The sequence below is a fragment of the Cynocephalus volans genome, chromosome X (assembly GCF_027409185.1).
Source record: "Cynocephalus volans isolate mCynVol1 chromosome X, mCynVol1.pri, whole genome shotgun sequence".
Taxonomy (NCBI): Eukaryota; Metazoa; Chordata; class Mammalia; order Dermoptera; family Cynocephalidae; genus Cynocephalus; species Cynocephalus volans.
The window spans coordinates 160,930,164-161,002,252 of NC_084478.1; the positions used below are offsets into that span (position 1 = coordinate 160,930,164).

The 72,089-nt window shown below is 36.3% G+C and overlaps 1 protein-coding gene and 1 pseudogene across 1 annotated transcript; both read right to left on the reverse strand.

Annotated features, from left to right (window-relative positions):
* Window positions 1–4,431: 4,431 nt before the first annotated feature.
* Window positions 4,432–59,619, reverse strand: LOC134368499 (armadillo repeat-containing protein 10-like; annotated as a pseudogene).
* A 1,971-nt stretch (window positions 59,620–61,590) lies between these two features.
* On the reverse strand, window positions 61,591–62,637 carry LOC134368500 (putative MAGE domain-containing protein MAGEA13P). Its single transcript, XM_063084945.1, has one exon. It carries the CDS (start codon window positions 62,635–62,637, stop codon window positions 61,591–61,593), a length of 1,047 nt encoding a protein of 348 aa, XP_062941015.1.
* Window positions 62,638–72,089: the final 9,452 nt, after the last annotated feature.

Below are 72,089 nucleotides of genomic sequence, written 5' to 3' on the forward strand. Positions count from 1 at the left end.
GCTGAAGGAGAATCAAAATTTGGAATGATTTTGTTACAGCAACATTTTCTCAGAAAATCTAATTATAATAAATGTCCATGTATAGCAATATTTCCTAATAGAAAAAGATCAGTTGATCAAAGCATATAGAATGCATAGAAACAGAGCCAATTTTATAGCATTTTACTATTGTGTATTAAAGTTTTTATTTTATAAACATGAACAATCTGCTTCATAAACAAAAACTATCCCCTCCCCCCCATGGGAAAAAAAACCCAAAACATAATTTCCTCAGAGTTAAAGATAAACACCAGAGATGTGAAACTAGCCCATTCTTTTTAATGCTAGTGGCTAACATTTACTGTTTATTGTTATTTCTCAAGCCTTCACATTCGGAAGTAGTGCACTGTCCTTGGGAATGGAAGCAAATAAAGATTTAAAAAGCAAAAAAAGTCTGAAAGCAATCTCAGCAAAATAAAATGCTTTGTTCTCTTCTCTTACAAACATCAAAGAATCAACTACTGTTTAATATGATATAGTGTGGAAAGGAAACCTGGCATCACCATCAGCTGGAGCCAAATCTCTTTTTATATTGTATGCAGGGGCAAGAAGTCAGTGGAGATGATCTCAAGCACAGCACGTTTGCTTGCATTCATCTTTCTTTTATGTTAGGAATTAAATGTAGAATTACCTCTCATCAACCATTCCACTCAATAGTCATCCTTCACCAATGTGTGAGCATTGTTTAGTTGAAGAAAAGTATCTAGAGGATTTCTTGTTGGGGAAGAGTCATTTCAAGAATCACATTTTTATGGCTTTCTGAACACTCTCACTTAAAGATAAAGCTAAAGATGTGGTAGTAAAGAGGGTTTCACAAGCATGCTAATCTTAAAGTAAAATGCTGGTGAAAACAATTGGGGGTCCTTGGAATTTAAGCTGAAAAAGTATATATAATTCAAAAATCATTTTGTGAACGTGTCTTCTTAATTTTCAAAAATAAGGACGTTTTCTAAGTATATAAGCCAGTTACATTAACCACTCTTTTATTATTTAACTCTTACTCTTATGTGATTATAGTCTGGAGAATTGAAAGTTTGGTATGTATTCATTTGAAAACTGAAATTGCCCATTTCGACATTTTCTGAATAAAATGGCAATTGGCAAGGTCATTTTATGTAGCAAAAATGCTTTGTGGCATAGTGGAAACACCAGGATATGTGAATTCTAAGGACAGGAAACCCTATGCTGATTCTTCCCGTTATTATCTAAGTGAGTTTGGAAATATTAGCTTGTTTTTTAAATTTGTCTTTATTATTTAAAAAAATTGTAAAATTTCTGCTTATGGTAAAAAATGTAAACAGTAAAAGAAGGTATATATAGAAAAGTCATTTTCCTATCCCCTAGCCTCACTCACAGTAGTTTGTGTATCATTCCAGGAGTGTTGACGAATACATAAGAATGCATATTTTTTATTTTAAATAAATACAGACTTAAAATAGATCACAGGCCTAAAGCACAAAACATAAAACTCCTCCTAGAAGATAAGTGTCAAGCAGAATACCAGTTATCAATCTCAGCGGAGCACTGTAAACACTTCTGCCCATTGCATCTTGGTATCAGAGTCACCAAGGAATACACAGTGCAGTCAAGCATTGGTTGTAACAAAGCTTTATTTACGTAGAGAAGAGACAAAGGAAAGTTAGTTCCAATAGTGTGTGTTGCTTTCTTATGGCTAGTGGGTCACCCTGGCAGCTGGTACAGGGCAATTGCCTTGTGTACACCCCTCTCATGCTGCAGGAGAAGGACTCCAACCTCTCCGCTGTGGAGTATGAAATACTGAAAGCTTGGGATCTGCCTGAGGGCCATTGACATATATGCTTAAGCAGAATAAAGGAATGCTCATCGAGTCAAACAGGGAAATATGTACCCATGTAATGCAATAAGCCTGGAACAGGCAGTAAGGACTCTTTATCTCTTGGTAAGGAAACATTACAGGCTCAAAGCCTATTCTTATGTGACCAAGTGGGGGTTGAAAAGCATGAGACTGCCTATCCCAGCAATAATATCAGAGAAAATCTAGATGACCTTGAGTTTGGCAATGACTTTTTAGATACAACACCAAAGGCACAATCCATGAAATAATTCATAAGCTGAACTTCATTATAATTAAAATTTTCTTCTGTATCAAAGACACTGTCAAATGAATGAAAAGACAAGTCACAGATTGGGAGAAAATACTTGTGAAAGACATATCTGATAAAGGATTATTATCCAAAATATACAAAGAAATCTTAAAACTCAACAATGAGAAAACAAACAATCCATTTAAATAATAGGCAAAAAATCTAATGGATACTTTACCAAAGGAGATATACAGATGGAAAATCAGCATATGAAAAGATGCTTTACATCATATATCATCAGGGAAATGCAAATCAAAACAATAAGTTACCACCACACACCTACTAGAATGTCCAAAATCCAGAACACTGACAACACCAAATGCTGGTAAGGATGTAGAGCAATAGAAACTCTCATTCATTGCTAGTGCAAATACAAAATGGTACAGCCACTTCAGAAGAAAGTTTGGTGGTTTTCTACAAAACTGAACATGCTCTTATCATACAATAATCTTGCTTCTCAGTATTTACCCAAAGGAGTTGTAAACCTATATCCACACAAAAGCCTCCACACAGATATTTATAGCAGTTTTCTAATTGTCAAAACTTGAAAGCAATTAATATGTCCTTCAGTAGATGAATGGATAAATAAACTGGTACATTCAGGCAATGGGATATTATTCAACTCTAAAAAAAATGAACTATCAAGCCAAGAAAAGATGTGGAGGAAACTTAAATACACATTACTAAGTAAAAGAATCCAATCTGAAAAGGCTACATACTATATGATTCTATACTATACAACATTCTGGAAAAGGTAAAACTTATATAGAGAGTAAAAGGATCAGTGGTTGCCAAAAGTTAGAGATTGGGGAGGATGAGTAGGCAGAGTACAGAGGATTTTTAGGTCAGTGAAACTACTCTGTATGACACTATAAGGATGGGTATAGGTAATTCTAAATTTGTTAAAAACCATAGAAAGTATAATATCAAGAGTGAACTCTAATATAAACTATGGACTTTGGGTGATAATGATGTGTCAATATAGGTCCCTCAATTGTAACAAATGTATCATTCTTGTGGAGGATGTGGATAATGGGGAAGGCTATGCATGTGTAGGGGGAAGATGGTATATGGGAACTCTTTGCTTTCTGCTCAATTTTGCTGTGAACCTAAAACTGTTCTAAAAATAAAGCCTATTTACAATATGAATGGGATCACATTATACGTATTTTTCTACTTGTGCTTTTTAAAAAAATCACATTTCATGGATGTCTTTCCACATTAGTACATGCAGATGTACTTCAAGACTGGATAATCGATTTAACCAATTGCCTATGGATGGACATTTTGATCAATCAGTATTTTATGCATAACCTCTTTATAAAGTGGCACATTGAAATGGCAGTTGGTTAGTACTAGAGACCACCTTTCTCCTAAAAGTCTACATTTTGCATTGACTAGAAGCACAAATGATTCACTTTTTGAAAGCAGCATGGCTGTGTTGGCAGTTGGGATTGGGTGTTTATTATCTAATCACTGCTAAAAGAATGGTGCCAGTCCTGCCATAAAAAAAGAATGAAATTCTGTCATTTGCAACGACATGGATGAGCTTCCAGAAACTTATGTTGAGTGAAATAAGCAAAGCACAGAGGGATAAATACCACATGTCCTCACTCATAAGTGGGAGTTAAGAGAGAAAGAAGGAAGGAAAGAAAGACCACAGTGGTGTGTTGGACTTGCAGAGGGAGAGAACATACCTAGGGATACAAAGTGGAGTGGGGTAAAGGGGGCAGGGTCGGGAGGTTGGGGATAACTGGGTGGGAGACATGGGGTACAATCGCAATTTGTGGTAATGGGCATGCTGCTAGTATAGATCTGGCCTTCACATCTAGGGCACGAGGGGGGACAATCAGCTTTGTATCTCATGAATATTCATAACCAAAATCAAGTTCTAAAACAATGAATTAATGACATGCTAATGTGGCCTCAGATAGCTTATGCATAAAAAGACTACTGTCACTTTTACACATTTATGTGTAAAAAGGTCAGTCACTTTTAATTGTAGATGAAATGACTAAAATATCTCAATTTAGGCAGCAAAATAAAAACAATGTTTTCCATAAATGTTCTAATATTTATTTGGTGTCAATAAAATGTTTCAGCATAAACTTGAAGACCATGGCAAGTTATAACTGTGTTAATGATGAGATTTACTGTTTAAATTTAGCAACTGAAAGAATTATTTTACTTTATAAGGAAGATAGAAAATAAGGCATTTATAATGTGTATTACTTCCAGACTGCATTATTCATTGGAAACATATGACTAGTCACAATTTTGTTATCACTGTTACAACTTTTTCCTTTATATTCATACCATGGTGATAAACTAAAGCTCTCATTTTCTGGGCACATTCTTCTCCACAGAACAGGAAAAACAGTAAATCTTTAATGAAAGTAAGTTCAGAAGCTAAATGGCCTTCAGTTTTGATGTGGTTATGTATACTCTGAAATAGTGAAAGTACTAAAAGAAGAATCTCCTTTGTTAGGTGACCATCATAAAGAGAAAGGAATGATGGATCCACTTGGGCACTAAGTAGTCCTTCCGCTGCGCTGGATATTCTGACAAATTCAAAACAGGTTCAAAACTTGGAATTTGGTGGTTTCATTTCCTAAAAGCAACACATGGATAAAGTCTATAATGTAAATCTTAAGCATGTGGTCACTAATGAGGATGATGTGTGTTAATCTCAGTCTATCCCATTGCACAAGGGACTAAGGGGACCACAGAAAACATCTGCACAGGCTTGATGATTATGTTTATCTTGCTTTGATTTTCAAGTCACACTAAGGCTATTTAATGCACTCAAAACTTTATTTAATATTGTGGCTAGGTTAGTTGATCATGTTTCTTGTGATTGGAATAGTGCTCAATCAACGAATAATGGTTTCCTAATTGAAAGGCACACACCCTAGACTGGCAGCAGGAGGCTAGTGGGGCCTGGCATAGGGATCTCTAGGACACATTAGTTATTTTTTCAGACTTCAGTTTTCACATATGTGCAACAGGAATGATGATTTATAAATTAGTAGCATATTAATATTGATTATTTTAATATTCCAAATAGCTCATTAAGAGAGAATATAAAATGTCTGACATCAGGTAGATGAAATATTCAGGGGGAGGATTCTAAAGAACCCTTTCTAACATCTTTTTTTCATACTGTATTGATTGCTCTATGTCTCTGCTCTGTATACCCCAAATCTTACCTATAGGTATTCACTTTTTGTTGATTAGTTTATTCATGTCTTGCCTATTTATGCATGCCGAATTTTACATGTCTTGCCTAGTCAGAGGTAAGACTTCAGGGCACTTTGACAATGAGGACATAGAGTACAATGAGGAATATATAACACAAGGAGGAAGACAGAAACCAAAAAGTAGTTGGGGTTGGGTGGGAGGGGGGGTGGTGTTTGTAAAATCAAGATCCAAAACTTCTAAATGAGGAAGCCATAAGGCTTTGGCTCTGTGCTCTAGAGGCCAGGGCAAAGATGGAAATGTCATGGGTGCCAGAGCTCTTTACTGTTAGCAGTACAAATGACGTTATTATTTTTCTCTGAATGCACTTACATGTGGTTCTCATTTCTTAGAGAAATTTGTCTTGAGTCTGTATAAGGGGCATTAATTAATGCAATGAATGATAGATTAATTGGTGTATTAAAAACATAAGACAGCTTCTGGTATGTCCTCTCCTTTTCTCTTGCTTAGTCTGAGCTAGTTCTGTATTTTTCCGTAATACCCCAAAGGTTAGAGTCACCCCAAACTTTCTTGTTCACTCCAGGCTGACCCTAAACTTTATTGGGTTGCTTTTACCCCTATTACACACATAGAACTGCAAAATATTTGTTTGCATTTGCACTAAATTCCTGTTTTCTGAAAGGAGTTAAAAATGCATAGTGTGTAACTGCTCATATATTTAGCTAAGTTATAGGACACTGGCATTTGGTTACATACAAATGAAAATAATTTTGCTATTGTCATTTTATTTTTCTCCTCAGCCAATCATAGAATTAAGTTAGAGAAAATGAGTCTTTGGAGAAAATGCAAATTATGAAAACAGGTTAATGGATATGAAGGAAAATATTCACAAAACTGTAGAATATCCTGACATATTAACTTTATAAAAATGTCTCACCTAAGTTATCCACTGCAAAAATGACAATTTCAATGACCTTTGAAAAATATAATTATTATCAGACCTTCACATATTTGTATTCATTTCTTAAAATTTTGGTGAATTTTCTGCCAGCAGACCACCTAGTTAGCTTTTAGAATTACATGTATTTCTTCATATTTTAGTAACTTCCCCCAAAAAAGTATAGTATATAGAATTTGTGTATGCTATTACAATGAGAAAGCAAAATTCGCTGGATGTATTTATCAAGAAACTATTTTTTTTTCTCTCACTGTTTCTTTAAATCTTCTCTGTGGCCTTGGTGCTTTCTCTGCTCCAGATTCCAACTCTGGCAGGATTTTTCTGATCATTCTTAGGTAACACAAACAGTTTTCTGATCACTTCAATTAAAACCAAACCAACCAAACAAAAATCGCAGCACTCTTTACAATAGCCAAGAGTTGGAACCAGCACAAATGTCCATCATCAGATGAGTGGATACGGAAAATGTGGTACATCTACACAATGGAATACTACTCAGCTATAAAAACGAATGAAATACTGCCATTTGCAACAACATGTATGGACCTTGAGAGAATTATATTAAGTGAAACAAGTCAGGCACAGAAAGAGAAATACCACATGTTCTCACTTATTAGTGGGAGCTAAAAATTAATATATAATTCACACACACACACACACACACACACACACACACACAAAAATACCGGGGGGGGGGGGGTGGAGAAGATATAACAACCACAATTACTTGAAGTCGATACGACAAGCAAACAGAAAGGACATTGTTGGGTGGGAGGGAGGGGAGGGAGGAGGGAGGGAGGTTTTGGTGATGGGCCACAATAATCAATCACATTGTATATCGACAAAATAAAAAAATAAATAAATAAAATAAATAAATAAATAAAAACATCCAGGCAGATGTATTCACAATAAAAAAAAAAAAAAAGTCTCAGTTTAGAAATGAAAATGTACTGCTCAATATAATAGCCATTACGTGAATTCTTTTTTTAAGTCATTTTTCCTTCCTCCAAGTTCTGCGGTGTCCAGGAGGAAGCCTGAAGTTGGGGAAGGCAGAAGTGGCAGCTCTCCCCACCTGCAGCTTCTATTCTTTTTCTTTTCTCATGCCGACCATATTTCTGACCCTTCCAGAGCTGGAGAACAGGGAATGACGTGAAGTAAAGGAAGCATAAAAATTCTTACTTGACTGGTACTGTTTTGGTCATTAGATATTTATGCTTTATGTGTCTGGCATTCATTTATAGCTGATTTTTTTGTCTCATGGGTACTTCTGGGGTTCTTCTGAGTTTCCCCTTCCCCTCTACTAGGCTTCTCCTACATGCTGTCCACTCGACAAGGTAAAGCATCTGTCTGCCCCTGTATTCCACTCTTACAACCTTGGGCAACCTACATTACATTCAGCTTCTCCTTTCGGAACCTTTCTTATGAGTAGCCCATATGCAGAAAATTTTCAAGCATACATTGCCTGGACAAACTGGAGTTCAGTTCACCATGTTCACTGCCTCACTTCTCCATTATGCTTCAAAACGGTTAGCCTTCCGTTTCTTGTACTTTTGATTTTCCGCCAAAGTGTCAATTATCAGTTGATCGTGTCTTGTAAGCTGCTAGGAACACATTAATTTCTAGGTTTGTGAAGAAGGAAAACCACTGACAGTTCTCTTGGAATTGTCACCAGTATCTCCTTGAATCCCTTCTCACTGGACTCTATCCTTTCATCATAACCTCCAAATGTGCATAGGGATTTCATAGTCTTAAACATTTTTTATGTCTACAGAGAACCCCCAAGCTACCCATCCTATTTCTTCTTTCACTTGCCATCACTTTATCTGTTATTGGGGGTAAAAGTCTTACCACAGTACTTGACACCTAGGACACTTCCTGTTTTGTTGACCCTTATTTTTAGATTTTACAGGCTGAAGTAAAACAGGTTATTCTAAAGATTAGACTGAGCCAAAATAATTAGGAAATTAAATCATTCGTTGGCTGAATTTTTGCATATTCATAAATGGATTTTTAAAAATCTGTATCCTCTGTGCCTGCAACATTAATATAACTAGATTTCACTGACTGAAAAAGAATTCTTAGTAGGCCATTCCTCAAGTGAAGTAAATAGAGATCATTGACCCCAATAAATATTGTGTTTTCAAAATTATCTGTGTTTTATCACATAATATTCATTGACTAATACTTCTTTTTCTTCTCCTTTAATCTAGGACAGAGGTTCTCAATATTTGGTTTAGTATAACACACATAATGGATGCTCTAAAAACCTATGACACACTCCCATGGGTGTTCCCTAGGTCATATGCAAGTCCTGTGTATACCATATCATTTTAGGGTTCTACTTGCTTGGGCATAGTATCCCCTTGACACCCATTCTTCTTAGTTAACTACTGAAACCGAGGTCAAGCATCATATCAATTCTATGTGCATTTATTGAGTGCCTGCTATGTGCCCGGAATTTTGTTAAATATGTATATTTGTTAAATATGCAAAGGTAAATTTTAAATTCCATCAAGATAAAGTAGGAGTGAAGAATTGCTGATTCAGCAATTACCTAATAAATAGCTTTCAGTGGAATAAAAATCTAATATCATGTTATTGAATATGCCAGAGAAGAGCCATTTGGTAAGATTTTTTAGCAAATAAGTGAACATCAACATGTTGACACCTTATCTGTTCAAAATTATTGTAACAGAAGAGACTGTGAAACCTTGTTTGTGATGATGGCTACAGAATGCTTTAAGGGATGGAATAAAGGCACTATTATCACATTTGTAACATTTTGTATTTTTGCCATTAGCTTGAAATAGTTGAACAAATAAAGATATAATTCCATCATTTTATCTCATGGTGCAGATTTCTGAGCATGTGAAGGAGCCCAGGCTAGGGGAATCTCAGTTCTTCCTCCTTGTTCCAGAATGTACACACGGGTAAGTAGAGCTTATTCCTGAAGTGAGCAATATGAGGTGGGAAGTGATATGCTCAGGGAGCAAATTAGTGATTAAATTTTATAGAGCTGGAGAAGCAGGTTGAAATAATCAGATTTCCTTTTAAATTTCCCCGAGATATCTGATCAACTGAGAAAAAATCAGTTGCCTCTAAACCAAGATATAACGTATTCCTTTGATTTGTACCCCTATCCCCCTTCCTAGCCCATGGGCTCACAGTACTTTAAGCAGCCCACAGAAATGAATGTCCCCTCTACAAGACAGTTTCCATGTCAATGTGCCACATCAGGATTTCCAGGCATGGAGCTCATTCTACTTGCATACGAGTGATGCATGATTGAGTTAGCTATGAACAAATTTATAAACCTTTCTTAATATTATTACTAACAGCACTAATATACATCTTGGCTTTTAACATTGCAACTAATAATAGTAACAAAAATAATTACAGCTAATATTTATTCTGTATTTGGAAAGCTCTAAGCACCGTTCTGTTTTTATATAGTAGCATATTTAATATTCACAACAATCTAGTTGGCAGGCATTATTAGGGCTCCCATTTTACAAAGAGGTTGATACATGAAGAGTTTAAGTGACTTGCCCAAGGTCGGACAGCTAGAATTTTGACTCTAGAGTCTACACTCTTGACCAATTTGTTACCTCTTGGGTGAGCTAATGATAACAATCCAATGACCTTTCAATGTCTGAGCATGTGTGCATGGCATGGTGCTTTCAGCTATCATCAAGTCTTCTTTGCTAACCAGGCTACTTCTCAAATGTATGCTTTTGGAAGTTTTTCTGTAGTCCTCTCATTCATTCCCTCACCATAATCTTAAGGTTTGTGAAAATGTTCTCATTTCTTGATATGTCATTCCTGTCCCATGGGCCTCTTCATCTACCCAGCTATATAACTCAAATCTATGGAAAGAAAAAAAACAAAAACAAAAAACAAAAAACTCGGTGAAGGCTTCCCTCATTCCTGTGATCGGCTCAGGTCCTTAAAACTCATATATCTGTGTGGATTTCTTCTTAATTTTCATCATAACAATTACTGTTATAAGGGATTCTTTAATGCCTGTATCATCCTCTGTATTGGATGTTCTCTAAGAGAAGGAATTGTGTCTGTCTTGTGTACTGCTGTATTTCAAGCATGTATTGGATACCTAGAGCATGGTAAGGACTAAGTACTGCTGCTCAAATGAAATCTCTTCTTCCTGTTTTTTCATATAGGATCCCATTACATCAGCCCATTTTACTCCCACTTCCCTTTGTCACTAAGATCTGCTTGACACTATGTTCTAATTTTCCTGTTCTTCTGGTCAATCTAATAGCATCGTTCATAAATTTCATTTGATTCATCAAATACTTAGTTTGTGTCATGCTTACCCTCAAGAAACTCAGTCTAAAGAATAAGAAAAGAACAAAAATCCTAACAAGAAGAGGTGTACTGTTATAAATCCTCAGGTGTATCTTATATCAGTGTTTAGAGAGTTTAGGAAATGGACTAACACTAGACCTCCACAGCTGTGCTGTGATGTGTATAATCAATCTGCAAAATTCTCTCAATAGTTTTCTGCAAAAACATCAGGAAAAAGGAAGTAAAAGTAGATCTTGCAACCTACCTTAACCTATGATTGCTTTCTCTAAAATAGCATCTTACTAGACTACTTCTTCCTTCCTCAGGAAATTGAAATGGTGCACAAAGCATACTTTTTGTTTTTTTCTTACATTACTTAAGCACAGGTTTCCACCTTGGCAGGATGAAACAGATTGTTTGCAAAAACAAGAGAGGAATCAGTGTTTTCTCAAACATAACCTCAGTCTAAAAGTAGATATTGGCTATTTTATTTGCAGCTCGCACCTACCAGTCTTTCTTGTTTGCCAAGCCCCTTTGTGCCTATATGATACAGGTGACAAAAGTTCTGGGTGAGTGAAGGACAAAAACTCATGCTGTCAATGTTGCCTGCTATTGCAGGGTGTGTATATTCCACACTATCTTTAACATTATCAATCAGCCCCAGAAGGAACAAGACAGTTTCTCAGCAAGTGGAAGCCACAAGCCCTTCATTTGATCTCCCTTCTCCCACAAAAGCCCTGAGGGTGGGGTGGTGAAGGTACTTGGGCAGGTCCTAGATAATCTTTCAATTCTTAACAGATCCAGGGTTACTGGGACCTGCCTGCCTCTGAATTAGGTGTCTACAGTTGTTGAATAATGAATTATCATTTGAGCATCATAAAAACACTGTGAGTGTGGCATGGCGAGGTTATTGACTGCCCATTACACAGGAGGAAACAGAGGCACAGGGAATGGCCGGACCCAACCTTTTCTTACCTTTTCAGCAAATGAAGTTCTCAGCCACTTCCAAAGGGGACTGAATTATTTTGACATGACTGTCAACTTTCTGCTTTTCCACCTGAGAACATCCCTGTATAGTCATTTATCCTTTCTTTTCTACCTCACAGAAATAAGACTTCATTTTCTGTACCAAGAATGACCCCTGCACTTGAGCTTGATTTTTCTTTTTTTTGCTATCTCGCCTTAGAGGGAAGACCTCTGACCAAGTCCAAATCTTCTGTTTTGTAAACTATAAAATTCTATTATTTTATTTTATTTTATTTATTTTTTTTTTTTTTAATTTTTTTTTTTTTAAAGATGACCGGTAAGGGGATCTCAACCCTTGACTTGGTGTTGTCAGCACCACACTCAGCCAGTGAGCGAACCGGCCATCCCTATATGGGATCCGAACCCGGGGCCTTGGTGTTATCAGCACCGCACTCTCCCGAGTGAGCCACCGGCCGGCCCCTATTATTTTATTTTACTCTTTTGATTTCCTTGTGACAAAATGTATTTCTGACAAATCTATTGGTGAACGTTCTTTCATGAACCTTTATCAATGCCAAATTTTGATCAGTTCATACACATTACTGGACACGTATGCAAGACAACCATTTAGTGTGCTTTCTAAAAAGCTTTATAATGGGGTAAGAGATGTCAAGAAAGGAGTATTGTCTTTGCCAGGCTCTTGATTTTATTTGCTGGATCTCTTTCATTTTAGAAGTGTGTCATTGAGAACATATATTTGTTTTATTTCATATGTCAATCAAATTTTTGAATCTTTGCAGAAGCATGTGCTTGTGCCTTGCAGATGATCCAGAGTGCAGTATGCTTCTGTCTGTGACCCTCTACCATGTTTGCCTCAAAATTAAGTAATCTCTCCATTAATGTATCCTAGGAAAGAGGGAGCATTTCCCTACTATCAGACTACTTGGTAGTAACCAAGGAATAGTGACAGTTTCTCTTCCCTCTTTCTCCTCTAAAATGTGTTTATAAAACTAGGCTATCTGATTCAGGGTAGGGAAGTATATTCGTTTTGCCATGTCATAGGATCTGACTGAATAGATAGAAAAAGTGCTTGGAGGATGGAATAATGAAAATAATTCCTTATGTTTATATAATAATGTTCAGGGTAATAACTATCACTTCCTCCCTTTTTAAAACATAGTATGTCAAATAAGAATATGGTGATAATTAAATATACACAGTAGCTTCTGCTGATCCTTATTTCCCTTCTGGTTCTTGAATCCCTATTTCATATATTCAATGAATATTTATTGAGAGCCTTCTATGTGTCAGTCACTGTACTCTGGGCTGGGCTGAGCAGTTAACAAAATTGACACAAATCCCTGCCCTCTTGGAATTGACCTTGCAGAGGAGGGCAGTGTCAATAAATAAAATAAATAGGTGAAATATAGTAATTTATTTTGCTTTCTTCTTATTACTATTTTGGCAGCTGACCTGTATGGGGATCTGAACCCTTGACCTTGGTGTTACAGGCTGTGCCCTAACCAACTGAGCCAACCAGCCAGGCTAAAATATAGTAATTTAAATGCTAATATGTTCTATGGTTAAAAATAAATCAGAGGAAGGTATAGATCATGATGAAGGATGGTGTTTGCAAATTTAAATGAGTTGGTAGTGAAGGCCTCACCAGTAAGGTGTTATTTCATCACAATCATGAAAAGGTGAGTGTAACGAACCAACATATTTTAGCTGGGTACTCTCAAGTGATTTATTACCTTCACTGAGGCTCAATTTCTTCATTTGTGATTAGAGAATAATAGCTAACTGGCAGATTTTTTTTTAGCATTAAATGAGATGATGTTAGTACAGTATCTGTCACACATTAGATGATCAATAAATGGTAGCTTTATTAAGAATGAGTCGCCTTCAATAATAGTCATCTGAGATCAGTTGTTTACTAAAATGAATTCATGTGAGTTATGGTTTTCTTTATTGTGCTTTTGATATTTAATTAACATTTCAGTTAACTTTTTCTCTTGACTTCTGAGATTTTTAAAACTGCTAAGTTGTTAAGAAGCATTAAAAATGTTATCCCCAATAGTCAGTTACTAGGTAATGGGACTTAATGAGTGGATTAGACTTGCTAAGAAACAATGGAGGGAAAAAAAAAAGTCAATAGAAAGCTTTAAAGAAAAAAGAGTTTTCATGAGATAGAAAATCTGAAACACAGACATGGCTTCAAAAGTGATTGAAACATGACCTAGCTATAAATATATGTTTGTAAAATCAATTTAGGATAGCAAAATAAAAACATAGATTTTTGTTCTAAATTCCAAAGTTATTTTGCAGTGCCAACAGGAAAAAAAAAGTAAAACATTACAAGAAACAAACTAGCCAAAAATAATTATGACTAGAAAATAAGTCAAAGAGAAATATTTGCATATCTGAAAACTGATATATTAAGAAGTAATAATGCATTCATGTTCAAGGGGGCAAATAATCAGTTTAGGGAGCCAGATTTTCCTTGGATAATTTTCTCAGTGATTTAGATGTGGGATTTTTTTCCTGAAGTCTTTCAAAATTTTAACTATAACTAAATGCTAAGCATTTGTCTTAGTTAGTAACATGCCCTGAAAGTGTGACATTTCCTTTCATTAATGAAGGTGGAGGGGGCTGGTCACAGGACAGTGAAACTTATGGACTCAGAAGATGGTAGGTCTAGGAGACCATGTGGAATAGTGGGAAAAGCGTGAGCTCTGGAGCCGGGTGTGTAGAGCCATGGCTCTGCATTGCAATGTATTTGACCTCATCTCTTTGTGTTCGATTTCATTTTTGTTTGTTTAATCTCTAAAACTGAGTTAGTAATATTAGGTTTAGCAATATTAAATTTGCATCTTTATGTGTCAAAAAATGATTATCAGCAATTTCATTTGTTTGACCCTAATAGTACCTTCTCTAAGAGCAGGTTACTAAGGGATTAAATGAGTTAATTGACATGAAGTGATTAAAATAGTGTCTGAAAGACCATTTCTACATAAGTATTACTGCTATTAATATTAACTAGGTCACCTGGTGAAACAAAAGTCTGTGGCTGGCCTGTAAGGCTTTATTGCTCTGGCTGATAATTCACCATGAAGCCTTCAGGTCAGCCCCACAGTTTGGGGGAAGGGAAGCATCAGTGGAGGTAGTTCCACCATAGCTATACAGATGACTCCTGTTCAATCAGATTGATCCCATTTTTCACTCAGTCTCTTTTTTGTCAGAATGATATGACTGTGGGCTTAATGCACCATAGAAATAATTTACTATATGTTAGCTTTGGAGCCATCAATGAAATAGTGCAGTTTTCCAACAGTTGTACCTAGCAGGAAAATTAACTTCTAAATCTGGTTCACTATGTTTATGCAATTTGCCCATTCCAACCTTCTTGAAATGGTTTTAGCTTCCAGGTCATCAGCATCTTTTCTATTTCCTCCTACCACAATGAACATTGATTCTCAGTCTCATCAGTTAACTCCAAGCCCTCGTCCAGACCTCTAAATGATGAAGATATCGAGACAGTTCTTGAACTTATGCTTTCCTCTGTCTACATGTAATCCTAGGTGACTTCATCAACCTCATGTTTGAAATTACATCTGTAAATTTATGTCTTCACATAAGTTCTCACCCAACTTCTCTCCTGAATCAGGACTGTCACGTACAACTGTCTACTGTACATCTCCACTTAGATGTCTGTCTACTGAAATTTCCAATTCCTTTTTAAACCTCCTCTATCTCATTAAATGCCAACTCCATTTTTCCAGGTGCTTAGTCAAAAAGAATCAGTGCCAGTCTTCACTTCGCTTTTTCTCATCAATCCAGCAGCAACTCTTACCACCTATGTATTCAAAATATATGGGGATTGTGACCATTTCTCTTTAACTACATTACTGACACCTTTGTCTAAATCACTACCATTGAAAGTATGTGGTAGCCACCTAACTGCTTTTTCCTGTTCTATTCTCATTCCACAAAGCAGAAAAAGTGATCCTTCTAAAACATAAAATAGCTCATAACACATCTTTACTTTAGACTCTCCAATGGCTTCACATCTCATTCAGAGCAATATCCAAAGTCTTTACCGTGTTCTCATGGTAACTCATAATATTTGGGCTCCTGTTGACCTCTCTGATCTTATGTCCCTTCACTGCCGCCTTGCTCTAGCCATTCCTCAAATATGCCTAAAAATTTCCTTTCTCAAAGCTTTTGATTTACACTTAATTTCATCTGGACTGCTTTTCCTTTAGGTATTTGCAGGGATTAATCTATCAGTAAATTCAGTTCTCTTATCTTATCTGACAAGATAACAAAGAGACTTCATCCACCCCATGAAAGATAGTAACCCCTGTAGACACTCCCTATCCTTATTATCTGGCTTTATTTTTCTTCATAGCACTTATTACTATCTATTATCCTGTGTATTAACATTTCTTTTAACCACTTACACATAACTTATTTGTATGTATTAGTATATTACATGTATATATAGTACACACATGCATGCACACATAAAAACCACCAGAAGCTAGAAGAGGGGCATGGAATAGATTCCTTTTCATATCCGCTAGAAGGAACCAACACTGACAACAGTTGGTTATTATATTTCTGTCCTCCAGGACTGTGAGACAATAAGTTTCTGTTGTTTAAGTCACTCACTTTGTGTTACTTTATTAAGGCAGACCTGGAAAACTGATATAATGCCTTTTGTCATGATGTGGAAGTTTCCTTCTGTTCCTAGTTTCTGAGTCATTTTATCGTGAAAGATATTAGTTTTCATCAAATGCCTTTTCTGCATCAAGTGAGATGATCATGTTTTTTTTTTTTTTTCTTTGTTATATCACATGAATTGAGTTTCTTATGTTGAACTGCCCTTGCATTTACTGGGATCAATTCCTCTTGGTTTTGGTGTATAAATCTTTTAGTATGCTGTTGGATTAGGTTTGCTAGTATTTTGTCTAAGATTTTTGCATCTGTATTCATGAAGGATATTTTCTGTAATTTCTGTAATTCTCTTCTCTTATGATGTCTTTATCCGGCTTTGGTATCAGGATAATGTTGGCCTCATAGATTGAGTTAGGAGGTGTTCCTTCTATTTTTTAGAAGAGTTTGAGAAGGATTGTTGTTAATCATACTTTAATTGTTTGGTAGAATTGATTAGTGTAGCCATCTGGATCTAGACTATTCCTCGTTGGGAAGTTTTTCATTGTTGATTCAATCTCTTCTTGATATAGGTCTTTTGAGATTTACTATTTCTTCTTAAACAGTTTAGATAATTTGTGTGTTTCTAGGAATTTGTCCATTTCATTCAGGTTATCTAATTTTTGGTGAATAATTTTTCATAGTGTTCTTTTATAATCCCTTTTATTTCTGTAAGGTTGGTAGAAACGTCCCCACTTTCATTTCTGATTTTAATTGTTTCCATTGTCCCTCTTTTTTTCTTTGTCGATCCAAACGTTTGTCAATTTTGTTGATCTTTTCAAAAGACCGTCTTTTGGTTTTTTTCATTCTATTGTTCTTTCTGTTTCTTATTTTATTTATCTCCACCTTAATTTTTAGTTTTTTCTTTCTTCTGTTAGTTTTGGGTTTATTTTTTATTTCTTTCTCTAGGCTTCAAGATATAAAATTAGTTTATTAACTTTAGATCTTTATTCTTTTTTAATGTAGGCATCTGCAGCTATAAATTTTCCTTTGAGTACTGCCTTTCCTGCATCATATGTTTTGATATATTGTGTTTCATTTTCATTCATCTTTAAGTATGTTCTAATTTCCCTTGTGATTTATTTTTTAACACATTGATTATTTGAGTGTTTTATTTAAATTCCACATACTTGTGGATTTTCCAGTTTTCCTTCTGCTATTGATTTCTAGTTTTATTTCACTGTGGTCAGAGAAGATGCTTTGTATGATTCCAATCTCTTTAAATTGTTTTGTGGCCTAATATGGTTTATCTTGGAGAATACTCCATGTGCACATCCAAGGCATGCATATTCTGCTGTTGTTGGGTAGTTTTGCTTCATTTGTCAGAGTTCTATTATAGGTCATTAAATACTTTATTCAAAAAAGATGAGTTCAAAATTTTTGAATCCTTATAAGTGTGAAATTTTCTTTCATTTGCCTTCTCATATGAACAACCTTATAGAATGTATTTACTTTTAGAGCTCTTCAGATATTGCTCCATTGTCTTTTAGTTTGGGAATTTGCAGATAATTTTGATTTGTTCATTCATTTACCACCCTTTTTTTAATGAACCAGTTTATTCTGGGCATTGTTCTAAGTGCTAGGGATACATCAGTGAACAAAATAGAAAAATTTCCTGGTTTTAAATATCATTCAGTGTGATATAGTGAGGCAGATAATAATTGAATCAACAGATAAATAACACTTTCAGATAGTGATGTGCCGTGAGGAAAATAAGATACGGTGGTGGGATAGAGTGACTCAAGCAGTGTGTGCATGTGTATGTATGTGTATGTGTGAGTAATTTTCTATTACTCACTAAAATTTAGGTCTATCAAGTCTATATGGAATCATTGACAGTTTAATCACTCAAAATCCTTTTAATTTACTGGAAGCATAAAAAGTGAATTTTTTTTTTTTTGTATATTCTTATATATTAAATAAAAAAGCTTTGATCACATTTCTCTTCAACATCCTGGTATCTTTAAGTGTATTAACAGAAAAGATAACAAGTTGGTTAATTGTGGAGTAGATTTTAGAGAATTAGTTTTCTGGTTCTCTACTTATTTATGATAAAGTGAGAACAAGATGTATGTAAATTTATGGCATTTTAATCAGTAATGAATAACAATGTGTATAACAATATATTCAGTATTCATAACGATGCTAGGCATTTAAATATAACGTTTTGATAATTATCACTAGAAAATTCATTATTTATATATAATAACAAATAATAGAATATATTCATTAAACTTTGAAAAGGAAAAATGTCTATTTGTTATCTCTTGATGAATTCAGTCGATTAAGGGCCTTTGTAAATTAATGTTTATTGTTTCACACTTTGTTTTCTGTTAGTCTGACACCCTTCACTGAAAATGAGTGTACATTATATTTTCCTCTTATTAAAAATTTTCACCAGTGGCAAAAGTAGAAATAAATTTACAGCAGGGAGAAGTGGGATAATATTTGAGAAAATGGTAATGGCACTTAATAGCATAATTCTTCTTATGTATACTGTAGGATATATTCCTTCTACATAGAGCTAAAGATCTCTTCCAAAAAGCCTCCTGTAATTAATATCATTTTTTCTTAGGACTCACTGTTTAAAATACCTTTTTAAGTGTAGTTTAGAACCTGGAGTGTTGTGTCTTTATTTTTTTGTTTTGTTCTTATTTTACTACCCAGATATTTTTTCCATTGTGTTTTTCTACCATCTAATCAATCTCAAGTAACAACTGGATAATTGCTTAGTATATCTTGAAATACAACCTCATCTATGAACAAACCATTTTTTGCTACCATTGTCTAGAGTTGTATATATGTATTTGGACATGTGAAAAGCAATCCTGAATAATGGAGTTGGATGCCAAGACATGTTCCAAAAAAAGACCAAAACACGACAAAATATTATAATTTTAGAAAACTAATATCATCAATTATTAGAAAATTTGATATGTTAAATATTCTTATGAAATGTTGCTTTTAAGCTTTTAGAATCACTGGGCCCATTGCCTTTGATGAGCTGCACTAAGTCAATTGTTACCAGAGACCTGAAACTTTCCTCCTGCTTCCTCTGAATTTCAGAATTACAGGTTTTAGTTTCTCCATGTATCCATGCATCCATTCATACAATATTCCAACAGTTATTTCTTAAGTTTCTTATAAGTTCCAGGCACTGTTGTAGGTTCTGAACTTAAAATGAAAAACAAGAATGTTGTGTACACTGGCCTCAAAGAAATTACATTCTCTTGGGGGAGTGAATCAAAAAATATATTAATCACTAAGTCAATATGAAAATTATTTTAGATGGTAATGGATAGTAAGAAGGAAAGAAATAAGATGCTGTGACAAACACTTTTGCTCAAGCTGATCTTAATAAATTTAGTAAAATGATGTCTTAGCAGCTGTTTCATATATAAACAGTGTTATACTTTTTCCAAACTTCAAAACAATTATCATTAGAGAAAATATAAGCCATCTTCTATGTAAACCTTATGCATCAACATTAATTGCATATAATTCTCATTAGGATAACAGAAATATAATTATTCAGTGAACTGAGTGAATTGATCAAAATAGCTTCTGTTTAACACATACAGTATATAATTTAATATTGTAGGAAACATCTTTCATAGATCACAAAATATAGATGCAAATATAGCTCCATTAAAAATCCTCACTAATTATAAACTATAGAATTGAAATATTACATAGTTTTGTTGCATAACCATTTAAATTATTCAAAAGGTCCTTATCACTTAAATAAAAACATCCCTATGCATAATCTATTTATTAAAAATCTACGGGTATTTCATTGCTCATCTCATTATAATATATAAGAGGTATATAACAATTTCTATGTCTCAAGAACTCTTCTAACTGCTTTATATATATTAGTTCATGTAATTCTCAGAATGCCCTACAAAGCAGCTTCTACTATTATACTTATTTTATTTTTAAATTTTGTATTAATTAATTTTTAAAATTGACACATGAAAACTATATATTTATGGTATATAGTGTGATGGTTTGATATAATTATACATTGTGGAATGATTAAATCAAGCTAATTAACATATCCATCACTTCTCATACTTAGTTGTGGTGAAAACCTTTAAAATCTACTGTCTTAGCAATTTTCAAGTGTTCATTATTATTAACTATAGTCACCATGCTGTACAATAGATCTACAGAACTTATTCCTCTTGTCTAACTCTGTACCCTTTGGAAGTATCTCTCCCCCACCCCTCCCCCAACCAACCCCTGGTAACCACCGTTCTACTCATTCTACTCTCTGTTTCTATGAGTTGGGCATTTTTAGACTCCACATATAATTGAGATCCTGCAGTATTTGTCTTTCTGCGCCTGGCTCATTTCACTTATCATAGTGTCCTCTATGCTCATCCCTTTTGTCACAAATGACACAATTTCCTTTTTAAAGGCTGAATAGATTCCAGTGTGGGTACGTATACCACATTTTCTGCATCTGTTTAGCCATCAATTGATACTTATGTTGATTCAATATCTTGGCTACCGCGAATAATACTGCAGTGAACATAGGGGTGCACATAGCTCTTCTACGTACTGATCTTATTTCCTTTGGATGTAAGCACAGAAGTGGAATTGATGGATCATGTGAAAGTTCCGTTTTTAATTTTTTGAGGAACCTGCATACTATTTTCCCCAATGGCTGTACTAATTTACATTCCCATTGGTAGTGTACAAGGGTTCTCTTTTCTCCACATCCTCACCAACAGTTGTTATCTTTTGTCTTTTTGGTAATAGCTATTCTAACAGGTGTGAAATGATATCTCATTGTGGTTTTAATTTGCATTTCGCTGATGAATAGTGATTTTGAGCATTTTTTCATATAACTGTTGGCCATTCATATTTATTCTCTTGAGAAATCTCTGTTGAGGGTCTTTACTTAACATTTAATTATTTATTGCTATTGAGTTTGAGTTTTTTATATATTTTGAATATTTTCCCCTTATCAATGTATGGTTTGCAAATATTTTCTCCCATTCCATGGGTTATCTCTCACTCTGTTAATTATTTCCTTTACAGGGCAGATGCTTTTAGTTTGATGTAATCCCATTTTTCTACTATTGTTTTTGTTGCCTGTCCTTTTGAGGTCCTATCCAAAATTCATTGTCATGATCAATGTCAAGAAACTTTTTCCCTGTGTTTTCTTCTGGTAATTTTACAGTTTTACATCTTACTTGTAAGTGTTTAATCCATTTTGAGTTGATTTTTGTATATGAAGTAAGATAACAGTCCAATTTTATTCTTCTGTATGTGTATATCCAGTTGTCCCAATACCATTTATTGAAAAGACTGTCCTTTCCTCATTATGAGGTACCTTTGTCAAAAATAACATGACCAAAATGCATGGATTTATTTCTTGGCTTTCTATTCTATTCCAAATTTTTAATGCCAATACCATGCTGTTTTGATTACTATAGTTTTTTTTTTAAAGATTTTAAAATCAGGTAATGTGATGCCTCTTTGTTCTTTTTTTCTCAAAACCACTTTGGACTTTCAGGGTTTTTTGTGCTTTCATATCAATTTTATGATTGCTTTTCCTATTTCTGTGAAAAATGCCATTGGGATTTTGAAAGGGATTGCATCGAATCTGTAGATTGTTTTCGTATTGTGGACATTATAACAATAATATTTTTTCCAGTCCATGAACAAAAAATATCTTTCCATTTATTTGTTTCTTTTTCAATTTCTTTGGTCAATTTAATGTTTTATAGTTTTCAGTGTATTTGACTTTCACCTCATTAGTTAAATTTATTCCTAAGTTTTTTTTTTTTTAAATGATTTGTAAATGAAATTGTTTTCTTGATTTCTTTTTCAGATAGTTTGATGTTAATGTGTAGGAACACTGCTGATTTGTGTATTTTTTTGTATCTTGCAACCTTACTGAATTCATTTATTATTTCTAATGGTATTTTTGTGTGTGTAAGGAACTGAAGCATACAGAGATTAAGTAACTTGCCTAAAGTCACAATTAAGAAGTGTTTGAGCTGGGATGCCACATCATAACTGATGGGTTTCCTAATTCTGTTAATCATAATTAATCTCTCTTTTATCTGTACTCACATAGCATGCTGCCTGTACCTATATCACTATTTTTGGCAAGGGTAGACACAGGAAGACTTTTTAAAAATGTTATTAGAGCAATACTGGCCATGAGGCAAATCTAGCGGAGAGACAATGGTGTATTGCACCAGGGTGATGGCACTGCAGATAGTTAGAAATGGTCAGATATAAAAAGTAAGAGTGAACAAACTTTCTGATGTGGGGGAGTCAGGGAATGAAAGTGGAGATTCAATAAAGATATATAAATGTTTGTCCTTGAACATTGTTTGTATAGAGTTGCCATTAATTAAGATAAGAATGACTATTGAAGTAGCATGTTTATGCGAGAAGAAAATATCATATTTGCATATTAATAGATATTCTAGTTGGGATGTTAAGTAGGCCATTGAATATATGAGTCAAGAGTTCAATTGAGATATCTAGGCTGTGGATAGTTGGCATTTAGAGCTATGAGACTGACTATGATCACTAACGGAGTGAGTATGACTAGAAAAAAGATTCAAGGACTGAGCCCTAGACCTTTCCAACATTTAGAGATCAGGAAGATGAGGAAGAAGAATTTTTTTTTAAATGAGGATATTATAGTAAATGAGAAGAATTTTTTCAAAATTCTACTGAAGAAAGCATTTTAAGGTTAAAAAGTGATCAATTGTGATTTTTGTATGTTAATTTTATATTCTGCAACTGTACGGAATTTTTTGATTAGTTCTGACAGTTTTTTGGTAAAGTCTTTAGGGTCAATGTTGTTTGTCTTTTTAGAAAGCCAACTTTTCTTATCATCATCTTTTCTATTGTTTTTTTCTAGTTTCTATTCCATATATTTCTGCTCTATTCATTATTATTTTCTTCCTTCTGCTTACTTTAGGCTGTTTTTTTTTTTTTTTTTCTTATTCTAGCTCATGATGTGTAAAGTTAGGTTGTTTAATATATATTTTTTAATGTAGGCATTCATTGCTATAAACTTTCCTTTTAGAACTGTTGTTGCTGCATACCATAAGATTTCATATGTTGTGTTTTTACTTTAATTTATCTGAGGGCATTTTTTATTTACCTTTTAATTTCTTTATTGACCCATTGGTTGTTTAGGAGCATGTAATTTATTTTCCATGTATTTGTGAATTTTCCAAAATTCCTCTTGTTATTGATATCTAGTTTCATAACATCATAGTAGGAAAAGATAGTTGATATGATTTTAACATATAATCTCTCCTGGAGAATGTTCTATGTGAGCTTGAGAAGAATGTGTACTCTGTTGCTGTTGGATGGAATGTTCTGTATATGTTTTTTTAGGTCCATTTGGTCTAAAGAGTAGTTCAAGTCCAATGTTTTCTTACTGATTTTCTGTCTGTATGATCTGGCCACTGCTGAAAGTGGAGTATGAACTCCTCTATTATTATTGTATGACAGTCTATCTCTCCCTTCAGATCTATTAATATTTGCTTTATATATTTAGATGCTCCAATGTTGCATGCATATGTATTTGCAATTGTTAAATCATCTTGATGAATTGACACCTTTATCATTGTACCATGACCTTCTTTGTCTCATTTTAAAGTTTTTGACTTAAAGGCTGTTTCATCTCATATAAGTATAGCAATCTCTGCTCCCTTTTGTTTTCCATTTACATGCAATATCTTTTTCCATTCCTTGACTTTTAGTCTATTTTGTAGGCAGCATATAGTTGGATCTTGGGGTTTTTTTTGTTTTGATTTTTTGTGGTTTTTTTATACATTCAGCCACTTTATGTCTTTTAATTGGGGAGTGCAGTCCATTTACATTCAAGGTAATTATTGATAGGTAAGGACTTACTACTGTTAATTTGTTTATTGTTTTCTGATTGTTTTGTAGATTCTGTGTTCCTTTCTTCCTCTCTTTCTGCCTTCCTTTGTGACTAAGTGGTTTTCTCTAATGGTGTGCTTTGATTCCTTAGTTTTTATGTTTTGTGTATCTACTATAGGTTTTTTCTTTGTGGTTATCATAAGGCTTACATAAAGCATCTTATAGGTATAGCCTATTTTAAGCTGATCACAACTTAACTTTGATCACATAAAAAAACTATACTTGTACTCCAACCCACCTCACTGCATTTAAAAATTGTGATCTCATAATTTACATCTTTTTATACTCTGTATCCTTTAACAAGTTATTGTAGTTATTATTTTAATAGTTTTTTTCTTTTAACCTTTGTACTAAATATACAAGTAATTTATACACCATCATTACTTTAGTATAGTATTCTGAATTTGACCATGTAGTTTTTTTTTTCAGTGAGTTTTATACTTTCAGATGTTTTTGTGTTATTATTAGCATCCTTTTATTTCAGCTTGAAGAATGCATTTTAGCATTTTCATAAGACAGTTCTGGTGGTGATAAACTCCCTTAGCTTTTGTTTGTGGGGGAATATCTTTATCTATCCTTCATTTCTGAAGGACAGCTTTGCTGGGTACAGTATTCTTGCTTGGCAGGTTTTTTGTTTGTTTGTTTGTTTTTAAGCATTTTGAATATATCATCGCACTCCTGGCTTGTCAGGTTTCTGTTGAGAAGTTTGCTGCTAGGTATATTGGGACTACCTTATATGTGATTTGCTTCTTTTTTCTTACTGCTTTCAGGATCCTCTCCTTATCTTTGATTTTTGACAGTCGGATTATAATATGCTTTGGTGTAGTCTTCTTAGGATTGAATATGATCAGAGACCATTGACTTTCCTATACCTGGATATTATATCTTTCTCCAATTTGAAAAGTTTTCTGCTATTATTTCTTTAAATAAGCTTTCTACCTCTTTGACTTTCTCTTCTCCTTCTCAAACTCCTATGATTAAAACATTTACTCTTTTGATGCCATCCCATAAATCCTGTAAGCTTTTAAAAATTCTTTTCATTCATTTTTTTCTCTTCTGACTGTATATTTTCAAATAACCTGTCTTCTAGTTCACAGAATTTTCCTTCTTGATCAATTCTGTCAAGGCTCTTGATTTCATTTTTTACTTTATTCATTTTATTTTTCAGCTCTAGAATTTCTCTTTGTTTTTTAAATATAATTTCAATCTCTGTTAATTTTCTCACTTTTGTAATTTTTTGTTTGCCTCATTACATTAAATTATTTCTCTGTATTTTCTTGAGTTGGCTGGGATTCCTTAAAACAATTCTTTTGTATTCTCTGTCATGCAGTTCATATATCTCCAGCTAGCCTGGTGCCTGAGTTTGTAGGGATGTTCTTGGAGCTTCATTGTACAGGATTTGGCCTGGAATCAGTGTCTACTGAGACAGGCCTGAACCTTGGGTCTGCTGGAGCATGGGGTCACAGGACTGGCCAGGAAGATAGAGCCACAAGAACCTACCTGGCACTAGGAATGACTGTAGCTTGTGTCCATGGGTATCCACTTAGCATTAGAGGCCAGAGATGCCAACCTGGTGCTGGGGTCACAAGGACTAGCATGGTGTTGGATAAGCCTATATCCTGTATCCACAGGAACCAGCCTGGTGGCTGGTTTCTCAGGTGCCAGCTTGATGACTAGAACTGCAAGGATACTGTGGCAGGCCTGATACCTGGGGTGATGGGGGCCAGCCTATTGCTGAGGGTGGTTCAGATCCCAGGGCCACCAGCACCTGCCTAGTGCTGAGTTTGTTCTAGAGCCTGGGGCCACTGAGGTAAGCTTGGTGCTGGGGCAGACCCAGAGGCCTAGTCAACCAAGCAGATCTGGAACTTGGAGCTGCAGGATCCTGCTTGGCACTAGTGGAAGCTTGAAGACTCAGTTCTTGGGTATTGGCCTAGAGCCTGGCACCACAGGGGCTGGCCTGATGCTAGACAGTCATGGAGCCTCATCTCCAGGGGCAAGGCTGTAGGCTGGGTCTGCAATGCTAGCATAATAAATAGGTCTGTGGGGCCAGTCTGGTGCTGGGGTGGGCCTGAAGCCTGTAGCTGTGGGGGCCAGTTTAGTTCTAGGGGTTAGAGTTAGGCCTTGGGCTGCAGAATCTTCCCTGGCACCAGAGTGGGTCTGGAGGCTCAGTCCATGAGTGCCTGCCTAGAGTCTCAGCTTGTGGGGTCGTGCATGGCACCGGGTTTTACTAGGGCAGGCCTGGTTTTGGGGTCTGAGGCAAAGTCTGGAGTCCACTTCCTTCTGCTTCTGAAACTGAGGGAATCTCTCTCCATGGTGTGTTGCCTGGGGTTGTGGGCAGGTGACATGGGTGATATAAACTGTCCTTTCTACACTCTTCAATGAGACTTTTCTTATCTATGTTACATCCAGGTGCTGTAGTCTCTCACCTGGTTTCTTTAACTCTTGTAAAGTTATTTTCATGTGTGGATAGTTGTCCGAATTGACGTTTCTGTGTGTGGGGTGGGGGATGAGCACTGAAGAGTCTTACTCCACCATCTTGCTGACATCTGTCCTTGGCTTTGTCTTTCCTATATTTCTCGTTTCTAAATTTATTTTAAGCTGTAGATTCTTATAATGGCTCTACATCTGTTCTCTGGGGCATCACAACACAAAAGGCAATGGCTTTCTGCAAACTAAACATGTTATTTGTCACATTTTAAAATATTCATATTTTCTTTGTCCAGTAACTCTTTATAGTGAACAATGAAACAAGCATTTAATCTCATCAAGTTTTAATCAGTCTAGGCTTGAAAGATACCTTGGTCACTTCTACATCCCTACGTGGTTTAATGAATTTTATAGTTTTATATGAATTACATAATCCAACCATTTTATTTTAGTTGCATGTACAAAAAACCAATCATTTGGGTTGAAAGTCCTTAAACTATAACAGTTAACTGTGTTTGGAATAATTTTATGGCTTTCAGTTAATAGAGTTGAAAACCTGTTATTACAATGAATACTGTTTAAGTAGTTTCGAGGCTATTACATGCAATAGAAATGATTTTAAATGAAAAACAGATATTTGAAGAACATTGAAAATATTAAATTACCAATATTAGTGCTACATTATACATCCTTATTGCCACCACATTTCTGCATAGTTTTGTTATTTTTAACAAAAGTTACAAACAATTATATTTTTGGTCTGTAGTTTAAATTCATTTTATTACTCTCTACTTTTCGGTGGAAGTGTTTGGGGTAGGATGATATTCTGAAATCTCTAAGATTACTCCTTTTCACCATTGCATTAATCTTTTCTTTAGAAAGCTAAACTCAGAACCATGAAAAAACTTTTATCTTCAATGGAATACAAATGAAATTTATTGGAGTCAATAAAATATAGTAGTCCTTCCCTTATCTTCAGGGGATATATTCCAAAACCCCCAGTGGATGCCTGAAACCTTGGATAGTACCAAATCTTATATATACTATGCATGAATTTCTTTTTCACAATCTCATGGATCAAAGATTCATTCTTACTGTAGATCTTGGCATCCTTAGCATATGATTTTTTTCTTTTGTTATTGAGTTGGGAACCTTCACCTTTTCATTTACAGAAAGTACTTTATGGCTTCTCTTTGGCATATCTGGATTGCCAGCATCACTACTTTTGCACTTTGGGATCATTACTAAGCAAGATAAGAGTTACCTGAACACAAGCACTGCAATACCAAGACAATCTATTTGATAACTGAAATAGGTACTAAGTGACTAATGGGTATCGTGTACAGCAAGGATATGCTGGACAAAGGTATAATTCACATTTGGAGCAGGACGAAGCAGGACGGTGAGAAATTTCATCAATACTCAAAATAGTGTGCAATTTAAAACTTATAAATTGAAATGAGGTGTGGAGGGGGTGGGATAGTGAAAGGTCACATCACAGCCGGATAGGAAAAATAAGTTCTATGGATGTACAGTAGCGCTAGGCATCTATAATTAGCAATAATTTATTGCATGTTACTAAACAGCTAGAAGAGAGGAGATTGGATGTCCTTATCTCAATGAAGTGATTAGGTCTTGTAATGATGAGTATGCTAATTACCCTGATTTGATCATCGCACACTGTATACATGCACTGATATTCAATTCTGTACCCCACAAATATGTATAATCAATACATTTAAATAAAAAATTATAAATTGTTTATTTCTGGAAATTTCCATTTAATATTTTTGTGCTGCAGTTGAACATGCATAACTTAAAATATAAAAACTGAAACTGTGGATAAGGGGGGACTGCAGTAGTAGATTAACAGAAGAAAAGTGCAAGACTATTTTTACTCAAAGATCATTGTGTTCACTTGAATATACAAGTTTCTTTCCCTAAAATTATCTGTTAAATATACTTCCTTCCACATCTTTGGCTCCCTCTGTTTTGCTCCATATCCCTATCTGGTTTTTGTTTTGTTTTTTGTTTCTATACAATTGGTGGTATCGATTGCCTCATTTCCATTTTCACTATTTCAAGATTTTAATACCTGAGACTTTTAGTGAATCTCTGAACTGATCTCTGTTTTCAGACACCTTCTCCCTCCTCATTAATCTATCTATTTTACAACACCAGAGATTTTCTTTTAAAACAAGTAGATGATAACATTCTACTGTTCAAAAAACTTAAACTCCTCAACCTTTCATTCAAGGTTCTTTACTATTTTGCCCAAGCTTGGCTTTCTAGCTTTAGCTCTTTTTACATCTTCCTTTGCAGTATACTTTCTATCTGAACAGGTATATTGGTTTTCTCCCCAGATCAGCTGTTAACACTCTCATTTCTTTGACCTTGCTCAAGTTTTACTCTCTTGTTTCTTGAAGACTCCTGTCAAGTCATGCTATTCTTTTAAGGCACAGCTTGGATTCAATTTCCCCTAAAAAGATCATAAAGTATAAATATTATGAGCATAGCTACTTGTGTCAAACTGACTGGGTTTACACCAGGCTCTACCATTTACTACCTTTATAACCTTAGACAAATCACTTATTTATTGCATATGATGATTTGTAAGACACAACTAAATTGTTCAAGGAGACCTTGGAAAGAACAAAACAAAATTTAAGCTGTTCTATCATACATGTATTTAATTTTCTTTATAAAGCAGTAATTTGAAAGAATGACTTATTAATTCTAATGCAAAAACATTATATAGGAATCAAGTAAGAAATTGCAATTTATGGATATACAGTAATATTCCAACAATCAAAAAATTATAAAAAACATATAACTCAAAAAGAAATATATCAATATAAGTGAATACTGACACATAGACACAAAAAAAGTCAGTGGAAGATATTCTCAATGTATATACACTATATTAGTAAAGCATTCCAAGAATACTGATAATTATAATATCTAATGTTTGCTGATGTGTGTCGATAGGATGCTAGTTCTTTATATAAATTATCTCATTTACTCTCACATTATTATCTCCGTTTTATGGAGAAGGGAAAAGTAGTCTTGGAGAATTAACTTGCCCCCGGTCACCCAGCCAGTTAGTGTCCTGAAACCAGTATTCAAACCTAGTCAGGCTGACTCCATGGCTTACATTCTTAACTACTGTGCTTTTTTTATCTTGCTTTCATGAGCAAAAAGTAAAATATGTATTAAAGGCTTTTTATGTGCTGGATATTATACTAAAGTGCCTTACATATATTATCTGATTAATTGCCTAAATGGCCAGAGGTAGGTACTAGTTATGTTTCTGTTTTACAGAAGAAGAAAATGAGGCTTTGTGAGATAAACTTGCCCAATGTCACAGAGCCACTTGTGGTGAAGCTAAAATTCAAACTCATCTAATCTAACTCCAAAACCCATATTGTAACCGTACTTCACTTTGACTCTAAACAATAAAGCAAGATCAGTATAAAATAAACTTGAATGAATTCCTTCATAGTACATATAAACAAATATTTTAGAATACAGAAAACAATACATTTAAGGTATTCCAATGTCAAGTTTATACATGAAGCAAAATAAAATGATTCAGTGAATATTCACTCACAGGATAAAACCAATAAATAATGAATAATTAAATAACCATGTAAAATCTAATAGAACTAGGTATGCCAGTGAATATCACAGTTATATAATAAGCAACAAAAATGTTCGAAATGCAACAAAATGATTTTTTTTATTCTTAAAATCCAAAAAATCTTTATTGTTAAAACCAGATAAATTCTCATTAACCTTAAATCTAAAACCCATGATTATTGCTGACATCCAGATGAATCCTGCCAGTACTGCTACACAAGATATTAGAAATTGAGTCATCATGTTTCTTAAGAACCTGAAATTATAATCCATACTACAGAGTGTATTACTGTGGCAATTCTACAGCCATAAACATAGAAAAACAAATGCTATATATCCCAACTGAGGCAGTTCTGTTAGAATCAGGGATTTTTAGAGCAGGAAAATATCTCTAGCAACTCATGGACTCGTGGAGTGGATCAGAGTCTATACACACTGTCAGAACTATCCTACCTACCTGGTATTGTTTACATGACAATGGATTTTTTTTTCTGAAACTTCTGTACTGCAATAGAGGGGATGATTGCCTACCAGGATTCATCCCAGTTGGGGACACGACAGGTTATGAAAGTAGCTCGGGGTGCCTGGCATTTTCTTCTATAATACTGGCACACTAAGGATTTGAGTTATTCGGGGATTCTTTTTTGTTTGGGGTGTGGGTTGCATCTTATACATTGGCAAATAGAACTTCTCTAATTCTTCATTGTCTAATTTTATAAGAAAGACAATAATAGTATCTGTTTTACATAGTTACCAAAAAGATTAAAGACACTTATTGTATAGTAAGTTCACATAACATTAGCTAAGAAAAGGAGGAGGATAAAGATTATGATCAAATCTTTTTGAACATTTATTATCGTAATTCATTTTTCCCTCACTGAAACTCCTACAATTTTCAACACGTTCCCTATACATTTTTGCCTTAAGAGGTCCTATTTCTTTACATTTTTTTTCATAGATTAAAAACATTTTTATTTTGATTGAATATTGAAATTTTTTAAGTTTTTTTCTCTTTATCAAAATAGGAAATGAGAAATGAATAATAAATTTCATCGAGTTCATTGTAGCATCTGTTGAAGAAATGATATGGTGTTTCTTCTTTGAATGACTGATACTATGAACTAAATTAATATAAAATCTATCAAAATGCTTCCAAGAGAATACTTTTCTCACAGGCTGGTCTATGAAAGGGGTAGGGGAGATTCTTATCTAATCAAATAATTGGGGATGAAGGGGTAGGGGAGATTCTTATTTAATCAAATAATTTGAGGAAATGCTACAAAAGTATATTCTCTTCTTGGAGATTCATTAGTTTATTAGCATATGAAAGATGCTGAGAAATCCAGCAGTCAAGAAATTCAGGTAACTTTGTTGAACCCATTTCTAAAAATTGCCAGTCTACCCACCCCCTTCACATAACACCTATTTTTTAAAATTTCTATTGAATCCAAATTGATTATACATATTTTTGGGGTTCAACATTGAGATATGTTGAACAAATCAATATTGCTAGCATATATATTGTTACAATCACAATTCTTCTTTATGCCCCTTGTCCAATCTCTCCCCCCTACCCCCTCTAAGTACCCTAGATTTCTTCTCCCCTTCTGAGAGAATAATGGTTACTCTGTTGATTTATTGCCTAGATATCTCTCCAAGGCTGAGAGGTGTGGTCAGGTCCCCCAATATTATCATAGAGCAGATGCTTCTTCTATCACTCTGAAATGGGCTTTGTGGAGAGAGACACCCTCTTCTTTTCTTTATCTCTGCTGGTGACTCTCCTTGTGTCAGTGCACTACTGTGGCTGGCGGACCATCTGCATAGTGGTTGTGGTGTCTAGCCGCTTTTGTGGCAGCCGTGGTTATTGTGGTGGCTGTGGTGGGCCACCCACATGGAGGTGATGTTTTTGGCATGCTCCTTGGCACTGGTGGTATGCCTGGTTGTGGGAGGGGGTCTGGTCCCTGGCTCCATACTTCTGAATGGCTCCGTTTTACAGCTGTTCTGGCTCCCCTCTCCTGTGTGGGTCCACAGGAACACTATTAGTGGTCTTGCTGTCCCGGGTCCACCAAGGCTCTATTCTCCCCTGCTGCCTCCAAGTAACTCCATCTGAAGGGTACAGCTGCATCTTCTGCCGGATCCTGCTCCATGTGTTCAGCAGATGGAGCCTTGAAGCGGCTGCAGTCCAAAACAGTCTGAGCAGTTTTTTCTTTCTCTCTTCATGGTTTCTCCCACCTTCATGAACTCCATGGGTAACTCCTCCTCTTCCCCTCAGCTCCAGCGGCCCCATCTTGGCTGGTGTTACATTTTTATAGTTGTAAATTGATTGATTTGTGGGAGAAAGTGATGCTGAGGACCGTCTATTCCACCATCTTGACAGGAACCTCTTTACATATTATTTTAACTTAACTTCTGCAGGAAACAACATAAATAAATTAGAACTCCATAACTATTATCTATTCCCACACCCAGCCCTTTTCTTCACAGCAGTCACAACAATGTGTACTTATGTATTTATTACTGTACTCCTTGCCACCTAATTACAACATTATCACTATAAAGGCAGTAATTGCATGTTTTTTCTGTATTACCATATAGTGAGTTCTTAAACTAGCACCAGGGTTAGTGTTTCAAGGACACTAATTTAATATATATTACTTAGTCATTTGTTTATTCATTTCTTTAATTCATCATCTGTGTTATTATGTCCCAAAACAAATTGTAAGCTCCAAATTGCTTATAATAATAGCTAATTTTATTATTTACTTTTTTCAGGTGATATGATATGCTACTTAATTATTAAAACGACCTTATGAATTAAGAACAACTTTTTTCTATATTTCACTGATGAGAAAACTGAGGCATTTCAAGATTAAATAACTAGCCCAAAGTTACACAATGAATAAATGGTGAAATTGAGATTTAAACCCAAACTTATCTTCTTCTTGCCAAGATGGAGTAATAGGGATTGAATATACCATCCTATTAAAAACAGCTAAAAAACACTAGAGAAAATACACAAAACAATTGTTAACAGACATCAGGAAATAACCAACACAAGAGGATGATCCTTGAGCGAGGAAAAATAAATAAGGTAAGAACTAAGATCACTCCAGCTTACTGACTGGAAAGAATTTTCAGTTCACAGCCTAGGCAAAGGAAACACAGGTGGAGCCCAACAATCTCACTGAGTTTAGAAGGCTGAGCTTGAAGTCTGGGGAGGCCAAAGGTACTAGTGTTCATAGGGTAGAGTAATAAAGAGGAGAGAGTCTCACAACAAGCACTCCGTTGTCCCTAGGGGGTCCTTCTCTAGTTGTCAGCTGAGGATCAATCAGCACATGCATGTGAGGAAGCTATATGAAGTTATGGGAAAACCCACTTGAAATGAGCAGATGGAATAATTTCTAGAATTTACACAGGGCTTAAAAGACTTCATGTTCCCACCAGCCACAGAAGAAAACCTCATAATTCACATGGCATTGGAAAGAGTAGTTAGAAGGATACTGCTCTAGTATTGGGGAAAACTTTGCCCTACATTAAAGGCTGCTCTGGTCCTGTATAATAAAGCTTCAAAGGTAGCATAGAAAGACTCAAGTGTTTCCAGTAGCATAATTGTGTCCCAGAAAGGAAAAAGATCAAATCACACACATAAACACACACACAAACACATATCATCATCATCATCATCATCATCATCATCATCATCATCATCATCATCATCATGGTAAAATTCACATCATTTGCCATTCAGTCAAAAATTATCACCCATAGTAAGGAAAAAAATACAATTAAAACCAACCCAGAAAGGACAGGCTTATCTTAGGGGATTTGTTGTGTGTTTTGGGGGTAGAAATTGACGAATTTATTTTTAAGTTCATATGGAAATTGAAAGAACCTAGAATAACCAAAATAACACTGCCAAAGTAAAACAAAGAGTATTTATGCCACCTGTCTTCAAGATTCATTATAAATATACAGTGTTTTTTGTTTGTTTGTTTGTTTTTATTATGAATATTCATGAGATACAAAGTTAATTGTCTCCCCTCATGCCCATGATGTGTCAGATTCATACTGGCAGCATGCACCTTACCAGAAATTGCTTTTGTACCTGGTGTCCCCCACTCAGTTATCCCCCAGCCTCCCTCCCTCTCCCCCTTCCCCCCAACTCAACTTTGTAGCCCAAGGAATGTTCTCTCCCTCGGTAAGACCAATGCACTACAGTGTGGTACTCATGTAAGGATAGACACATAGATCAATGGAACAGAACAGAAAGCCCCCCCGAAAAACTATACATATGGTTAACTGATTTTCTCCAAATGTTCCAAGTCAACATACTGAATAAAATTATTCTTTGCAGCAAATTATGCCATTACAATCCTCAATCCATATGCAAAATATAAACTGCAGCCCCATATAAAAAACCACTCAACATGGTTCATAGACATAAATGTAAAACTTAAAATTTTAAAATATTTAGGAGAAAGGTTGTGTGATCCTGATTTAAGGAAATGTTATTTCTACATCAGAAACACACCATTAAAAATTCCATATAAAGTTCAACTCCAGAAATTAAGCTTCATTAAATTTAATTTCTAAAAAAATAAGAAATAATTTCTGCTCTTTGGAAAACACTGCTAGAGAATGAAAAGAGAAGCCACACACAATGGGAATTTTTTAAAAAAATATCTCCACATAAAAAAATGCTCAGTGTCATTAGTCATCATAGAAATGCAAATCAAATCCACAATGAGATACTGCTACATAACTATTAAAATGGATAAAATTAAAATGGGCATTCCAGGTGTTTTTGAGGATGTAGAGCAACTGGAATTCTTATACATTGCTGAAGGAAGTGCAAAACAGTAGAGTCAATTTGGAAAATAATTTGTCAGTTTGTTAAAAATTTAAACACTTAAAATTTCACCCAGCCATTCACTCCAGGCATCTACTAAAAAGAAATAAAAGCATATACCCAGAAAAATACTTGTTCACACATATTCATAGCAGATTTATTTGTAATAGCTCAAAATGGGAAACAACCCGAATTTCTACCAATAGGTGAATGAACAGCCACAAAAAGCAAATGAACCATTCATACATACAACAACATGAATATACATATATATATATACATGAATATAGTATACAGTATATACTATATGATTTTATTACTGGAAAATACAAATTAATGTATAGTGTCATTAAGCAGATCAGTGTTTATCTGGAAACGTGGGGTTAGGTTAGGTTGAGTGTGAAGGAAGGATTACAGAGGAATACGAGGCACCTGGTGAGGATAATAGTTATATCCATTATCTTTATGCTGGCGATGGTTTCATGGATGTATACATATTTTAAAATTTATCAAATAGTATGTCTTAATTATGAGCATTTCATTGTATATCAATTATACCTCAATAAAATGATGAAAATGAAAAAAAAAAAAACATAAATGATCTAAGTACAAATACTGTTAACCACTGTGAGGAGGTGACTGTTCTTTTTCTTCTTTGACTCCTTACTCTCTGATACCATGTTTCATATATAATAAATATGTAGTAATTCCTCTTCAAATTGAATAAAGACAACTTTAATCTTTCAAATCACAGAAGGAGAATGATAAAATAATAAAATATTTGATATTCAGGAATTATGGTGGGTTCCAGTGCTGATTTTTTAGCTCAGAGTATTACCTCATAGAGGTTATGAGACCAAGAATGTATGGTTCATTCCACTTTGCAAGTGACAAGAGGTTAAACTCATAAATCCGAACAATTTCCTGGCCGCAAATTAAACCCATTAATCTGAACAATTTGTGTGGGGGGAAGAGTGTTCACAACCACATGGCTAATGGAGCTTAAAAGCATGGATGATGCAACTAGCCATCTCACGCAAACTATTGGGAACATGTCACAGCATACATCCTACTAACAATAAATCTGTGGCCTAATTTTTGATATACAGTGAAGAGCATGTTTTTGTTTGGTTTCATTTTGTCTGTCATTTTCTTTTGCTTTGCATTGACACTAGGAGCAATTGCAGATAGTCATTTACCATTTTAACTAAGCAATCTAATAAATGCAAATACTACCCTAAGATGAAAATGTAGAGCAGATTTAACATCTAATAAATTTGAACACTATAAATACCTTAAGTTAAGCCATTTTAGGGGAAAAAATGAAACTTTATTGTACCAATTGGCCCTAAGTCTAAAATAACTGATAGGATTCCCAAAGACTCCAGCATACTTCTGACCTTTACACTGAACCATTTACTACACCATATAAGCTACTCTGCTTGAAGAAGAAAAATGTGTCCCCGTTAATATTAACTTGCTTAATATTAACCTATTGGTGGTTTACAAACCAGAAACCACAGAGTTGGTAATGGACTGCATGCACTGCACTAATAACACTGTTTTAGTTCCTTCGTTTTGAAAGTAACAAAAAACCACCAGTTCCATCATTTTTTCTGAGTATAATGTACTAGAGAGTGAGTTAGGGGTGATTTTTGTGTAACAAAGATGAATCAGAATCAGTTTCTCTCTTTTTTTGAGTTTACAATAAAATAGAAGAGACAGATATGTAAACAACTAAGATGCAAGGAATTTTCTGTGGGAGTATCGAAGGAATAAGACTCATAAGATCACAGTAGTTCATAAAGCCCAAGAAAATATTTTTCTACTTAAGTGTAGCTATTATTTTATTTAACTATTGTAGAGCTAGGGCTGGGTCTGGAGCTCACAGACCCCTCGAGCCCATTCACAAACCCTTCACATGCAGGTCTATGAGCTAGGTAACCAGCAAAAAGGTCCTTGGAGCCTTGGTTGAAGAATGAGTAGTCTTTATTCAGCACACACACATCTAAGAGCTAAGCAGTCCAAAAGGAAACTCAGAAATTCAACTGCCCCCAGCAAAGTCCACTTGAAAACTGAGCAGCTGCCAGCAAAGTAAATATGCTCTATTTTAAGATGGGAGCTCTGTTGACCAGTGCTGCTTCACAAACTGAAGAACACACAATAGCAACAAAACTAAAAAGATACATGGGTGCACATATGCACTAACTCCACCCCCACACAAGTTGTTTACAAGAAATGTGTTGCACCATCGCCAACCAGACTTGAGGCAAGGAGCCTGACTAAACTTTTCTATTTTCCCACAACTATTTATGAAACAAAGCCAACTGTCAGGTGAATAAAATGGCAAGATTCTTTACCTGCTCTAGTATTAGAGCATTCATCAACAGTCTATATATAAATTCTTTATCTTTAATAGGTCAAAATAATAACAGTGCATTTCAAAGAGTTTTTATAATGTGAATTGTTGCCACAGAAATGACCACGAAATATCAGAGCACAAAGAACAATTGTTAGGGAAAGCTAAATATCTGGAACAATGGGAAAATAACTTTAAAGTTATCCTCTGCCATCACAAGTGAAACTACTCATGTAAATCACATAAGAAACTCCATCTTATTATTAATTTTATCTTGTATCCTTGTTACTAGTGATCAATGAGATCCTAACATTAGAATAAAATAAAATCACTGTTATGTGACGGATATATCATAAATTATGCTATTTTTATAAATGAAATACAACTTTTTTATATTCAATTTGTATATGAAATTTTACTTTATTTGACTAAAGAAGTGACTAAATATCAAGAGTAGAACATTGAAAGTTTTGGCCTGTGGAGTAGTTTGGAATTTCAAAATGTGATATGCGGCAAAGTACTGGAAATTCTAGCCAGTGCAATAAAACAAAAAAAGAAAAATGAAATACATGCAGATTGGAAAGGAAGGAATAAACTGTCTCTATATGCAGATGACATGATTGTATACATAGAAAATCCCAAGGAATATACAACAAACCACCTAGAATTAATAAATATGTTTAGTACTGTTATACACAAGGCTGACACACAAAAATTAATCACATTTCTATATATTATTAATGAACATTTGGAAACCAAAATTAAAAATACAATGCTATTTTTAACCACTGTTAAGAAAATGAAATGCTTAAGTACTCAATCAAAATTCTAAAAAGCTGTTCTGCAGAACACACCATTAAAAGAATGAAAAGAGAAATAAACATACTGGAAGAAAATATTTGTAAATCACATTGTATTAGTCCATTTCTGTTGCTTATAAAAAAATATATGGAACTTGGCAATTTATAAGAAAATGAAATTTATTGCTTATAGTTTTGGAGGCTGGGAAGTCCAAAGTCCAGGGTACACATCTGGTGAAGGCCCTGTTGGTGGTGACAGTGATGCAGGGATCTCATATGGCAGAATGAGAAGCAGAGAGAGATAGTTCCTCATGTTCTCTCCTTTTAAAGCCCTCAGAACCACCCCCATGATCACCATTAAACAATTCACTACAGCAAGGTCATCACAGTCCAATCCCCTCTTCAAGGTCCCACTTATCATTTACAGTAAAAAGATTTCCCATCTTCAACAATTACAGTGGGGATTTAAGCTTCAATGAGGTTGGGGATTGGGGGGGGGCATCTAATCTTCACACATGTTCAGCAAAAGACTTGTACTCAGAATGTATAAGAATTCTTAAGACTCAATAGTGAAAAAGCAACCAACATAATAAAAAAAATTGGGCAAGACATTTGCAAAAGCATGTCAAAAAGAAATAAAGATGATAGCTAAGCATATGAAAAGATATTAAACATTGCTAGCCATTAGGGAAATACAAGTACAATGAAATGTTACTATATACTTATCAGCGTGGCTCAGATAAAAAAAAACAGTGTTAACAGCAAATGCTGGCAAGAATGCAGAGAAACTGGATCACTCATAGATGGCTGCTTGAAATGTAAAATGGTATAGCCAATTTGGAAAAGAATATGGCACTTTTTACAAAATTAAGAATTCACTAATCATACAGTCTAGCAATTGCAACTTGTAGGCATTTATCCCAGAGAAATGAAAACTTGTCACAAAAACCTGTAGAAGAATGTTCATAGCAAGTCTAATTGTAAAGCCAAGAACTGGAAACAATCAAAATATCCCTTAATATGTGAATGGCTAAATAAATGGTGGTATAGGCATACCATGGAATGCTACTCAGCAATGAAAAGAAACTAGCTATTGAAACAAACAACAACTTAGATGAACATCAAGGACATTATGCTAAGTGAAAAAAAAATCTCAAAAGGTCATTTTGAAATGACGAAATTATACAGATTGAGAATATATTAGTAGTTCCCGGATACAGGGGTGATGGGAGAGGTGGCTGAGTCTATAAAAGGGTAATATGAGGAAGAGATGGATTCTTGTGGTAAAACTGTGGTAGTGATCACATGAATGTATTGTAGAAAACCAGAATATGTCACCCCAAAATATGCCTTTTTGACATCAAAATTACTTTTGAGCTAACAACTATTAAGAAGCAGCAAACAAAGGAAAAGCTCTCCCTATCCTCTGCATTTCTGCCTAAAGACAGGATATATATTTTCCTTTGTTGGAGACAACTCTTATCAGCCCAGGGATGGCACTAGAGGAACTTACAAACAAACCTTATTTCATAGGTTTCTTTTCATATATTTACCTTCCTACAGTTTCCCACCTTTGTAAGCCGGAAACCACTTTCCTTTGTCCTGTCATTTCTCTACAAATTTATCATTCTCTGTTGAAGATGCTACGTAAGCCAGAGTTCTAAGGCACTGCCTTGACATAGCTTTCATTGAAGTTTCTCCCATGTGGTGGTAACTGCATGTGTTAAATAAACTTGCTTGTTTTTCTCTTGTTAATCTGACTTTTGTTACAGGTGTCTGTCCCAACCACGAATTTATGAGGGTTGTAGTGAAAATATACTTCTTCCCTGATACTATTATGTGTTAAAATTACATAGAACAAAATACATACACATACAAACACACACACACACACAGTAGAAACTATAAGTGCATGTAAAATCGGTGAAATCTGAATAAGGTTGATGGATTTTTATCAATGGTTTCCTTGTTGTGATATTATACTATATTTATGCGAGATGTTACCATTGGGTGAAACTGGGTTAAAGCTTCATGGGATCTCTCTAAATTATTTCTTACAACTGCATATGAATATACAATTATCTCAAAATAATGAGTTTTTAAAAAGAGATTCTATGATTGAATACAATATCTATCTTCACAATAACATCACACAGGAAACCAAAAAGGCTTTTTATTAAAGCAACGTAATGACCGGTTTATGTTTTGTGACTTCAGAGTTATGAATTAGGACCAGTGGTTGGAAGTTGTAGGGAGAAATATTTTGGTTTAATATACATAAGAATTTTTAAGTGTGTAATTTAGAAAAGAAAAATCAAAAGCTGTGTTACAATTTGTTGTAGCTGTAAAGAAGATTTAAACACTGGATTAGCAGATGAAAACCATAGTAATGGTCTTAACTTTCAAAGTTTATGAGAAAAAATGGGGATCTGAGGAAACATCCACAGAACTTTAAATATATCCCTAATATCATTAAAATAAGTGCCTTCATAGTTTCCCTGTAGAAATACTAACCGTTTCAATTATATTTAATTTTATCTTTTTTTTTTCATAAATTCTGCTTTGTTGCTTCCAAATGAACTTTATGAAAGTTTTCTTTGAGAAGGATTGGACAAGGGACCTGAATCTCCTTTTCTCTTTGGCATGATCTGATGAAATCTCAAATGCACAAAGAATAGATCCTGGTGGTAGTTGTGGGGTCACTTGTGGTTGCCTGCCGTACACCATATCATTCTCCAGATGGATCTTCTAAGCTCTGTGAGGAAAACCCACATAATTTCTTCCATGGGCTCCTAAACAGTTGGGTCCCTGAAAATGGGCCAAGAAGAAATGAGATAATGACGCCCTTTATGCAATCAGTGTGCCCAGAGCTTTAGCATCTATAATGGAAAAATATATACCTTCCAACATATTTAAGTCTTCTAGGAATTGCAAGGAATCACATCTGCAACTCACTTTGAATTAGGGTAAAAACAAATACAATGATGTCTGTGTTCCTGGTTTACTATTATTACTTCTATACAAACTATAGAAGTTAAATGCAATATCATCCATGGTAGCTGTCCTTTTACAAAGCTATTACAGTATATTAGAAGATACCTGGGGAAAGAGCCTGCAGCTGTTTGAGGTTGAAATTCATTTTCTCTATTGTCATTCAAAGACTAGTCCTAGAAAATTGATGGACTTAGGAAAAAAACTGCAAAGAAAATCCAAAATTATCTATTTTTTTTTTTTTTTAGATAAGCAACAGATGTAAAAGACAAAATAGGGTGAAAGTAAAATCAAATTGTATCTTTGGGATTCTCAGAACAAGTCACCTCCTTGACACCCAGTTAGTTAGGTACAGATTCATTGAAGATACAAACACACATTTAAGCACGATGCTCTTAATTAAAATGAGAATCTCTGTACAAAGACAATTCCAGTTATTAATACACCACAAAGTGGTTGTGTATGTTTGACTAGATTTATGATTGTTCCCTTTTTATTCACATCGCAACTTCAAGTTTTCTTCTTTGTTACCATTTTTTGTTTTGTCTTTTCAGGTTGTTGCATAGGATTATATTTGTGCTTGAAATTAGTGTAGAAAATGAAATCATATTGTGCATGCTTACTGAAAGACAGTGACTTCAATGATAATTGTTCCCAAGATTGGCAGAGAATAACTTCTATGATTAACTCAACATGTTATCTAGGCCATCTAAGAGAATGCCTCAGTTCCATTCAAAGCTGTTGAAACTTCCAGCATTAAATATGAGACAGATAAAAGTAATAATAATACTTCAAATATAAACCTGGGAATTTAAAGATAATTATTATTTGTAACCCAACTTATGTTGACATGCTGAAGTAAAGCGTAACTTAATAATATTCATGTGTTAGAACTAAGAAGAGAACATTTTTAGAACTAAATGTTTAAAAATTACATAGGATTTCCTATGGAGCAAATACAAAATACATAAAAAATAGTCAGAAATGATATATTCTATATAATATAAAATTTCTTAATAAAATTAGCTGTTTGTTTCAAACTAGTTCAATGTGCCTCTTAGACATTTATTTAGCCTCTTTGGCTTCCATTTTTTTCTGAAATAATTGTGAAATATACGTGAAAAAGAGAATATAATGTGTGTGTACTCTTTAAAGAACAATAATAAAATGAATTGCTGTGTACCTCCCCACTAAAAATAAAAATAGAGAACTATCAGTGCACAGGTTTTGATATATGCTACACTCATTGACATTTATTACCTTGCTAATTCTGAAGTTTCTAGAAAGTAGTTTTTTTAATATCAAAGAATATCTTTGCCTAAATTTTATTCTGAATTTATTGAAAGAATATTGCCCATGTTGTTTGTCTCTTGAAATATATGACTCAAGGTGAATTTATAATTATGTATGTTCCATAAAAGTTTGAAAAAATTAGATATGTATATATGTGTGTATATAGGTGTGTATATATGGGTATATTATACATACGTGTCAGGCTGGATCACAGACCCCTCTCCCCCATCCTGTGCAGGTCCTGAGCCCGGAAGTGGAAAGAAAAACCGAGCAGCAGCAGGCAAAGTGGACATGCTTTATTTTTAGACGCGAGCTCCGACGACCAGCGGTTCAGAGCCGCTGCCTTCCATACTAAAGTACACAAAAAACACAAGGAGCCAAAAGGGTACCCGGGAGCTCAAGCACACTAACTCTACTCCCACAGAACTTGTTTACAAAGGATGTGCTGAATCATACCCAGCTTGATATGATGCAAGAGGCCTGACTGGGCTAACTCCATTTTACTCAGAATATGGATACACAAACACATAGATAGGATATATACTCACACACAAGATATATATATATGTCTATACTCATATATACACGCATTCACCCATACATACATATAGCATATATATCTCCTGTGTTCTATGTACATAGTTCTGTCTCATAAAGAGCATTAATTGTGTTATTCATATTTTTTTCCTGTTTCATTTTGATTTTTTTGGAATTCTGAGGGATATGTTCAGATTTCCTCCTAGGACTGTAAATATGTCACTTTTCAGGTTTCCTTCCACTTCCACCAATTAATTTCTTTTTCTATTTTAAAACTGTATTTAGATGCATAAATGTTTATAATTACAATTGAATTCCAAAGTATTTATCAGAAAAGATGTCATTGCTTATCCTTTTCAGTGTTTTATAAACTTCGAATTCTATTTTGTCAAATATATATACTACTCCTCTGCTTTGATTTTTCTAACACTTCATTAATAAATCTTTTTCCATCCTTTATTTTCAATCTCTCTGTATCATTATACTTCAGGAGTGTCCCTGGCGAACAAGTTATGGTTGGATTGTTTTTGTATCTTTAACTTTGCTTTAATCTATTTCGTAATCTCTTCTCTAATTTCTAATAAGGGGATTTAATATATTCACACATATTACAACTTGCAGAATCTTTGGTTTTAATCCTGCTATCTTATTTTATGTATTTAAAAAATTTTTCCATGCTTTAAGTTTTTGTTTTTTTACCTTTAAAGACTCTTGTTCAATTAATGGAATTTTCTTTGTTTCATTTTTCTTCTAATGGTTTAGAATTTATGCGTCTTACATTGCTTGACAAATTACCACTTCATAATAATATAAATATTTAACTCATATTTTCTATCAGCATCTAGAATTAATATCTGTATCCTATTTCCAAAGACAAGATGTTTATTGTGAAATCACTTTCCCTGCTATATTTCCTTAGTAATAAAGCCATATATATGGACAGGCTCACTATAAAACTGATAGCGGATAAAATTTTTGCATCATTAAATATTCATGAAGACCAAATTAAAGTACAAGTAGCTATTTAAGGAGCAAATTGAAAACTACCCTGAATTTATTATTAATGACTATTATTTATAATTTATTTTTCCAAAACTTATGTGCCTCTGCACTTAATTATTACTTTATATATAAATATGTAAATATTTTATTGTCTTTGGAATACCACTTTCAGTGGTAGGACTGACATTATTTCTGACATAATTTATTTAATTCAATATTATCAGCGAACTTTTATAAGGATACTTAACATTCATGTATGTTCTGAAGACAGTGCCCAGTGACTTCTACTGTCAAATGACTGAATTCATGCATATATTGAATATAAATATAAGATTTGTCACATCTCCAATCAAGAAGAACAAAAATGCATTTTAAGACATAAATCTGATTCTAAAGATATTTACAGCATGGAGGCTATAAATATGTATTTCAATTTTATCACTTGTAACAATAGCTATGCTAAAGAACCATTAAGAAATTTTAAACAGAGTTAAAATAAAGTGAAGAAATGCCTTAAGTATAGTTTGGTTGAGCAACTGAAATTTATTTAAATCTGACATCTGTAAAATGTAAATAGGATCAAAATCTTTCCTGTATTTTATTTTATTTTTTTTTTATTTTTTAAAAAAATTTTATTTTGTCGATATACATTGTGGCTGATTATTGCTCCCCATCACCAAAACCTCCCTCCCTTCTCCCTCCCCCCCTCCCCCCCAACAATGTCCTTTCTGTTTGCTTGTCATATCAACTTCAAATAATTGTGGTTGTTATATCTTCTTCTCCGCCCCCCCCCGGTTTGTGTACGTGTGTGTCTGTGTGTGTGTGTGTGTGTGTGTGTGAATTTATATATTAATTTTTAGCTCCCACCAATAAGTGAGAACATGTGGTATTTCTCTTTCTGTGCCTGACTTGTTTCACTTAACATAATTCTCTCAAGGTCCATCCATGTTGTTGCAAATGGCAGTATTTCATTCGTTTTTATAGCTGAGTAGTATTCCATTGTGTAGATGTACCACATTTTCCGTATCCACTCATCTGATGATGGGCATTTGGGCTGGTTCCAACTCTTGGCTACTGTAAAGAGGGCGGCGATGAACATTGGGAAACAGGTATACCTTCGACTTGATGATTTCCATTCTTCTGGGTATATTCCCAACAGTGGGATAGCTGGGTCGTATGGTAGATCTATCTGCAATTGTTTGAGGAACCTCCATACCATTTTCCATAGAGGCTGCACCATTTTGCAGTCCCACCAACAATGTATGAAAGTTCCTTTTTCTCTGCAGCCTCGCCAGCATTTATCGTTCAGAGTCTTTTGGATTTTAGCCATCCTAACTGGGGTTAGATGGTATCTCAATGTGGTTTTGATTTGCATTTCCCGGATGCTGAGTGATGTTGAGCATTTTTTCATATGTCTGTTGGCCATTTGTATATCTTCCTTAGAGAAATGCCTACTTAGCTCTTTTGCCCATTTTTTAATTGGGTTGCTCGTGGTACCTATTGCTTATATTGCTAAATTTGTTTCTAAATTCAAATTTGTCTGTTTCTAAATTCAAATTTATTTTTCTTAAATCATACATCATAGGTTTCTTTCTGTGGTTTACGTGGTTTTCTTTGTGATGTGCTTCATTTTCTCTTTTTCTCTTTTTCTCATATAATCAATTTGATTCAGAATTTACTGAGATCTATTTATGTGCTGGGCCTGTGGATGTATGCAACAGTGAAAATGAAAGTTACTGTTCTTGACGAAGTCACTCTAGCAAGCTTTGCCAAGGGTACCTTTCTTTCTCTCTTGTCCAATCCCTTCCCTCCATTCCTACTCTCATAACAGAATTTCAGACACTCTCATTATTTCTGGAAGACTACAATCATTTCACAAATCTTGTTTTTATTATAAATTATTTAAAGTTTGCAAAACACTATGATCACGTATGTACAAAAAGCACACATTTAGATGCACACATTTAAATACATAAATATACTTATAAATATCAACAACACATATACATATTTATGAATGCTTATGAATGTATGTGTGAGTGCTCTCTCACACACATACACATATATACACAGTGATTTAAGACATTACCCCATATCCTTGCACTGGAACTTACCACCACTCAAGGATTCCTGGCTCCTTTTACTGGTGAGTGGTATTTAAGTACCAAAATCTGGGAGTTAGATGTGTGTGTTGCTGCTAAGGTGTCATTGCTTATGCTCCATCTAGGAAAACAGAGATAGGAATTAAATGGATGCAAACTAATCCAAGTATACATAGATATTTATATTTACTTATTTATCTATATCACTGTATGCATACTGAAATAAACATGAGTTCACAATAATATTTCCAACTTTAATACTCCATTGCAGAATTCATTATAGCATTCTTTTTCACTTAATTGTATCTTCTTTGACAATGAGAAACTTGATTTTCATTTTTACAATATTCTTACTTATTTTTAAAAATCCAGTATACATTTACCGTGATTTCAGATTTGCTAACCAGTACTCCTTTGAAAAACAAATTTAACAGATTGAAAGTCTCGTGTACCAGTCTTTTTGTCTTCAAAGTATCTAGTCAAAACATCATTTTTCAGAGTTACTTAGGTTAGCTTCTTTCTTCCCCACCTATTTCAGTATCCTTAGTTCTACATTATAATACAGTTAGGTTTATTTATCACAGTCTGGATTCCATCTTAAGTTCCTGTGATATTCTGTTTGATTTTTGAAAGTTTTTCACTCAAATTAAATCTTTGTGGTATACATTTCTATGCGTTTTGACAAATGCATAGATTCATGTATCGACCGTCACATTACCATGCAGAACAGGTTCAACACTGCAAAAAGTGGCTTCTGCTGACCTAGTGTAGCCTATCATTTTACCCCAAGCCCTGGCAACCACTCCTGTGTTTTCCATGCCTATAATTCTGCCTTTTCCAGATCACCATATAAATGGAATAATACAATATTCAGCCTTTTCTGTCTGGCTTCCTTCACTTAAAAAATACATTTGAAAATCTTCCATGTTGTTGGAAAGATTAATAATTCATTCCCTTTTGTTTCTGAGTAGTATTACATGTTATGAGTGTACTGTGATTTGGTTATACACTTACTCGTTGAGAGACATCTGGTTTGTTTCTAGTTTTTGGCAATCATGAATAAAGCTGCTATAAACATTTCACATACAGGTTTTTGTGTGAACATAAGTTGTCTAAGATTTTCTCCTGATGTCTTTTAGGTTTAAAAATTTTACTTTTTACATTTAGATCTATGATCCATTTTCAGTTAATTGTACCTTTTATTTTCAAATATTTAATCAACAAATAAAAATTGTATGTTGAAGGTGTACAATGTGGTGCATGCACACACACAAATGGTAAGTCTGAGTGGTGATAGATGTGTTAATTTGACTGTGGTATATTTACTTTTGGTATAAGTTATGAGGTATGTGGCAAGATTTATTTTTAAGCTTATGAATCTTTGGTTGTTCCAGCATCACATGGTGAAAAGATTATTCATTGAATTGCCTTTACACCTTTGTCATAAATCTCTTGACTCTGTGTGGGTCTCTTTCTGGGTCTGTTATTTGTTACATTTGTATAAGGTAGACTCTATCCTAGTACCAACACCACAATGTTTACTGCAGCTTTATCATAGTCTTGAGATCAATTAGTTTGAATATTGGATCATTGTTCTTTTACTGAATTATTTTGAATACTCTAGTTCCTGTGCTACTACATGTAAGCATTAGAATCAGGTTGTTAATATCTACAAACAAGCCTGCTGTAATTACCATTGGAATTACATTGTACTTATGGATCAAATTGGAGAGAATTGACATCTTAACAACATCGAATCTTCCAATATTTAATTATGATATATATCTCCATTAATTTAGATCTCCTTAGATCTTATCTCTCATTGTTTTGTAGCATTCAGCACAATGATCAGGCACATATTTTGTTAAGAATCATACCTAACATTTTTATTTTATTTCTTTTTATCTTTGTGTTAGTGTAAATGATATTGTATTTATTTCAAACTCAAATTGTTCATTGTTGTCATAAGAATACACTTTATTTTTGTATGCGACCTTACATCCTATGCAGGGAATAATGTTATCTGCTACTAGAGACAGTTTGAATTCTTTCTGTCAAATTATTTTCTCCCACTTATAAAATAGTTTAGAACTTAAAGTATGTTGTTCAAAAGAAGTAGTAACAGGAGATATTTTTGCCTTTTTCTTTAACTTAGGGGAAAGTATTCAGATTCTGGCCATTAAGTTTGTTGCTAGCCGCAGGTTTTTAAATGTATGCCCTTTATTAGATTAAAGAAGTTCCCTTATACTTCAAGTTTCTTAAGACTTTTTATGAAGGCATGATTTTGAAATTTGTTGAATTTTTTTCCGAATCTATTAGATCATATGATTTCTCTTCTATATAATCTGTTTGCATGTTAAAATGTATTGACTGATTTTCAAATGCTAAATGAGCCCCTCATTCTTGAGTTGAAACCCATTCTTTTTGGTGTATTATCTTTATTATATATATGTAGATTGGATTTGCAAATATTTGTTGAGGGTTTTTGCGTCTATATTCATGAGGGATATTGATCTGTAGTTTTCTTTCCTTGTAATGTCATTGTCTAGTTTTGATATTAGGGTAATGCTAAAATCATAACACGGGAAAAGAGGTGTTTTCTACTCTTCTACTTTCTGGATGAGATTGTATAGAATTGGTATTTCTGATTCCTTAAATGTTTGATAGAATTCTCCAGTGAAACCATCTAGGCCTGGAGTTTTCATTTCTTTTCTTTTTTGGGAAGGTTTCTGAACTACAAATTCAATCTCTTTAGTAGATAAAGGATTCCTTAGATTATTTCTTTTAGTATGAGTTTTAGTGATCAGTATCTTTGAAGAAATTCATCTATTTCATTTATTTTTTATTTATTTTTTTAATTTTATTTTGTCGATATACATTGTGGCTGATTATTGCTCCCCATCACCAAAACCTCCCTCCCTTCTCCCTCCCCCCCTCCCCCCCAACAATGTCCTTTCTGTTTGGTTGTTGTATCAACTTCAAATAATTGTGGTTGTTATATCTTCTCCCCCCCCCCGGTTTGTGTGTGTGTGTGTGTGTGTGTGTGTGTGTGTGTGAATTTATATATTAATTTTTAGCTCCCACCAATAAGTGAGAACATGTGGTATTTCTCTTTCTGTGCCTGACTCGTTTCACTTAATATAATTCTCTCAAGGTCCATCCATGTTGTTGCAAATGGCAGTATTTCATTCGTTTTTATAGCAGAGTAGTATTCCATTGTGTAGATGTACCACATTTTCCATATCCACTCATCTGATGATGGACATTTGGGCTGAAAGAACCAACTTTTGATATATGAACTTTTTTCTATTTTTTTCAATTTAATTTATCTCAGCTCAAATAGTATTATTTCCTCCCTCTGTTTGTTTTATATTTGATTTGTTCTTTTCCCATAATTTATTAAAGTTGAAGATTAGTTGAATATTTTAGAACTTTTTTCTTTTAATGCTTCATTAAATACAATTAAACATAATAAATGTCATTAAACATAAACATTTAATGTTGTAAAATTATCTGTAAGTTTTGCTTAACTGCATCCCACAAATTTTGGTTTTATCCTATAGTTTTATTTCAGGAATTTCTACTTTCCTTTATGATTTAAATGTATGTTATTTAATTTCAAAATATTTGAAGATTTTCTAGATATCTTTCTGTTATTGATTTCTAGTTCAATTCCTTTGTAGGCCAAGAATATTATTGATATGATTTCTGTTTCTTAAATATATTATGGGTTATTTTATGACCCATAGTATGGTCTAATTTAGTAAGCACTCCATGTGCCTTGAGAAGAATATGTATTCTTCTATTGGTGGGTAGGCTATTCCATAAACGTCAGTTAAATCCAGTAGGGTGACTGTGTTGTTTAGTTCATCTGTATCCTTACTGATCTTATGCATATTTGTTCTGTCAATTACTGAGAGATGAGTGTTGAAATCTCCAGCTGTAATTGTGGATTTTTCCATTTTTCCTCTAGGTTTATTTTTTTTTTACCTCATGCATTTTGAAGCTCTATTGTTAGGGACATACACATTTAAAATAAATATTAACACAAAAATAGAAATCATATATATTGTTTATAAATTAAGGTTAATTGGAAATTACATTTAAAACAAAATTGTAGAGAGATAGGAAGAATACGACCTAGTATTCTATAGCAATATAGGGAGACTACAGTCAACAACAAAGTACTGAGTATCATTGAATAGCTACTGTATCTTTGAATGTTCCTAACACAAGGAAATGACAAATGTTTAAGTTGGTGCATATGCTAAGCACCCTAATACGATCATTGGACACAGTATGAATGTATCCAAGTATCATATTTGTACTCCATAAAAATATACAATTATCATGGGTCAATTAAGAAAAATAAATTTAAAATGAAAAAAATAAAAGAGAAATAGCAGAATAGTGGTTACCAGAGGCAGGGAAAGGCGTTGGGGGGTGGCGGAGTGGGCTAGGAAAGAATTGTTGACTGATACAAAGTTACAAAGTTACAGTTAGGAAGAATAAATTCTGGTGCTCTGGTGACAATAGCTAATAACATTGTATTGTATATTTCAAGATAGCCAGAAAAGAGTATCTTGAATGTTATAACCACAAAGAAATGATAAATATGTAGGTGATAGATATGCTACTTATTCTGATTGGATCATTATAGAATATAGGCATGTACTGAAACAACAAGCTGTGCCTCCCAAACTTGTAGAATGGAAAAGAAAAAGAGAAACATTAAGAAACTTTTAATAGAGAGCAAAGGAATTAACCCCTACAGGAATTGAAATGTACTATAAAGCAATTTTAATCAAGAGTTTGGCATTACCCCAGTAATTAACGGATAACATAGTGAATCTGAGTTGCAAGCCCAGGAATAGTCCTGAATATGCATGGGAAATATATTATAAATGTGCTTTGGTTTAAACATCAGCTCTTCTACTTCTTAAACCATGACCAGGAACAATTTGTTCAAGTTATATCTCCTTTAATATTTGGCCACTTTATCATTGTGTAATGTTTCTCTTTGTCCTTGGCAGTAATTTTTGTTCTGATTTTTACTTTGTCTAACATCAACAAAGCTACTTGGAATTTTGTTTTGTTGATGTATACACTATATACCTTCTTCATCCTTTTATTGAGGCTACCTTATAAGTAAAGTGGCTTTCTTGAAGACAGCATATAGTTGTGTCTTGCTTTTTTAATCCAATTTGACTTTTAACTGGTGAGTTTAGACTATTCACTTTTAAAATCATTACTGATATGGTTGGATTAAATCTTCATCTCACTAGCTGTTTTCTATTTGTATCACTTTTTTCTTTATTTTTCCTCCTTTATGCCCTCATTTGGGTTAATTGAGCATTTTTATTCCATTTTATCTCTTCTATTTACTCATTTTACATACCTTTTTTAAAGTTTGTTAATTCTTCCCCTAGGGTTTATTAGTGTACAGTCTGCCTTTAAATAAAAATAGACTACTTCTCCATTATTCCTTGAAGTTGGGGGTGGCCGTATATCATCAATCCAAGGAGAATTCAGGTGTACGGTGAGGATTTCTGGGAATTATTTTTTGTCCAGTGCAGACGCAACCCCTTCTGATTTTTCCTCCTTTACTCTTCCCACTAGAATGAGGAAATAATGCCGGGAGATACAATGGATATTTTATGGTCACAAAGAACAAAAACACTAAGTAAAGTGGTTATGAACAGAAATACGACTATAGAAGAGTGATTCTTAGATGATCTGTTGAGAGGTCATACCAGACCTTGTTGCCTACCTCCACACACACTTTTGGTTGTGTGAGTGAAAACAAAAAACAAAAAACTTGCTTATTAAGCAAGTATTTCTTTTAGGTTCTCTTTTATTTAAAGCAGAATCCAAACAAACCTCACACACAGATACTATTATTTACCTTTTACAAATGAGGACTTGAACACAAAAAACATACTCTGCTCATTGTTACACCTCTAAAAAACAGAAGATCTGAGATCCAAACCAAAGTATTTTTATATTTCTCATTCGTATTCAGAACTCTTCCTGGTTGCTACGTGGTTTCATTAAGTTATCTGTTAATTCCTGTGCTAATGTCACACTCTTGATTAAAATTGTTTTTTTTTTTTAGTACATTTTAATTCCTGTGGGGGTTAATTCGTTTGATATTCTTTTTGAAAATTTATGGTGTCTCTTATACAGATTCTTTCATATTAACTTTGAATTATATTCTTTCAACTATGAACAAGTCTACACACATAAATTTTACTGCTTACATGAAATGAATTAATTCTTCAAAAATCACAAGCTGCCATAACTCATTCAATATGAAATAGATAATTTAAATAGCCCTATAACTACTTAGGAAATTGAATTTGTTATTCTTAGGGCTGCTGTGCTTTGAAGAAGCCTGGAATGAAGAAATGTAAAAAAAAAATAATGGCCAGCTTAAAAGAGGTATAAGTTAATGAGGTGGATGTCTATTGGAAAGTTGTAGTTTATCTGAGAATAATCAGCATTGTTTGTTGAAAGACATGTTTGTGTTTGTGAGAGTGTGTTGGGGCAGACGATAAGTTAAGGAAATTGAGGAAATTTGAATATTTATTGTAAAAGTTTTCCTTAATTACTTGTTATACTTTTTATCTATCACTTGATAGCTTTATAAACAGCATTTCATTTAAGTCTTCTACAATCCAATGATGTATCATTATTAATATTACCTCTATTCATGATAATGACAGCAAGTTCTTATACAATACTTATCATGTTTTGGGTACTATTCTGAGCCTTTACATACATATGTTCATTTAATCTTTACATATATGTGCTCATGTAATCAATGATTACATGAAATAATAAGCACTATTATTATCCCCATTTCGCTATTAAGTAATCTGAGATGCAGTGAATTTGAATACTTTACCCAAGGTTGTATAGCTATTGGATAGCAGAATCAGGATTCAAACCCAGACAATTTGGCTCCAGAAATTTTTCTTTTAACTGCTCTATTATGCTCCCTTGGGAAGGATAAATAATTTTCTTACACTAAAGTCAATAATTTTCAAAGTCAAGATACAAATTCAGCTGTGTTTGATTCTTGTTAAGTAAAATTGATAGAAAGTAAACTATGCATATTTTAAGAGAACAATTTGTAAGGTTTAAAATATGTATACACGAATGAAACCATTACCAATATAAAAAGAATGAATCTATCCTTTTTCTCTCAATAATTCCTCATGCCTCTTTTAAATCCTTCCCTCATCTCTCTGTCCCCCCTTTCTCCAAACAACCACTGATCTGTTTTCTGTCACTATGCATTTTCTAAAGTTTTATGTAAACAGATTTAGATGGTATGTACTTTTTTCTGTCTGGCTTCTTTCACCCAGCAAAATTATTTTGCATTTCATCTATGCTATTGTATGTATCAGTAGTTCACTCCTTTTTGTTGCTGAGCATTATTCCTTGTATAAATATACATCCACTTGTTTATCCATAAACCTGGTGATAAAAAATTGTTTCCTTCCAGTTTTTGGCTATTTTGAATAAAACTACTATGAACATTCACACCCAAGTTTGTATAAGGACATATGCTTTCATTTCTCTTGAATAAATACGTAAGAATAGAATGGCTGGATCAGAGGCAGGTGTACATAACTTTTTATGAATCTGCCAAAGTGTTTCCCAAAGTAATTATATATTTCCCTTCCCACCAGCAGTAAATGTGAGCTCCAATTGCTCTACTTTCTTGTCAACTTTTGTTGTTTTCTGTCTTTTTAATTTTAGCCATTCTAATAGGAGAAAAGTGGGATGATTTACATTTCTACCAATCTTAAGTGCAGCCATGTTACCTTGAAGGGATTTTATGTAAGTTGTCCAAAATGTTAGGTGACATTAAAGGGGGGAGAAGGATGGGGTAATAGAATGACCGTGATAAATGGGTTGGAAGAAACACCCTCCCCCCACCATGTGTACCACCAGAACTGAGCACAGGAAGATGAAGTGTATAAGATCACTTTGGGAAGTTTTTGAGGGTTTGGTAAAGAAATTCCCCCTTTCTCCATCTTGGCCTACCCAGCACCCTCTCTGCCCACTCTTGCAAAGACATGTGAAATGCAAATGCTGCTTTGTAAAGTCTAAGCACCCCCCACCAGGACTACCACTGGCCAGGGTGGCATGCCTTGCTGACCAAAGTAAATCTGAGGAAAAACTCATTATTTTCCTGGAAAGTTGTGTATACAGGAATGTCAGGAGGCCCAGGTGAGACCACTCAGAGGCTTTGACAGTAGACAGCCATGAGGGTAAAAATATTTATTCAAGGGAATTCAAGAAAAAAAGTTCTCAAACAAATACCACCCCTTCAAGAAAGCCCAAGAGAGAAAGAGGGTCAATGCTATTCAGCCGTTAACACAGAATGAATAAGAAAATGAACCAAAATCAGCCACTTAAGGACCAAGAGACCCTGAACAACTCCAAATCTTCAAATAGTGACCAGTAATGTCTGCTGTGTCTCCAAAGGCCTTGTCGTGGAGAAAAGATCAACTGCATCGGGTCCAACTCTTAACAACAGTGTACAAGGATGTTGACTAAAATAAAATCAACAAGTTATGAAAAGCCTCTCTTTCTACTGGATGTGTATGTACCTTCTTGAGTTCTATGATGGTGGCGAGAAAGAAAAGAAAGAGGCACATATGTGAGAAGGGAGGGATATGGGGTCCTGCAGGGGAGGACCAGATTGGCAGGTCCACAGTTAGCCAGACATTGGGAACAAGCACTGGGTGGGGACTGAGCATTGAGAACAAACTTCCTCCTGAATACATTATAAGATAGGGACTTGGTGTTTCTGAGTGTATTTGAGTAGGAGTGATGCCAGGGTTTAGACCACCAGAATCCAGATGATAAGAGGGTTTGATCTGTGGAGGGTGACAATGACACCCACCCTAAAAAAAAAGTTGACAAATAAATCTTGTCCATAGGCCACCTACTCAATAGTGGTATTCATTGAACTCCACCATATGCTATGAGCAACTGGAAGTCCTCAGAAGGACAAAAAACTCACCCTACTAAAAGTTGCTGATAGTATTCTCAAGAACTAAAATAATGGTGTTTGAGACCACAATCCCAACACCTATTAGACCAATTTCTTGTTAATAAGAATGGAATGAGGTACTAGTCTACGAAGGGTGGGGCATAAAAAAACAACCTATATATTATGTAATTCTATTTATATGAAATGTACAAAACAGGCAAATCTATACTGACAGAAAATATGTTAGTTGTTGCTTAGGGCTAAGGTGCGGGTGGGGGAATAGGGAGGTGACAGCTAAAGCATATTTCTCTTTGGGGTGATGAAAATATTCTAAAATTGATTGTTGTGTGGTTGCTCATATCTTTGAATATACTAAAAAAACTCTAATTGTATATTTTAATGGTTTAATTATGAATTATGAATTATATTTAATTCATAATTTATATAATTTATGTAATTATGAATTATATTTCAATAAAGCTGCATAAAAACAAAAAGAGAGAGGGAGGGAGGGAAGGAGAAAGGGAAAGAGGGCGGGAGGGATAAAAGAAGGGAGGGAGTGAGTGAGTGAGGGAGTGAGGAAGGGAGGGAAGAAAGAATGAAGCCCTGGGATGTAGTCTAAGCTGGGAACACCTTTCAGATTGTCTTCCATTTCCAGCCCTGTATCCTTGAAGGTCACTGAGGTAATTAGTCCACCTCTAATTACTCCTCCATGCAGCTGCTCCATTCCTTTCCTCTGCTCATTGGTGTTTCTGCCTGTCTCAGCTGTAGGCCCATAGTCACCCACCCCACTCACTCACATAGCCTCAGCCTATATAGAGGGGGTCCATTGTGTACAGTGGATAAAACACCAGCCTCCAGCAGGCATCAAGACAGCACCCAGCCCCGGGGTACTGGCAAGGTTACAATGGACCATTAGAGCAGTCAATGCTACTTACCCAGAATGATGCAGTGGAGCCAGCTGTACTCTTCCTGGAAGAAAATGGGGGTGGGTTCTAAGGTAGGTGGGGTGTCTGACATGCTGCTGGTTTATTCCTGTAGACCTGCTGGCTCTAATCACTCTGCAACTTGCACCTGGTAATGATGATTCAGAGATTTCTCAAGCGTATACATATACGTTTTCCTGTACCAGTTTCCCTACCACCCAGATACCCCACCTTCTCTCTTTTTGGTCCCTTCTCTCCGTTACAGTGAGCTCTGGATTCAGAGCCCTGAGTGGCAGCTGGCCTTGAGTTCTGTGGACTCGGTTTTTTACATGTGGTCTCTCTCATGGACTCTGGCAATTGCTCTTCTCTGGATCTTTCTAACGCCCCTCACTAGCTGAGGATGTCCTATCTGACCCTATTGTCTGGATCCTGAACATTCTGATCAAATCCTTGCTTCTCAAAGTAAAGGGAAAATGTCTTGTTGACATTTCAGAATTTTAAATCATGCCCTGAGGAATCCTATTATTAAAGACATCACTGCATAAACCCAGCTTTTATAGGTGAGGGATTAAAGTAATTTTCTTCTTAATTAGAAGTGGAGAAAAACAAATTAAAACGATAGTGAAACAATATTTTTATAGCCATAATTTTGATCAAAAATTTTAAAGATTGATAAAATAAAATGTTTGTGAAAGTGTATGATATTCACATGTTAATTTCAGAGAAAATAGATGTGTACAGAATTTTTGAGAAAAAATTTTAGCAGTATTTATAAAAATTTAAAATATTTGCACTCTATACTTTAACTGATTTTCTCATTAATATGCATTTATTTTGAGAACACAAATATTTGACAAGAATTGATGTTTAAAGGTGTTGATTTCAAGTCTATTAATCATAGCAGCAAATGGGAAACAGCTTATATGTCTATCAGGAGGAGAATGATTTAATCAGTTATGGTACATACTAGTGAATAGTTACAGAAGTGAGAGGTAGATCTGTATGTGCTGTCGTGGAGAGATCTTGTATCTATTTTATAAAGCGGTAAAGGCAAGTGGCAGATCAATATGTTCATACTTCCCTAAGTACGCTAAGAACAATGTATTTTTATAGTACATCTATCTATGAAAAAGCCTAGAGTAAGCTTTTAAACAATATACAGTAGATTATTTATTGTGGTTACCTATGAACAGGGGCCTGAATGTTGGAGGAACTTTGTAAAGGGGATAACTGTGATTTATCTGTATTTTCAGAGTGTTTTGTAGTAAGAATACATGCACTGCTAGCTTTGTAATTTACATATTTAAATATTCCTAACTAACAGAAACAGTAGCTCTGTATTATTCAGTAAAATTAACTGCTAGCTGATGCAGCTGACAAAACTTGGCTTAACATAGCAGAGGTTTATTTTTGTTTAGATAAATTCTGCTATCAGTTGGCAGGATCTCTCCGCTCCCAGGTGACCCAGGGAGCCAGACTGCTTCCATCTTGTAGCTCCACATCTTACACGGGTCACCATGTTTGCTGCTGAGTGGAAGAGAAAGCATAGGAATGGCACACTAGCTCTTGCCTAACTGTAAGTGTACTACCCAGGAAGGAGGCGGAGAACAAGACGTGGATGAGAACTTGGAGTCTCTCTCATAAGCTATCACACAGTAGGTGCTCAATAAAAGGCAACTATTCTAATTTGTTAAAACAATAACCCTCTCAATTATTTTGAGAAGTTTATTTGAAGGCCAGATTTGCTTTGAAATTCACCAACTTTTTAAAATGCCTACTCTGTGACAGATGCATTCAAACACAGAATCATGTATAATTTCAAAGGATCCTGTAAACGTTACAGGGAGTATTTGCCCATTTTCACTAAATAGGGCTTTTCTGCATGGCCTTTTGCAGGAAATAACCTTTGTAATATCAGTAGGCTGAGAATTTTCTCCTTCCCTCTAATACATGGTCAAAATTTTAACGTGTGAGTCTCTGCTACAGTTTCTATGACTGAACTTGCCTGAACATCTGAACAGGTACACAAACCAGGATTTTCCTTTGGGGCAAGTATACAGACAGGCAGTGGAAGGATGATTAATTCCTTTTTCAAATCAGAGCTAGCATTAGTGCCAAGGAACTAATTTTCACTTTCTAGGAGGATTTTAGAGTTTTTAGGCATTCAGCTTCAGTACATGTTTGTTCACATGGTGATTTCCATGTCTTTCTTCATCTGCCACTTACAAAAGAGGCTTTGGTTTTTGACCACCTAGATAAGCTCATTTATTCGTGTATGTGTTCACTAGCCAGTTGCTATTAGACATCCTGTTAAAATCATACTGCAAATATCAGGGTGGCTTAAAAATACCTTCTCTTTAATTCCAGGGCTATAGCCCCCAAACCAGTAGATTATGTGCAAATCAGACTCTATCACAGCGCATTTGGAAAACACTTTGAGAGCATGTTGAAGAGGCCAAGGGAGGGTGACCAGGCATATAAATGCTACTGTCCAAAGTGAACTTTTAAGTTTAAGGGGATGTTACTATCAGAGTGGTTCCAGGGTGAGGTATGGGACACCCAGGGGCCTTCTGCGGGGAGTAGGAATGCTCTATGTCACAGGGAAGGGAATTGATTCTGCACAGCCTATAGAGAAGGCAGCAGTAACCAGATGGCCAGCAGGCCAGGTTCCAGAGTTGGAAAGGGGGGCACATAGCAGATGACCAGAGAAGGGTACTGTAATTTGAGAAGTGCAGCGACTGCACAGAAATGCCCACACCTGAGCAGAGTCAGCTCTGAAGGCACCCTCTGGCTCAGGTAGGAGAACCCTAGGTTAAAGCTCACAGACAAACCATGAATCATGTTTCATTTACACAGTCACAGTCCTTCTTTATTTTTTAAGCCTGCTTTCAGTATCTTGGTACAGGGTCCCTCTTTGCGTTGTATGACAGACACCGTGGAGTACTGAGACGAGAATAAATTAAGAAATCTAAAAGATGGAAGGTTGGCTTCAGGTTAGATGTGGAAACAGCACAGGCTATAGATGAATCCAGACCAGAGGTCTAGTCTCAGCCCTGTCACTTACTAGACATGTGATCTTGGGCAAATTACCAAGGGCCACGAGTCCTAGGTTCTTCACCTGTAAAGTGGGTTTGATAAGTCCTGACTTGTAGGACTGTGATGTATGTAATGTATGCAGAGCATCTGGCAGAGTGCCTAGAATATGTTGGATCTTTAGTGAATGGTGAGGAATCTGACTCCTGGTTAGAAACCCAATATAAGTTTTCAGGTCCACCCATACACAATTACAAAGGCTTTACCTGGCAGGTATGAAGGGGAAAAGCTGCCCTCCTCACACCAGTCTTGGTGCACAACCAATGCATTGCAGTCTCTGAAGGGAGGTGCAGTCAAGGACTCAGGCCTTTCTGACAGGTCATTCTCTTCCCATATTTGTATTCCTAGCACCTCCATTCCTAAGTCTCTTTATCTGAGGCCTTGGGCAGAGACCTTCTTCAGGTGCCTCTACTGAGGCCTCCTTATGGAGGGGAGGAGGGGGAAACCTTGAAGACACTTTTCCCCACCTATTTTTCCACTCCTAGCCCTTCCCCCTCACCCTCCCCTTGATCCCAAGGTCCATAAATCTGCCAGAGCCTTTTGTTCAGGGCTCTCTCACTAGTGAGGTGGTCCCCACGTCCACACTGATCCACCTGGTCCTCAACCTGTGTGCTGTTCCATGGGGGGAGTCGGCAATTTTTCCAGTTTGAGACTCTTGCTTATACCATCAAGGTAAGTGATTAAAGGCTAAACTATCATTTTTGGCTGGTTGCTTTAATTGGTTAACCACAGCAGCTCAGTTCTCTTTGAAGCTCAGCGGAGCTCCCAACAAATGGCAGATGTTTCTAATATTTAGACCAGAGAACTTACCACCCTCTCCTCTGGGAACTTGTTTTGTAACCCAGGGCATCTCAGAGACTATCCAGTGCTTTAGGACACCAGATGCCAAATCAGCCAAAAATGCTGCTTTGTAAATAAAATTCAGTAAAAGATGATGCATCATTTAATTTGGATGTACATTAGTCTTCACCCACTAGATTCAACTCAAAGCTCCTAGAATGCAAGTCAAAGACCAGTCAGTTCCTTCCTTCCTTCCCTACCAGTTGCTCTTCCATCTAAAACACTATTGTCATTCACTTTGCCCCCACCAAAAATCTAGTCCTTGCTTACAGTTGGCCAAATTGTGCACAAGATGACTTAATTATAATGTAATGTTAATGGAGTGGGCTCTGGCTCTCCTAGGCCAGGGAAAAAGAAAGTGCCAGGCAAGTGGCTTCTGCACATTACTTCAAGGGAGTATCACCCTGTTTTTCAGGAAATCCTCGCAGTTGATGTGTACAAAACGCCCAGTTTATGCACTCTGTCCAACTGCACCAGGACAAGAGTGCAAAACACCTTCCATACCTGCCCAAGGTGTAGATTTCTCTCCGGGTTTATCCATGTTTCAAAAGGAACTGTTAAGAACAGTTTTCCATTCCAGGCTCTTCTTTCAACTGTAAGACATGTTGTCTGAATCTACCCCCGCCACCACCCAGCACAACTTAAAATTAACTTCCACAGATGGAATTGCAGTTCCCCAAAGCCCCAACCTGCCTTGGGTAAGGGCATTTATACTAGACCGCTCTCATCTGGAGTCCCTTCTTTTTGCTTGTTCTGTAAGTCTTACAGGACAATTCACCATCTTCTTCATTGCTTCTCCTAGACTCTACAATTCTATGGGTAGAGGTGTGTCTTACTTATACTGGGATCCCCACTACTAACACAGCATCTTCCACAGAGGAGATCACAATTAATGTTTGGAGAATAAATGAGCCAGTGAGAAAGGGGTTTCATTTAAGATTTAATTTCTCCTACACTCTTGAATAAGCGAAGCAAATACAGGTATATATCACTTGATTTTACAGAACGACAGACTAAAAGGGATAAGTGAATCTGAGAATTAGCCATCCTTTATGATTTTTCCTCTAGTTTTTGAACCCCTTTATTTTATTGCTGGGTTTTTCTCTTTTCAAGGAAATTCCTATTCCAATGCCATGTTGTCCTTTTCCACATCACTAAAAAGATGAGATTCCAAGTTTTTTTTTTTTTTTTTTTTTGCAAAATGCCTGATAAACAGCTATAAAGGGGATAAACAGCTATAAATGTGTGGCCGATGTTATTCATAAACTTAGGTTCTGAAGCTAATAAAACTTTCTATTATGAGGAACAATATTTGAAAAATACCAAAAAGAAAAAAAAAGTAAAGATAAATCTCAAATTCACCCACATAGAACAGGAACACAAAGATGTTGTACACTGTGTTCCCTCCAGCCCCACCCTGGCCCTCCGCTACTTAGAACTTTGGCTGCCCTCTCCCAACATAGATTGTAGACTCTGCTTCACACTTCACTAAGGACTGGAGAAGCTGCTGGACTGGGCCTTGGAATGTGCACTGGCCATCGCAGTAGTGCTACCCACGGAGGCAATTGTAGCCTGGGCTCTCTCTTTCTCATCTCTCAAAGCTTCCATATACAAGGATGGAAAGGAAGTGGCATGACTCCCACTGACCTTGCAGAAAAACTCCAGAACTTCCATCTTGCTGGTTTCCACATGGGCCCTTGGACCCCACAGGAACTCGTAGCGTGGAGGATCACTGCTGGGCATCTGTCGGTACTCCAGGTATTTTTCCTGCACCAAATCTTTGGTGATGAGCTTCCTGAGCTCCACACAGATGAAATCCTTCTTGTCAGCATACACAGTGGTCATATTGAGCACCTTCCAGATCTTCTCCTCAGAGGCACAGTTACCCTCCATGAAGATCACACCCAGGGTAAGCATCAGGAGGCCAGTCTTGGGCATGCCCTGGTCATTGCTCAGCCTCCCATCATAGGTGAGGTCTAGTGTTTTGACAAGCACATAGGAGTGGTTGATGGGATCCACTTGCTTCACATCAATGCCAAAGACCACCTCCAGACATTCACAGGCTTTCCTGAAGATCGTAGGGAAGTAGTCCTTGTATTCTCTGATGACATTCTTCAGCATTTCTGCCTCCGTGATGGGCTCGTCAGCTCTATACTTGACACTCAAGAACTTCACCAACTCAGCCATCTTCTTGTCTAGTGCATAACTGAGTAAAAACTCACGATCTGAGGGGGCACGTGAGGTGCTTGGATCTTCCTCTTCCTGACTTCTGGAACCCTCATCAGATTGGCTTGGTGGAGTGGCTTCGATGGCAGTGGAGAAGGAATAGGATCTTTGTGGACTCTGGGGAGGATTCACTGTTCCAGCAGCAGGCACTTCTTCCGGGTTGCCCAGGATCAGAGTAGACAAAGAGGAGGCTACAGCCTCCATCTCCTCAGCAGCAGGAACCTGTGCACCCACCAGGCCCGGTGCCTCTTCTTGGGCATGAAGGCCTTCCTCAAGCTCACAGTGCTGACTCTTCTGACCATGAGGCATCATGACTGGTGTCGGGCAGCTGAAAGGCATGTGGGCAGGAGAGTAAGAAATGAGATCACACAGGCCTGGGGGAAAGAGGGAGAGGGTCAGATGCCTCGCCCTTGAAAACTCTGACAAAGGCCAACTTTCAGGTCTTCTCTTTAGGTAGTAATCTAAGATCTCACAGGGCTCATATCCTTGTGGTCAGTCTGTCCTCTGCAAACCTAAAGGAGGAAGTGAAATGGCTATTCAGGGTGCAGATGGCCAGCAGAGCACAAGGATTCCAAGGCTGAGAGTAGGCCGGGGGTTAGGGGGCACTGGGCACTCTGGGGTCCCCTCTATTCTGGGGCTGGTGGGGTCCTTGGTACACATTCAGAGTGTGTACGTCACCTTGACTCCTGGCACTGCCTGGGACTCTTGTGCTCTGTGACCTCACGACACTGCCTCACACAAAGGCCCTCACCCCCAGCTCCTAGAGCTCCTGTAAAGGAATTTAAGAGGCTTTCAGGTTGCAGGCTGCAAGCTCAGCCCTGAGCCCCCATCAGTTATAACAGGGTGGGCCCAGAATCTGTAATGTCCCCACTGTTGAGGGGTGGACCTCATTCTAGGTCCTAATCATTCCACTGTCAGGGCCTGGACCCCACACCTCTGCTGACTTCCTAAAACTAACAGCAAGCAAGTAATTGGCCCCCACATCCAGCCACACCCAGCCCAGGGTCTGCTACCGGTAAAAGAAAGGACTGGTCAAACTCTGTTGGGGGGGTCCTGAAATGGGGAGTTCCCATCAGTTCTCACTTTGATGCCTGGCAGGGACTGAGACTACTATATCTCTTGAACTGATTCCTGCCCCTTCAGACCAAGGCCTACAACTCCTTGATATCATCAAGGTGGGAGTGAGGCCCCACTATATGTGACCACCGTGCCTTAGGGTTTCCCAGGGCTGACAGCAGGGACAGTGTAGAAGAGGGACTCTGCCATGGATTGAATGTCCTCCCAAAATTTAATCTCTGCTGTAAATGTTTAGGGTGGGAAATCCTAGTGTGGTAATTGAAAGGTGGGGCCTTGAAGAGGTGATTAAGTTGATGGTTTAGTGGTGGTCATGAGTGTGGTTCGAGGGCTTTAAAAGGACAGTGCATGAGAAGCTGTCTCTCTGCTCTGCCATTTTCTGCCAAGTGAGACCCTTGTGTTGCTGCAAAGCCACCACCAAAGAAAACTCTCAACAGATGTGTTCCCTGGACTTTGGACTTCTCAGCTTCCGAAACTGTAAGCAATAAATTTTGTTTTCTTACAAATTACCCAGTTCCAGATATTTTGTTAGAAGCAATAGAAATGGACTAATACTGACTCCATCTCTTTTAGGGTGGGGAGGTCCACTCGGTCCTTGCTCAGGGTCCTTATCTCAACTACTAGCAGAGCCTGGGACTCCTCCCTCTGGTGACCTCACATCACCCAAACCTTACCTCCCTGAGAACACCTCCAGTGGAAGTCAGGAAACACACTACATGGGGTTACCCCTGCCTAGGATGATGGCGAGGGCAAGGATGGGGCCTCTTCTGATTTGGGGTCCATGTTTCTCTTAGTCTTTCCTCAGGGTCCTCAACTTGAGTCATGGCATGGCTTGGGACTCCTCCTTATGTGGACCTGAGGCTACACCCCTAAAATAAAACCTAACTTTCCTTAGACTGTCAAGGTAGAAGTCAGGATACATCACATACGATCATCCTGCCTGGGGTCTCTCAGGACTGATAATAGGGGCCAGGTGGGTTTCCGTGGAGTCCCCTTTGTCTAGGATCGGAGGGCCACTCAGGTTATTCATCTTTATTTCCAACAGGGCCCGCCCAGCCCCCAGCCCCCACCTCGGCTGACCCCACTTCCTCTCCTCAGCCCAAGGCCTCACCTCTCTGAGAGGAATATCCTCCACCCACAGGGCAGAAGTGATGACCTACCAGAACTAGCTAACCCTGGGCCGGCCCCATGGCTCACTCACATAGGAGAGTGTGGCACTGGCAGCGCCGAGGCCACAGGTTCAGATCCTATATAGGGATGGCCAGTGTGCTCACTGGCTGAGCGTGATGCAGACAACACAGTGCCGAGGGTTGTGATCCCCTTACCGGTCAAAAAAGAAAAAAAAAAAAAAAAAAACTAGCTAACCCTGCTCAGAATTTCTCAGGGCTGATAGCAATAGCTGGGCCCCATTTGTTCTGGGATGGGGGTACCTTCATTCTTCTCTCAGGGTATTCAACTTTACATCTGGCAGGGCCTTAGCAAGCATTCCCTTCCTTCCTCTTCCCCTCCCCCTTCACCTATGATCTCCTTCTTGGACCAAAGCCCTCATCTCCCTGAGACCACTGAGAAAAAAGTGAAAAGACTCCACATCCAGCCACTCCTGCCCAAGGTCTCCCAGGGCTGGCAGTAATGACAGAGCAGTTTTCTGTGGGATCCCTTTGCTCTAGAGTGTGGAGGTACCTTCAAGTTTTCCTCAAGGGAGTCATAATTACTCCTGACAGGGGTTGGGCCATCTCCATTCTGCTCTTCTGAGAAACCCTCCCTCAGGCCATGGCCCCCATTTCCCCGAAATGTTCGTCAAGGAAGTGCGGGGGTGGGGGAGCTGCCTCTGCCCCGTAGCCTCGTCTAGAGCTTCCCGGGCTGACAACAAGGGCCAGATTTCAGTGGGGCCCCCTCTGTCTCTACTGAAAGGTCTCCTTAGTCCTCCCCCAGGGTCTTTACCTTGATGCCTGGTAGCACCTGGACTCTTTCCTCTGCTGACCTGATCCCACACCCCTCCAAAGAAGCCTTATCTCCCTCAGACTCCTAAGGCGGAAGTCAGATTACGTCACATCCGGTGACCCTGAGGCATCCTCTGTCTGCCTCCGGAGCTCCTCTCCCTGTCGTCCTTCCTCAGAGTCTTCACAGTAATTCCTGACGAGGCCTGAAATTTCTCCTTCTGCTGACCTGGAGCTAGCCCCTTCAGACCGATGTTCTCACTTCCCTGAGACTACAGATCCCGAAACCTTCAGCCTGAAAGCACTGCAGGGTTCTCCACGGCTGTCAGTGGGGGTTAGGGTGGATTTCTGTAGGAATTCCTCTGCATTCGGAGGGGGGGAGGGGAGGTAACCTCAACCCTACTCAAGGTATTCATATTTACTCATGACGGGTCCTGGGACCGCTTCTTTCTGCTGACCTGAGGATGTGTCCTGCAGGCTGAAGCGACTATCACCGTGAGATCCTGACAGGTAAGTGAGGAGTGGGGTGCTTTGTACGTCACCTGTGCCTGGGGCCTTCCAGGGCACATAGCAGAGGCAGGCTATGTGTCTGTGGGGACCCGCTCAAGGTCCTCACCCTGACTACTGGCAGGGGTTGGTACCTCTGCTGATCTGAGTCCGGTTTCCTCAAATGAAACCTCACCTTCTTCCGATTCCAAAGGTCACAGTTCGAAACACTATATCCGAGGTTTTTCCTGCCTAGGGCCCTCCAGGGCTGAAAGCAGGTGCAGAACGGGGTTGGGGCTTTTCTGTCTCTTCTGTAGTCAGAGGTGAGTTCATTCCTCCCTCAGGATCTTCTCTTTGACTGCTGAAACTGACTGATCTCTCTCTCTACCGGCCTGAGTCTGCCTCCCTCTGAGCAAGGCTCCCCTTCCTGAGTTCCCAGAGTTGGAAATAAGAGTTTTGGTGGGTTGTTTGTTTATCCTGACAGCTCTGCCAGGGGCCTCCCAAGACTGACATCAAAGGTGGAGTGGGATTCTGTGGGGTTCACACTGTTCTGGGGTAGTTGCATCTCTCAGTCTTTATCTTGGCTCATAACCCATTGTTTAAATGCTCTCTGAGAATTGCCCTTCTCTCTGCCAGCTCTAAGCATTTGTCTAATTGCAGCTCTTGCAGAGAAAGCTTTTGGTTCCTAGTCTAGATGATGCTAGATGGGAGACAGATAGTGGAGATTCAGAGGGGAAGCATGCCTTCCCATGGGGTCTCTTCACCAGCCAGACTGTTGTTTTTGTTTGTTAATGTTTGTTTGTTTGGTGGCTGGTGGCTGGCGGGTGTGGGGATCTGAACCTGTGACCTTGGTGTTACACCACCATGCCACCATGTTCTAACCAGCTGAGCTAGCCGGCTAGGCCGTCAGCCAGACCTAGACTCTGGAAGCATTTTGTTATAAATGATTTATTTTTACATGAAAGAGGCTGAGGAGCATGAATTTGGAAGGTTTTGCTCTTTTGAGGTTATGTGTCATTGTGTTGTCCAGTGCAGTAATTCCCATTTTTCTTAACCCTCATTGGTAGTAACAAATGTATTTTACATCTCTACCAAGTGGTTGAGTGTATCTGCGTGTGCGTGCGCGTGCGCGCACACACACACACACACACACACACACACACACACAGTTTCACGAAAAATTACCTAACCTTGTTATGCATGGTTCACTCTGACACTCACTCTTCCAGTTTTAGCACTTTATATTCTATTAAAATGATTTTTTTTTAAAGCCAGTCTTCACTCATTAAAGTGATTTCAGGTGATTATTAGCACAAACTGCATACTGCATCAATCAACCCCATCTTTCCCTATTCCTGGGGTAATATCTGCTATTACTCCAGGGCTACTGGCATCTGTGGTCTTAGGTGCTGCCTCAGGTTTCTGCAATGAAGCAGGAGGAAAAGACTTTCTTCCTACCTATGTGCCATTTTCTGCAGGCTAAGGACCCTCCCAATCTTCATTGCTGTCCCTGACTTGAAACACCAGTACCAGTTCAACACAGTCTTCAGTACCACCCACCACCCCAGGAGTTTCTCATGTTTTGCTGTGTAGATTTTGTTGTTAATATTTTCAGTAGGATGGAAAATGTCCTCCAAAGATATTAGATCCTAACCCCTGGAAGCTGTAGATGTTGCCTTATTGGGAAGAAGGGTCTTTTTAGATGTGATAAAGAATATTTTAATGGGGTATTAACCTGGAGTATCCAGGTGGGCCCCAAATGAATCACATATAACTTTATAAGAGGGAGGCAGAGGAAGAATTGACAGAGAAGGCATTGTGAAGATGCATCAGAGAGATATTTGAAGATGCTGACCTTGAAGATTGGCTGGCAGCCACAAGAAGCTAGAAGAGTTAAGGAACTGATTCTCTCGAGCTTCCAGAGGGAGTGTGGCCATGCTGACACTTTGATTTCAGACCAGTGACACAGATTTTTAACAAATTGTCAGAGAATGAATTTCTGTTGATTTTAAGCCACCCAGTTTGTTACAGCAGTCTGTTACAGCAGCCCTAGGAAACTGATGCATCATTATTTGTTTTCATTCTCACTTCTATAACTTTCCACGGTTGATTTTGGGAATGGAAGACAGCAACTTGAGCTTGATTGCCGTCTTGGCAGATATAGGGAAGACAGTACATCTGTAAATATTTTAATGAAAATTGACATCTTTACATCGGTTTATTTGGTATACCTGTTTATTTATTTGGGACTTCTTTTACTTGAATTTTTCAGTAAACTTTTATAGTTACCTCCATGAAAATCTCATACATTGTTGTGAGTCTTCTTAGGTAAATTTTGTATTTTGTTGCATTGTGAATAGGATATTTTTTGTCACACATTCAAATTAGTTATTAATTTTGTGTAAGAAGGCTCTTGATTTGGCGATATTTATCTTCCATACACTATCTTTCTGAAGTCTCTTATTCATTTGAATATTCCACATGTCTATTCCTTTTAATTTTCTAGGCAGGTAATCATATTGTTACCAAATAGTATGTCTTTCTTTTCAATATTTATACCTCTTATTTATTTTGATACATAGCTCTGGTTTTGATTTCCAGTGTAGTTTTGAACAGTAGAGGTGATAGTATATATCCGTCTTGGTCTTGACTTTAATGAGAAGGCTTCCAACATGTCATATTTAACTTTGTTTGCTGTAGAATTTAGGAAAGGAAGTTTCCTTCTAAGTTTTCTAGAAGTTTGCACCATGAACTCATGTTGAATTATTTTCCAAAGCTATTTCTTTACCAATTACCACAATCAATTTTTTTTTCATTTTCCCTCTGATTTGTTAATGTAGGAAAATATAATCAGAAACATTTCATAATGTTAAATCATATTTTAATTCCTTATGGCATAGCCCATTTTATTATCATTTAATTTGTGGTTATGTTAAATATAGTATTAATTTATTTAAAATATTTGCTGCTATGTGAATGAATTTGGCTCAAGTGTTCTTTGTAAGGGCAAATCCTCATCTGGTTTTTGAATCAAGGAGAGTTAGCTGGGGAAAATGAGTCAAATAACCTAACATTTTCTGTATGCTTTAGAAAAGTTTACAGAAATTGGCAATTAATTTTCCCTGACCATTTGATAGAAGTGGCCTTCAAAACAGCCTTGTCTTAGAACATTTGAGGCTGGCTTGAATTTTGAATAGTTTTAATTCATATTGTTGTGTCAAAATTTTATATTACTTTGTGAATCAATTTGATCATTTAATTTTTTTCTAAAAAGTGATCCATTTCACTTAGGCTTTCAAATTTAATGACATGACATTTATATTAAAAACTATTTATTGCAGAATTCTCAAACTTATACACCAGTAGAGAGAATAATATAATGAATCCAGTATACCTTACGTTCAGCATCGAGAATCTTCAATATGTGGCCAGTGTGTTTATAAGTATTCTCCAATTTTGTTCTTTTTTCAAAATTGTTTTATCTCCTACAGTTTCCTTTATACTTCCATCTAAATTTTAGAATCACCTTGTCTAAATCTATAAAAATCCTGGTGGGATTTTGATTGCAATTGTGTTCAATTTATAAATCAATTTGGAGAGATTAGACTTATTTACTATTTTGAGTCATCCAATCCATGAAAACTATAGGTATCCTCATTTGTTCAGGTGTTCTTTTATTTCTTTCATCAGTGATTTTCAGTTTTCAGCATATAGATCTAATACATGCTTTGTCAGATTAATAGCTCAGTATTTCCATTTTTGGAGTTACTGTAAAAGGTATTTTTTAAAAATTTCACCTTACAATTGTACATTGGGAGTATATAGAAATTGAATTAACTTTTGTATGTTGACCTTGTATCATGTGACCATGTTATGTGAACTTGTTTGTTCTAGGGGTCTAGGGCTGAGATTTGACCGTAGATTTTGGTCTGGTAGGCATAGATCTGGAGAAGGCATGTATCATCATAGTCCTCTGCATAGTATTTTTAAAAGGCTAATAGGGTGCTCTTCTTCCCAGCAGGAGTGGGCCATTTTTGTAGGCTCAAAGGATTTATGAAAATATGGGGGTTCAAGATTTTCAATTGCATTTACCCAGATATCACTAGCCTATATTCCACCATCCAGCTCCTTTCCTATTAGGGCACTGACACTGGCACAGGACACTTACCAAGGATAAGAATTCATTCAACTTTCTCTGAAGTTCTGCTACTCAAACATTAAGTCCTGGGTCTGATGAGCCAACCTGTGGCAACAGGAAATGAGAGTCCATTTACACATTGCAAAGAATGACCTCTAACTTACACTTTGCCTTGAATTGGTGATTAATTGAACGGAAACTGTTATTTTTTCTCTTCAAATCACCACTGGCACTCAGCAGTGGCCATTCAATTTCACAATCCTTATAATTACTGTATCTCTCGTTTCTCTTAAATGCCAGAGTTCCTGCACAAACCAGCTCATTTCCTGTCACATATATCACATCTCAGTTCACCACAGATGAATAACATCTGTATTGCCACAGCATTCCAGGAAATATCGGTACTCAACATACTACCAGTGATTTGCTAGTCAACTGTGAGTAACCAAATACTGTATCCCAATTCTTAGAGTTGGCTTCCTAGGAACAATCATAACAATTCTCTTAAAATGGTGCAGTGGATTGAATGTCCCCCCAAACTCATTGAAGCTTAATCCCCAGTGTAACTGTTGAGGGTGGAAAGTCCTGTTATAATAACTGTAAGGTGGGGCCTTGAGGAGGTGATTAGATCGTGAGGACCATGCCATAGTGAATGGATTAATGCACTGATGCTTTAATGGTGGTCGTGGGCAAAGTTCTCAGGGCTTTAAAAGGAGAGCACACGAGGAGCTATCTCTCTGCTCTGCCGTTCTGCCATGTGAGACCCCTGTGTCACTGTCACCACCAACAAGCCCTCAGCAGATGTGTTCCCAACAAGCCCTCAGCAGATGTGTTCCCTGGACTTTGGACTTCCCAGCCTTCAAAACTATAAGCAACAATATCACTTTCTTGCAAATTACTCAGTTCCAGGTATTTTGTTATAAGCAACAGTAGCAGACTAATAAACGGGGGTTTCTAAGGGGAGCATGGGAAAGCTATTCTTATGCAAGTAATTTAATGGTGGAGTGCTTTCAGGAGATACCTGTAAGTTAGTGAGGGAACTGGGTTTAGGTAAGAGATGAAACAGCAAAGATATGGACTCAGCTGAAGAATAGCTTCAGCTGTATCCCAATGGTTGCTCTGAGGAGTGAATGACACCAGAGCTTTGTTGCCTTGTGAAAAGGGGGCAAGGCCTCTATATCCTTGTATCAGTATTTCGCTGTATGATGAATATAAAACATTTTATTTATTCACTCATCAACTGATGGACATGTGGATTGCTCTTCTTCTTGGCTAGTATGAATAAAACTGCTATTACAAATACAGCTACTGTCAACATTCACGTACTGATCTTTATATGGACTAAGCTTTCATTCTCTTGAGTGAATACCTATAAGTGGAATGTCTGGATCATTTTAGGTTTAAATATATGTATAATATATTAAAACAACTGAGAAAGTGTTTTCCAAAGTAGCCATACCATTTGGCACTTTCTATGACAGTATTTGAGAGACTCAGTTACTCTGCATCCTTGCCATCTCTGGTTTTATCAATATTTTAATTGTAACTATTTTAAACTGTATGTACAGTTATCTCATTATTGTTTTATCTTTCATTTTGCTAATGAATTATTATTATTATTATTTTGTCTTTTTGTGACCGGTAAGGGGATCACAACCCCTGGCGTGGTTTCGCCCGCACCGCGCTCAGCCAGTGAGCGCACCGGCCATTCCTATATAGGATCCGAACCCGTGGCGGGAGTGCCGCTGCGCTCCCAAGCGCTGCACTCTCCCGAGTGCGCCACGGGACCAGCCCCTGCTAATGAATTATTATGCTGAGCATTTTTTATGTGTTTTTTTGTCAACTATGTTCAGTTTTACAGTGTCTGTTCAAATCTTTTTTGATTGGGTTATTTGTATTCTTGCATTTGAGTTGTAAGAGTTCTTTATATATTCTCATTAGTTCTTTGTTATAGTGTTGAAAATATTATATATAATTTATTGTGTTTTGTGCAGTATATATTATATTATAGTTGTATGCATTACATTTATATACATAATAAACCTCACAGGACAATGATGAGTTTTGCTTTAAACAGTCATGTAATTTTTTAAAAAAATTAACACTACATATTACGTTACATTTAT

What these genes read in the sequence shown, in the direction of transcription:
- LOC134368500 (XM_063084945.1), bottom strand. Translation starts at nt 62,637, where the DNA reads ATGCCTCATGGTCAGAAGAGTCAGCACTGTGAGCTTGAGGAAGGCCTT.